At 34.4% G+C, this 72,089-nt stretch overlaps 4 protein-coding genes, 1 long non-coding RNA gene and 1 pseudogene across 7 annotated transcripts in view; 3 read left to right on the top strand and 3 right to left on the bottom strand.

Moving 5' to 3' along the window:
• The first annotated feature begins 15,520 nt into the window (after nucleotides 1-15,520).
• On the top strand, nucleotides 15,521-18,987 carry LOC145801628 (uncharacterized). The gene is made up of 3 exons (XR_014343249.1): nucleotides 15,521-15,653; nucleotides 16,303-16,497; nucleotides 18,436-18,987. It is a non-coding gene; the product is annotated as an uncharacterized LOC145801628 (long non-coding RNA).
• A 10,837-nt stretch (nucleotides 18,988-29,824) lies between these two features.
• On the bottom strand, nucleotides 29,825-34,451 carry LOC114294682 (RING/U-box superfamily protein). Of its 2 annotated transcripts, none has more exons than XM_082891357.1 (4): nucleotides 34,224-34,451; nucleotides 33,109-33,400; nucleotides 32,150-32,208; nucleotides 29,825-31,220 (listed from the first exon to the last, which is right to left on the bottom strand). In XM_082891357.1, exons 2-4 carry the CDS (start codon nucleotides 33,361-33,363, stop codon nucleotides 30,044-30,046), a joined length of 1,491 nt encoding a protein of 496 aa, XP_082747483.1. In that variant the 5' UTR covers nucleotides 33,364-33,400; nucleotides 34,224-34,451; the 3' UTR covers nucleotides 29,825-30,043. The 2 variants fall into 2 exon arrangements, with proteins under 2 accessions (XP_082747483.1, XP_082747482.1); XM_082891356.1 differs by having other exon boundaries at nucleotides 33,109-33,453; nucleotides 34,224-34,448.
• A 17,753-nt stretch (nucleotides 34,452-52,204) lies between these two features.
• Nucleotides 52,205-54,900, top strand: LOC114268810 (uncharacterized). The gene is made up of 4 exons (XM_082890044.1): nucleotides 52,205-52,272; nucleotides 52,356-53,324; nucleotides 53,421-53,779; nucleotides 53,921-54,900. The coding sequence occupies exons 1-4, from the start codon at nucleotides 52,205-52,207 to the stop codon at nucleotides 54,898-54,900; spliced, it is 2,376 nt and encodes a 791-aa protein (XP_082746170.1).
• A 27-nt stretch (nucleotides 54,901-54,927) lies between these two features.
• Nucleotides 54,928-56,511, top strand: LOC145800379 (uncharacterized). The gene is made up of 2 exons (XM_082890043.1): nucleotides 54,928-55,794; nucleotides 55,933-56,511. Exons 1-2 carry the CDS (start codon nucleotides 54,928-54,930, stop codon nucleotides 56,509-56,511), a joined length of 1,446 nt encoding a protein of 481 aa, XP_082746169.1.
• Nucleotides 56,512-61,298: 4,787 nt separating this feature from the next.
• On the bottom strand, nucleotides 61,299-66,307 carry LOC114304234 (mitochondrial uncoupling protein 1-like; annotated as a pseudogene). The gene is made up of 7 exons (XR_014341456.1): nucleotides 66,299-66,307; nucleotides 65,836-66,006; nucleotides 64,434-64,652; nucleotides 64,229-64,307; nucleotides 63,502-63,785; nucleotides 61,866-61,952; nucleotides 61,299-61,600 (listed from the first exon to the last, which is right to left on the bottom strand). The product of XR_014341456.1 is annotated as a mitochondrial uncoupling protein 1-like (transcript).
• A 2,403-nt stretch (nucleotides 66,308-68,710) lies between these two features.
• Nucleotides 68,711-72,089, bottom strand: part of LOC145801103 (putative sugar phosphate/phosphate translocator At3g11320) — a 13,466-nt gene continuing 10,087 nt past the window's right edge. The window contains exons 2-5 of the mRNA XM_082891355.1: nucleotides 70,257-70,360; nucleotides 69,897-70,125; nucleotides 69,135-69,314; nucleotides 68,711-69,037 (exon numbers count right to left, since the gene is read on the bottom strand). Of these exons, the coding sequence (XP_082747481.1) occupies nucleotides 69,168-69,314; nucleotides 69,897-70,125; nucleotides 70,257-70,360 (480 nt within the window). The 3' untranslated portion in view covers nucleotides 68,711-69,037; nucleotides 69,135-69,167. The remainder of the gene's footprint in view (nucleotides 69,038-69,134; nucleotides 69,315-69,896; nucleotides 70,126-70,256; nucleotides 70,361-72,089) is intronic.

Here is a 72,089-nt window from a genome sequence, read left to right as displayed (position 1 = left end):
ATGTTGTTATATGTTTGCCTCACATGTTATTACATGCTCGAATGTCGTCACATTCCTTGCATGTTTGCATGCTTGTTAAGTTACATGCTTGTTAAGTTACATGCTTGTTTGCATGCTTGTCTTTGCATATTGTTATATGCTAATTGCCTTGTATAGTATTGTTGCTTGCATGCTCATGTTGCATTAGTTTGCTTGCATGCTTAGGTTGCATAGCATTGTGCATGCATCCCTTGCCTCTTGATCAACCATGATAGAGGTTGGGGGGCCCTTTATGTGTTTTGTGTGCATTTTATTTGATATTGAAGTTGCACACTTGGCTTCTTTGGCCATCATGTATTGAAATGCGTGATTGATGGCCCGAGGGTCGAGAACCATACTCCTTTGAGTCTCAAACATGATAAGGAGGGTGGTGGTGCAAACATTGCCTTGAAAATGCATTGCCATGCTCTGTTTGTCCTCTGTTGCAGCAAAAACAGGATTCTGCAGGAAGAGATGGTCGGTCGGCCATCTTCAGTGCCGGTCAGCTATGCATTGTTGGCCGAGATACCCACAAATAGTCGATGACCAGTTCCTCTTGGCCGATGGCATTTAATTTCGGCTGGTGACCTCTCACAATGTACATGAAGTGATCCTGGAGCATCACAGAGATTTGTGTAGTCTTCAGAGGTACAGAGCAGTGCAGACAGAGGCAATATGTGACATGGCAACGGATTTCTGAGCAAAGCCAACCGAACATGCATTTGTTTCTCTCCCCGAGGCTGTTTTACAGTTTCCATAGTTTAATTAATTTGTTTAATTAGTTAAGGGTTTTGTAATAATTAATTAGCTAGGGTAGTTGATTAATTAGTTGGTCTGTATTATTTATTTGGATCCTCGTCGAGAGGGCGAATTTGTAATAAGTGTGCGTGCGTGTGTGAATGTCTTCCAACCCCACGTCTTTCTCCCTTTTACTTACCTGCTTTTGATGGTTAGTTTTAGGTCATGTTTCAATTAGCATACTTATGTTAGCATGTTTGCATACATTTATTCGTATTGCACGCACCGGGCTCGGCTCATCATACTAATTGCATAGTGTTTCAATTCCAAGTTTGATACGTGTATCAAATTGTCGCATCTCATATGCCATTCTTAGGATAGCCGAGCCTATCTTAATTGCATTTTGCATGTGTTGCATTAGCCATTGTTGACATGAACTAGGATCATGCATGATTACTAACTAGTTCCTTATTTTGGCTCGGAGTACATTGTGAGTGCTTATGCTTTAGCATCTTGCATGTATGTGAGTGTTAACATGACAGTATGCTTGCCATGAGGCTAATTGCTTATATGATATAACTGCCTGAATGCTGTGGGTGAAGGTTGGATTGCTTGAATTGGGATAATTCATCGAAATCCGTGCTTTAGCCTACTTGCGAGTAGCAAACTTCAAACCATTTTCCAAATAAACGGATATGCGATGCTTTGTTCCAAATTAGGTGATTTAGTCTATACTTGTTTTGCTGTGCGCATCACGTAGTAAAGATTAGCTAATTAATCGGAATAAGAACGCATGTGTTTTCAAAAACTCGATATCATGTTTAGTAGTGGTCGATCTTTGATCGGGCGAGCGGGGGTGCTCATGACCTTCCCCAATCGTACCCAAGTTCCGGAGCCGAGGCAACTTTGTTGATGACGGACACGTGGCCTTAGGCACGAGTCAGGGTTTCCTAAATTCCCCCAAGATAAAATATTTAGGTGGCGATTCTGTATCTAGTAAAGCAGTCCATGTTTGGCACTTCTTTCTTAAAAATCAGTTTTCCAAAACGATTTGCCGGATTTGGACTCTTTGGTGATTTATCGGTCTCGTATTGCATTTTGCGGGATTAGATTCAGAACCGTGACAAACGAGTCCGGACTGTAGTAGCAAGGCCCTCGGGGCGCGTCTACAGTTTCTGGCGACTCTGCTGGGGAGTTAGAGAACTTGACTCGAACTCATGATATCTTCTTTTGATTACACTTATGTGTTTCTTTGCATTGAATGTGCATTGGTGCGCCTAGGACACCGTGTTTGCTGTATGCTATTCCTGAACGGTTTACCAGAGGCTTGCTTTGAGAAGCGTGCCATAAGGCTGACCGGTTGCGGGCTCTGCCACGATGGGAACACAAACCCCGGTTTTTACCGGGGCACCCTTTTTGACCATTCGACCTAGTGCATATCGAAAACTGTAGTGACCATTCCAAACTAGGACAGGTTGCTTACCCGATTGTAGGTTGTTTGAAACCGCTGCGTGTGTAGTGAAATCCTAGCTCCTGATAAAATAGGACAGGGAAACCCTACCCCAACATAGGGGTGTTTTGGCTCTCATCTATTTGCTATGTGCTTTTAGAGGGCGCCTCTACAGGAATGCATGTATCAGTTTGCAAGTCTGGGTATCAGGCTTGAGGGCATCAGTGTTTGAGAATTCAGTTTTACCTGAGGGTATCAGTTTGCAGGCAGAATTTTGGGCAGAACTCAGTAGAGAGTGCAGTCATTCAGCTTTTACTTGTATCTGTTTTGGTAAAATCAGGCTGAGATGCTGTCTATTTTCTCTTTTGCAAGGTAGTCGTGGAACTATAGCTTCAGGAGGCTCCGACATCTCCCGGGTACATTGGACTTGTGTTGATAGACTTTGTCAGGTCAAAGATTCAGTTCAAGGGCAATCAGTGTTCCTTCGCCAGAGGTAGGGTAAAAAGGCCAGTCAGGCACAGATCACCAGTTCAACAGTTTGCGGATCAGTGGTCATTATCCACCTCACCTGTGCGCAGTTGGGTTGAGATATCTGTTTCCACCTCAGAGAGGGAATACACACCTGTTCAGTCAGATCTGCAGTTTTCAGTTAATATGGAGGACATGATGCGTCAACTCCAAGAGACCATGCAGGCTATGCAGCAGGATGCTGCCCGATAGGCAGAGTTTACCGCTCACCAGGCGGAGGTTGTGGCTCAGCAAGCCGACTTAATTGCCAGGCTTCAGCAGCAACAGCAACCCCAACAAGCAGGAGCATCTGCTTCGCACCCACCACCTCCCCCAGCTAGAGTTCCGATACTCGGGGACACTGCAAACGTCCAGGAAGATACGGACGCCCTAACAAGACCAGTTCTGCCACCAGTTCTACCGCAGATTTCAAAGGCATTGGCCTTTTCAACAGATACACCGTTTGAATCTGAGATGGACCCGACCGCCCTGAAGGTCATCGAGCTTGAGAAGCTATTCAAAAGAGCTCAAGGCGTTAACGCCATTCCGGATATGGAGGATGGTTATACCGACTCAGCGGTGACATTACCGGACCGGTTCAAGATGCCACATATCGACCGCTTCAATGGCTCTGGAGACCCAATGGTGCACCTCCACCTGTTTTCTGATATCCTGAGGCCAATGGGCTTGACCACAACCCAGAAGCTGTCACTATTCGGACGAACCATGTCTGGGATAGCCGCAATCTAGCATGTGAAATTGGAGAACTCTGTGAAACAGAATTGGGAAGAGATGGCTGAGGCATTCATTGCTCAATACTCCTATAACACACAGATCGAGGTCACAACTCGTGATCTTGAAGTCACCCGCCAAGAGCCAAAGGAGAGCTTCTCCGATTTTGTAACCCGTTGGAGGGCCAAGGCCTCGATGATGACCATCAAGCCAGTTGACAAAGACCAGATAAGAATGGTTGTGTGCAACCTCCAACCCAGGCTGATGCAAAAGATGATCGTCTTACCCCTTCCCACCTTTGCGGATCTACACGAGATAGGGGTACAGATTGAAGACGCAATGAAACAAGGTCTGATTGACCACGAAAGGGAGTCGCCTAAGAAGGGTTACACACACATTTCGAATGCAACCGTCAGTGGTGACGCAGTTGCAAGATCTTCTGAAGTTGGAATGGTCACCACCACTCCGAAAACAGCCATCCCCTTTGTTGGTGCATCTAATCCAAACCCCCGAACTTCGGATTATCTACTCCGAGGCAAAAGGGTTTTCACCCCGCTTTATATGCCTTTGTCTAAAGCTCTAGGGGTCCTACACAGGAAAGGACATCTGAAATCGTTAGAACAACGGCCTCTACCCGATTCTCTCCCTCCAAAGCATGACCCGGCTAAGTACTGTACTTTCCATCAACGAACCGGTCATGACACTAATAGTTACTTCTGTCTTCGCCACGAGATACAAAATTTGATTGACAACAAGGTCATCGCCGCACCAGTCTTGCAAAGTCTATCGGCACTGGATCAATGAACTTGGGAGATAGTACGAGTATGTGATCGGGGGATGAACCACCTGCGAACGGCGTTCAATTTACTCCAGATGTAGCGGATGGCCCGCACTGTTTTGAGCATTGTGTAAATGCTAGTTTTTGTGCTTTCTAACTTGGGTATTGAGTCAGTTCTGTTATGTTGTATTGAGTCAGTCTTTTCATACTGAGTCAGTTAGGTCTGTCTTGTTGTATCGAGTCAGTCTTGTTTTGTTAGAGTCAGGTGATTTCGGGGGTGTTACCTCGGACATCACTTGCTTGTTTTGGTGTTTGTCTTTTACACTCTTTTGAGTCTGTTTCTTCCGTGGAGCCAATTACACCAGAAGATCTGAATGAAACATTAGTGGTTTTCATGCTTATGTGTTTGTTTCTGCCTTGAATCAGTTGTGCTAGAAGATTTGAATGAAACGGCAGTGCTTTTCACTTACTTTTCTGTGCCTTTGAAATCATTGCATTGACCTAAGTTTTTCAAAACTTTTTGAACACTGTGATTAAAACAAAGAGGAAGGAATTTCTCGGGATTTGCAAAATTTGATCAACTGAGAGAAAGAGAGGCATGCTAAGCCTTTAATGAATGAGATCATGCTTGTTAACGTGAGTACTGAGAAGGATCTTAGCTTGATCTAGATTGGTTCTACATTATCTTCCGCGCGAGTGATTAGTTGCTTTCTTAAAAGATTTCGAAAAATATATTTTGCGCAATCCTGCGAAGACCTGTGTGGAATCGCTCTTGAGATTGTGCAGCTTAGGATCGCTCTCAGCCTCGAGACCCAACCCCCTTCGCTTTTAAACCTTGAACCTCAATTCAGAATGTTCAAAGGTTAATCATGATGTGAGGCCCGTGTGGCTAGATTTGAGGCAGCCCTTGAACAAGAGGCAAGAAAGGCAGATCAAGAAGGTCAGACGTCGTCAACAGAAACTTGTGAAGCTAAGTCAGAAATACCCCTCGAACTAGGGGCAAATAAAAATGTCAGATGAGCTCGAAGAGTCAAAATCGGGACATTTCTCAAGCTAACGAAGACTGGCAAGAATGCCAAATCCCAGAAGGAAGGAAAGAAGAAAGTATTACTGAAGAACAATCGAGCTCCTATCCATAGCATTAGGGGCAAATTCAGCCCCCATTGGATGAATGCCTACATCATCAGTGAACAACAACCACTCTCCTAGATTCAGATGGCTTCGAGATCTTAAAACCATTTGACATGGACCAAGCTACACTTTTACCCTTGAGAGGCTCGCTGGGCCAGAAACCCAGAAGGGCGACCCAAGCAAAAGTTAGAGCAAGAAAAAGAAGATAAAAATGAATGAAAAAAAAAGAAAAATGAAAAAAGAAAGAAAAAAAAAGAAATGAAATGAAAAAAAAAAAAGGAAAACAAAGCTCGTAAGGTTGAAAACCCGGAAGGGCGGCCTTGGCAAAAGTTAGAGCGCAAAAGGAGAGGTTAATACCTGAGTGTACCTTAACCGGAACTACGTAAGGCTTGATTCTCATGATTGGGATACGTAGGCAACTTCATTCTGAAGTCCAGCCATAAACACTTCCAAATCAATTGTGTCCATGTAATGGTTCAGATCATCTTTGTGATTTCTGTATCCAAGAGTTTGGTTGTGACCTTCACCATGAGAACTGGTTACAGTGCGCTACGGTACTATTCAAACAAGGGGCAACTTTCCGTTGCCATACAGTGTGCTGCGGTGCTATTCAAACAAGGGGCAACTTTCTGTTGCCGTGCAGTGTCCTTCAGACAAAGGGCAATTTCCATTTTTTTTGGATCTGAGATTGTGCATCTCAAGAGTCAATTCTATGTTGGTCAAGCAGTGGCCATTTGCAAAAATAATTTTGAGAATTTTTAATGAATTTGACTAATTTTCTCAAAAATTATTCCATTTTCCAAAACTGGACCATTTTCTTGAACCCAAAAAGGGAAAATTTTCAGTGCTCACAAACTAACTTGCATGATTTTTGAATCAGAAAAGTTGAACAAGCATGTTAATCTAACTCTCATGTTGGTCAAAATTGTTTTCGTAAAAAGCCAAAACAAAAAAATGGTCAAAATAATGAACTAGGGGCACAGTTGAGTCAGATGTTCAGTCTTTTCCCCGTCGTCAACATACTTTCAAGAAAGGGCATTCTACTTGCCAGAAAAGGGCACCACTAAAGGTAACAACAAAGGGCCGAAAGCTCTCTCATCCTCCAAGCAGCGAGGTATCAAGCCAAGTACGAAGCATAAACTCAAATGGAACAGGATATTCCACTCCCTCATCTGGACAGATCTGATCATGTCCAAACTCTCCAGCAGAGTTGCCAGAAACTGTAGACGCGCCGCGAGGGCCTTGCTACTACAGTTCGGACTTGTTTGTCACGGTTCTGAATCTAATCCCGCAAAGTGCAATGCGAGACCGATAAATCACCAAAGAGTCCAAATTCGACAAATCGTTTTGGAAAACTGATTTTCAAGAAAGAAGTGCCAAACATGGACTGCTTTGCCAAATATTGAGTCGCCACCTAAATATTTTATTTTGGGGGAATTTAGGAAACCCTGACTCGTGCCTAAGGCCATGTGTCCGTCATCACCAAAGTTGTCTCGGTACGGGAACTTGGGTACGATTGGGGAAGGTCATCTATGAGCACCCTCGCTTGCCCGATCAAAGATCGGCCATTACTAAACATGATATCGAGTTTTTGAAAACACATGCGTTCTTATTCCGGTTAATTAGCTAATCTTTACTACGTGATGCGCACAGCAAAACAAGTATAGACTAAATCACCTAATTTGGAACAAAGCATCGCATATCCGTTTATTTGAAAAATAGTTTAAAGTTTGCTACTCGCAAGTAGGCTAAAGCACGGATTTCGATGAATTATCCCAATTCAAGCAATCCAACCTTCACCCACAGGCATTCAGGCAGTTATATCATATAAGCAATTAGCCTCATGGCAAGCATGCTGTCATGTTAACACTCACATACATGCAAGATGCTAAAGCATAAACACTTACAATGTACTCCGAGCCAAAACAAGAAACTAGTTAGTAATCATGCATGATCCTAGTTCCTGTTAACAATGGCTAATGCAACACATGCAAAATGCAATTAAGATAGGCTCGGCTATCCGAAGAATGGCATATGAGATGTGACAATTTGATACACGTATCAAACTTGGAATTGAAACACTATGCAATTAGTATGATGCACCGAGCCCGGTGCGTGCAATACGAATGAATGTATGCAAACATGCTAACATAAGTATGCTAATTGAAACATGACCTAAAACTAACCATCAAAAGCAGGTAAGTAAAAGGGAGAAAGACGTGGGGTTGGAAGACATTCACACACGCACGCACACTTATTATAAATTCGCCCTCTTGACGGAGGGTCCAAATAAGTAATACAAACTAACTAATTAATCAACTACCATAGCTAATTAATTATTACAAAACCCTTAACTAATTAAACAAATTAATTAAACTATGGAAACTGTAAAACAGCCTGGGGAGAGAAACAAATGCATGTTCGGTTGGCTTTGCTAGGAAATCCGTTGCCATGTCACATGTTGCCTCTGTCTACTCTATCTGTCCTCTGTTGCAGGAAAAACAGGATTCTGTAGGAAGAGATGGTCGGTCGGCCATCTTCAGTGCCGGCCGGCTATGCATTTTTGGCCAAGATACCCACAAATAGTCGATGACCAGTTCCTCTTGGCCGGTGGCATTTAATTTCGGCCGGTGACCTCTCACAGTGTACAAGAAGTGATCGTGGAGCATCACAAAAACTTGTGTAGTCTTCAGAGGTACAAAGCAGTGCAGACAGAGGCAACATGTGACATGGCAACGGATTTCTGAGCAAAGCCAACCGAACATGCATTTGTTTCTCTCCCCGAGGCTGTTTTACAGTTTCCATAGTTTAATTAATTTGTTTAATTAGTTAAGGGTTTTGTAATAATTAATTAGCTAGGGTAGTTGATTAATTAGTTGGTTTGTATTATTTATTTGGATCCTTCGTCGAGAGGGCGAATTTGTAATAAGTGTGTGTGCGTGTGTGAATGTCTTCTAACCCCACGTCTTTCTCCCTTTTACTTACCTTCTTTTGATGGTTAGTTTTAGGTCATGTTTCAATTAGCATACTTATGTTAGCATGTTTGTATACATTTATTCGTATTGCACGCACCGGGCTCGGCTCATCATACTAATTGCATAGTGTTTCAATTCCAAGTTTGATACGTGTATCAAATTGTCGCATCTCATATGCCATTCTTAAGATAGCCGAGCCTATCTTAATTGCATTTTGCATGTGTTGCATTAGCCATTGTTGACATGAACTAGGATCATGCATGATTACTAACTAGTTTCTTGTTTTGGCTCGGAGTACATTGTAAGTGTTTATGCTTTAGCATCTTGCATGTATGTGAGTGTTAACATGACAGCATGCTTGCCATGAGGCTAATTGCTTATATGATATAACTGCCTGAATGCCTGTGGGTGAAGGTTGGATTGCTTGAATTGGGATAATTCATCGAAATCCGTGCTTTAGCCTACTTGCGAGTAGCAAACTTCAAACAATTTTCCAAATAAACGGATATGTGATGCTTTGTTCCAAATTAGGTGATTTAGTCTATGCTTGTTTTGCTGTGCGCATCACGTAGTAAAGATTAGCTAATTAACCGGAATAAGAACCCATGTGTTTTCAAAAACTCGATATCATGTTTAGTAGTGGCCGATCTTTGAACGGGCAAGTGGGGGTGCTCATAAATAACCTTCCCCAATCGTACCCAAATTCCCGAGCCGAGGCAACTTTGGTGATGACGGACACGTGGCCTTAGGCATGAGTCAGGGTTTCCTAAATTCTCTCAAAATAAAATATTTAGGTGGCGACTCTGTATCTAGCAAAGCAGTCCATGTTTGGCACTTTTTTCTTAAAAATCAGTTTTCCAAAACGATTTGCCAGATTTGGACTCTTTGGTGATTTATCGGTCTCGCATTGCACTTTGCGGGATTAGATTCAGAACCGTGACAAACGAGTCCGGACTGTAGTAGCAAGGCCCTCGGGGCGCGTCTACACCCACACACACACAAAAAGTTCCGACTCTGTGCACTAAGTTACGAAAGTAAAATACCAAAAGGAGAAATACTCACAGCGGTTTAACGAAAACGCTTTACTCGTCTTGCGGGTGCTTGACGTGTAGACGTTGTCTCCAACCTCTAATTGAGCTTCATCTGGCTTTTTAGCACTTTGGTGCTTTCCTTGCGAGTGTTTGCTTTTGTTTACGCACTCTTGTGCTGCGATTTTTTTATTTTATTTTTAAAGCTCGGTTGCGCTCTGCTTGCACTTCGGTGATTGCTCCAATTTCAAACGCTCTGCACACTTAACAATACGGAAAGCATAAAATCATAAACTAGAAATTAAAATAAGAATGTAACTTAAAATTAACTAATTTCGTCAGAAGTCCTCGACAACAGCGCCAAAATTTGATGGGTCGTTGAACACACCAAAATTAAACACTAAATTACACCAAATTCTTTTAGAATAATGGCAAGTCCAGGTATCGATCCACAAGGACAATTGTGAAATTAAACTAATTTAATTGTCAAATTCCTAAATTAATTTTGATGAAAAGATTGATTGTTCATAACCTAATCTAATAACAAATAAATTAAACTAAGTGATTAAATTATCAATTATAAATGAAATTGGATTTACTGATTTGGAGAAAAACCTAGGGTAAAGGGTCTACCACTAGTCACGTAAAAAGGGTTTCCAATTGAAATCAATTATGCTATGGTTTGAACGGATTAATGCTTCGCAACTACAATCTCAAAGCATTTAACAAGAAGATCATCACATTCAATGTACGAGCACGAACCATCTCAAGTAGTACGAATCATTTACTCTAAACTAATGTAGTGATATGACTCGTCTCTCATAGTTTGATTCGTCTTATACTTTGAATGTGAAAGAATAGAAAACTCTTGTATGGAAAACATTCAACAATCATAGAAAGCCGAATATTTGAAGAAATAATGGAAAATATGTATATGAAACTTCTAAAATACCATATAAGTGTTCAAACCTTTACATAATTGAAAATCAAAAAAAAAAAAATCTATTACATGGCTAGGGTATCTTCAAAACCCTAGAAAATGAGACTAGCCACTCATAGAGGAGTGGAAGGAGGTAGGTGAAGAAAAAGCCACCATGGGAGACATGCTTGTTGCTTCAAGTTCCTTTTCCTTTTCAAACCCTAGCCTCTCTCTTTTGTCAAAACAAGTTCAGAACCCTATTCCAGCCTTTTCCTTGCCTTTTTATACTTCTGATATCTTCCAAACAGGTTTAAAACGTCGGGCACATTTTCTTAGAAAAAGTCAATGCACGTGCGGGAAAGTCAACTCTCTCCAAATTTTGTCTTTTTGCCCATTTTATGCTCCGACTATGTACAACCTGATTGACATTCAACACACATAAAGTGTACAGTTTGACCAGCAAGTGAAGTTAAGAGATTCTAATTAATGGCCTCAATGATGTACAATTCGGCCTTAACCACATACTCTAGACACTACTTGCGCCCTTCTCATCTCCTCTTCATGTCCTGAAAAGTTTTGGGGAGAAGCTGCTCTTACTGTTGTCTAAACCATAAATCGTGTACCTACTCCTCTCATAGCCAATCTCTCTCCTTATGAACGTCTATATGGTTCTCCTCCTACATACACCACTCTTAAAGTTTTTGGGTCTGCTTGTTTTGTTCTCCTTCAATCTCATGAACACACTAAATTAGAACTTCATTCTCGTCTTTGCTGTTTTCTGGGTTATGGTATAGAACATAAAGGATATCGTTGTTGGGATCCAGTCTCCAAGTGTCTTCGTATTTCTCGTCATGTGATTTTTTGGGAACACAAAATGTTTTCTACTTTGTCTAAGTTTCACCTACCACAAGCTACCCATTCCCTGTTTTTTTTTACTGATCTTTCTATAGACTTGTTGTCTCCTGAATTTGATGCAAATTCCGATCCAACACCTTCATAGCTGCTTATGCCTACCGTTAATGATGAGGTTTTTGTATTTGACGATGGTCTTATGCCTCCTCCATCATCTCCTCTGGAGCTTTCTCCATCCACATCACCATCTCCTCTAGCAAATTGTCATTTGACTCGGGTAAAACAACCTTGTGTTCTTCTCCATGATTATATTACTGGTTCTATTGCTTTTTCCTTTCATAAACCTACTTCCTATCGTGAGGCTTGTTCTAACCTTCTTTGGCAACAAGCTATGACTAATAAACTACATGCTTTGGATAAAACTCATACATGTGACATAGTTGATCTTCCTCCCGACAAGACTATTGTTAGTTGTAAATGAGTTTATAAGATCAAAACTCATTCTTATGGTTTCATTGAACATTACAAAGCCCTTCTTGTTGCCTGGGGATTCACTCAAGAGCATGGGATTGACAATGAGAAAACATTTGCTTCTGTTGCTCGTCTTACTTCAGTTCGCAGTTATTAGCAGTTGTTGCTGCTTGCCACTAGAGTCTTTATCAGATGGATACCAAGAACGTCTTTCTCAATGGTGATCTCATTGAGGAAGTTTATATGTAACCTTCACCTGGTTCCTCTATTCCATCCATCAAAGTTTGCAAACTTCACTGTGCTTTGTATGGCTTGAAACAAGCTCCTCATGCCTGGTTTGCCAAGTTCAGTTCTACCATTCATGACTTTGGTTTCTTCTCTAGTGCCTATGATTCTGTCTTGTTTATACGTCAAATAGAGCGTGGTATTATTATTCTTTTTCTCTATGTGGATGATATGATCATCACTGAAGATGACACAGTGGGTATCTCTAGTCTCAAACAATTCCTCAGTCACCAGTTTGAGATGAAAAATTTAGGTTTGCTTAGCTACTTTCTCGGCTTGGAAATTTCTCATGATCCTTCTGGTATTTTCTCTCCCAGGCCAAGTATATCTTTGATCTCTTGACTCGTGCTGGTCTTACCGATTGCAAGACTGCTACTACTCTAGTTGATCCTCAGACTCGTCTTACATCTCTTGATGGTCACTTATTATCTGATGCTACTTTATATTGTCAGCTAGTTGGTAGTCTTGTCCATCCTACGGTTACTCGTCTAGACATTGCCTATGTTGTTCACATTGTTAGTCAGTTCATGGTTGCTCCTTGCTATCCATACTATGATGCTCTAGTTCGCATTTTGCGCTATCTAAAATGCATTATGTTCCATGGTCTTCACTACTCAGCACACTCTTCTTTACAGTTACATGCATTTTCTGATGCAGATTGGATATGGAATCCTACTGATCGCTGCTCTACCACAGGGTTTTGCTTCTTCTTGGGTGATTCTCTTATTGCTTGGCGTAGCAAGAAGTAAACTCTTATTACTCGTTCTAATATTGAGGCTGAGTATCGTGCTCTTGCGGATACTACTCAAGAGCTTGTGTGGCTTCGTTAGCTTCTTGCTGATATGGGAATTCCCCATCCTGCTGTCATTAACCTCTATTATGACAATCAGAGTGCTATTTAGATTGCACATAATGATGTTTTCCATGATCGCACCAAGCATATTAAGATTGATTGTCACTTTATCTGGCAACACGTTACGAGTGGCACTGTTCATCTTATCTTTGTTACCTCTGCCAATCAGACAACTGACATCTTCATTAAGGCTCATCTTCTAGGACCATTTTCTGATTTATTTTTCCAAGCTTAACTTGATATTTGCATTACCACCTTAAGCTTGAGGGAGGTGTTAAATATAGTATATTAGTATATTCTTTGCATATATCTTATTTATTATATAGTATATTCTCTGTATATACCTTATCTTCTCTCCTATATAAAGGAGTGTGTATCTATTCAGTAATTATTGAATACAAGAGTTTCTCTTCTTTTTCTACTCTCATAACAATGCACATATATATAAATCTAAATAGATTTTGAACCAGAGGTAGTAATGTTATTGGATCATTGGTCTCTCACTCTCTATAGTCTTTGTACAGGCTTTTGTTAAAAGTAATAGAAGAAACAAAGGCAAAACGCGTCAAATATTCACCATTGAAATAATCTATGTTCTGTGAAAATGTATTTTGAAATTATTTTTTATTTTTTATTTTTTTTTACTGAGACATGGATTGTGTTGATTTGAACATTGTTTTTGAGGTTCATTTCTTCTTGTTCTTTTTTTTCTTCTTAGCTCAGATTTGTTATTTCTGTTTTTGTTGTTGTTGATGATAATGGAAAAAAAAATTGAGCAAATAATAGGATAAAATTGTTCAAAATTTAAACATATAATAAAATGGGACAGATAATTGAAAAGATAAAGGAAAAAAATTGAACAGACAAGGGAAAAAATTGAACAGATAGTTAAAAATTAAACAGATAAAAAAAATATTTGAACAGATAGTTAAAAAATTAAACAGATAGTCAAAAAATTCAACAGTTAGAAAATTTTGAACAGATAATTCTTTTGAATAGATAAAAAAAATTAAACATATAATTTTTTTTTAAACAGATAAAATAATTTTAAACAAATAGTTAAGAAAGTTAAACAGATAGATGAAGGGGTAAAATTAGAAACAAAATGTCCTCCAAAATAATAAATGGATTTCTTACCAAATTATCTCACAAAAGGTGGATCTTTCACCAACAAAAAAATATTCACTAAACCTAATGCCTTAGATAATTGTTAGATTGAACTTTTCAATAATTTTCTCATTTATTAATATATTTTTTTTTAAATAAAATAATCATATGCGCATGTAACCTATCATGTGTGCTATCACTTGTCTTGTCTATATTGAGGTACTATTTGACACTCTTATATCAGTATATATATATATTTTATTTTTTATTTTTTATCTTTTTTGAATTATATCACATTTCTATTTTTTTGTACATTTTTTTCATAAAAAATCAAAAAATATACTTATTTAGATCACTCCAAACATCCTCTTATACTACATATAAAGTGAACATTCCTAATAGTGTCGTGAGGCCTTAGTATCCTATGCTACCAAGTGTTAATGTTTCTATTTAAAACAAATAAAAGAAAAAAAAAATTAGATAGATGGGGGATGTGTGGCTCAAACTTGGACCTTAAAGCCTCAGTTGGCAACAAGTTTTAGTTAAAATTTTAAAAAATCATTATAAGTTATTACATCACTTTCTTTATTTTTTTATACTTTTTTTCGTAAAAAGTAAAAATATTATTAAAATAATATTTTCCCAAACAAGGCTTAAGTCAAATAAAAAATATTTTTTCCATTTAATAAGTGACACATAATATATATGGGCTACTTTGGATACTTGATTATTTTAGTTGACTTCTTAATTATTTTAACTTGATTAAAAAAATTGTGTGTGGGATGATAGTTGACATTTTTTTTTTTTTGAAGTTGATTTGATGGTTATGAGAGAAAAAGTAAAATGGTTATGATTTAGATGTGATTTTTTGTCTTATTGACTATTTTAGCATATTATCTTTATTAATTATGAGCAATGATTAAGATCCCTACAAATCTAGATCATCATGTGAACTCTACATATACATGGAAGGTCAGAATCGCTTTGGGGCTATGGGGGTCAGCCTCAAAGGGGCCCCAAACATTTTCCATTAACTATTTTAGCCAAAAAAAAATAGCTCAATCCAACTTCCCAAACACCAACCACTGGGGGTGGTAGTGGGGTGGAAAAATGCTTTCATTCCACGCAATTGAGCAGGGCTCGACTCTCGAGAGGAGCGACTAGCAGTTCATTTTTCAATGGGTGAAGCTGACTGCACTGTACTCCAATCGTTACTTTGCCGTACTCTGATCGTGACTTTGCTGTAATCTGATCGTGATTCTGCCTCCTATGCTAGGGTTGGTGCATTCAAGTCTTACCCCAGTGGTGAGTCTTTTTCTTTAGATTGAATTAAATCTGACTAGCAACTACTTACCCCGGAATTAGAGCCCACAAATGCTATCATGCCCATAGAACGTCATTTTTTGTTTGTCCAAAAAAAAAAAATTACTTCCCAAACACTCCCATAATAAATATTTTATTTTTAGTTATTTAAAAATTCCCGTAATAAATATTTTATTTTTAGTTATTTAAAAATGTGACTTGTGTTGAGAGTAGAAAAAGGTGGACAGCGTCACATAGCAAGCGTTACAGATGAAAACTGTCGTTTACTTTCCTTACTTTTAAAGCAAAGAGAAAAGCATGTATATGTGTATATCTAAAGTTTACTTCAATCAAAACAGCTCTGTTTGGTTCATAATATAAGCAAATCAAATTCGCATTCCAAACTTTATTTTTTTGTTTCCTACTTCAATTTCATGAAAATGGGTTCGTCCGATCGATTGTTTAACAGGCATAGAACTGTTCATCAGATTCTTGGAGGAGGACTTGGTAAGCTTTAACATTGATGTGATTCTTTCTCTATTTCGTTGCATTCCCTATGATGGGTTTATGGTTTTCAATTCAAGAAATAGCAGTATATGCATTTGTACTCTCTCTTTATCTCTACCTCTATCCATGAGCATTTATTGGAATTTTATTTTCAAATTGAGAATTTGAAATTAGGATCAGATCATCAGAATCGTATTTGGTCTGTTCAAGAACCTGATTGATTACTATGTTAAACTTTTATAAAAATTCACTTATCTGGTTATTGTAACGAAGGTTGATTTTTATTTACTTCTTCTTTACCCAATGACTAGTAAATAAAAATACAGAAAGAACTCTCCTTTAATTCACTAACTAGGCCATGTTTGTTTGGACAGCCGTGACCTTGGGATTGAATTGATAATCCAACAAAATACATATAGTTAAGATAATTGGGGTTTGGACTAAGGCCTCGTTTGGGAACCCTCATTTTTAGTCAAAAAGTCAAAAAATTACTAAAAAAGTCAAAGAGTCACCCTAAAAACCTATGTACAGTAGCTGCACATGAAGGCTGCCAGCTATAGTGTAAAATGACCGTTTTGCCCCTCCTTCATTTTGTTTATATCGTTTTCACCCCTGGCTTTATGTCAAACACTGATGGGAATATCTGCAGCGCTATTCTCACACAGGGTGTAGTACCTACAACTATTCAGCTACATCAAACAGTGAAGATGAAGAGGGCCCTTCGTTCAAGGCTGGATCATAGTAGAAGCTCTGATCTGAAGAGAAAGAGGAACCAAGCGATGACGATAGTCCGCTAAGGCGAACGGAAAAGCAGTCCCTCCTCCGACGATCCCCCCAACTGCAGGTATGCTCTTGCTCTCTCTCTCTCTCTCTCGCTCGCTCGCTCTCTCGCTCTCTGTCTTTCTCTCTTCAGCCTCTCTTGTTTCTATTTCGCTATGTTCCCAAACGTCGTATGCTCTGTTTGGTTTGTATGTATAAACTCTCTCTCTCTCTCTCTCTCTCGCGCGCGCTCTGTGTGTGTGTGTGTGTGTGTGTGTGTGTGTGTGTGTGTGTGTGTGTGTGTTTGTCGCTCTGTCTGACCATTGTCGTTTTTCAATTTGTCTTCAACATTCGAGTTGGGTAAATTTTTGCAGAAACTCGCCTATGTACTATGTTGGGGGTTTTAGGGCTTTCTTTCACCTACCGAGAGCAGTTTAGCAATATTGCGGGTTGTCTGTTGGTGGGGGGGTGTGGATCTCATAACCATGACTTCTATGCTCTGGTTTTTGTATATGTCAACAGTCTGCTATCTCTCACTCTCGCTCTCTATTTGTCTTTGTCGCTGTGTGTGTGTGTGTGTGTCACCAGTTGCCAATTTGAACATATTATGTGTTGTAAAATAAAAAATTATTACGCATTTTTTTGGGGGATTAACAACAAAGTCCCCTAAATAGGATGAAGTATTCTGATGAATTGTCCCCTAACAAGAAAGTCCCCTAAATAGGATGAAGTAGTCTGTTGAATTGAACAAGTTAGAAGTATTCTAATAAAGTATTATGTCTGTCTCTGTGGTTATAATTGTTGAATACGTTGACATGAAATTATCATTTATACTATTCTTGTAAATTTGGTGAAATTAGCTACAAATGCTACCATAGTGATTTTTACAAACACATCACAATAAAGTTGGTGAATAATTGGTCATTTTCTTTTGTTTATGTGGCAGTCTGGTTCTCCCTATTAATCTTTTGAGTAAGGTGGATTCAATCCTTATAATGAAAAAGGAGGGGGGAGGGTAAAGAAAAGTTGTCACTAGAAAACAACGAATCATACTTATTTTCCATAACAAACTCATCTAGCATATGTCTTAGTGTTTAAACAATGTACTTCAGCAAAAGATTTTTAATCTGTTTAAGGTAATGTTGGTTCTTTACTATGCATTTGATGGAGCTATATTTTAAATTCACAAAAACTTACAAGGTCTTGATTTTTCTGCTTGAGGCTTTCTTATTTTTAATACTGCGATACGTAATGTACAAACATAACAATATATGGTTAACACAACTACAAGTAATGCACTGATCAACTAATATATTACGCAAATTATAATGTTCTATAGTCGCATGGCTTCAACTCGATCCGGCTCTCGTACCCCTTCCGGGAAAGGGAAGGGCCCAAAACCTCATCACAAAGCCAATTGGGACTGGGAGAACACATGTATCTATTTGGAACTTGTTGTGAAGGAAATAGACGCAGGTAACAGGCCGCACAGGTCAATCAATCCAAATGGGTGCCGGTCTTTGGCTAAGACTTATGAGGTAGCAACTGGGTTGACGCATACCATCAAACAACTTAAAAATAGGTACAATCAACTAGAGGCATAGTGGAGTGCATGGTCGAAGCTAATGGATAGCCGCAAAGGCCCCACTGGAATTGGGTTCGACCAAGAGACTGGGTTGATCAATGCGTTGGATGAATGATGGGCTAGAATGGAGAAAGTAACGATTTGAACTTATGTTTACATAATTTTGTGTTTCACTTTGAACGACCCAACTATGCCATAAACAGATGTCAAACTCCATAAACATATATTTTCATTTAAAGTATACTGTTCATGCCTACAACATTCAAATAAACATGAAACATGCCATGACAATTCCATAATATTATGGTTTTTTTTTTTTTTTCCATATATAAGCACGTCAACTATGCATGCTTAAATTGTTCATTACTGATGTGCATACTCCATGTACATAAGTTATTCATTTTGCTAATGGTGTACTCCCATTGTATTGTATTACAGGTTGACAAAGAGTGTTGCAAGTTCAGAACAAAGCGGTTGGATCATGAGGAGTTGATGCGTTGTGTATTCACGGGGGCTGCGGCAATGAGTAAAAACGCTTGGACGCCTGGTGAGACGCGGAACCAACTGGAGGTGGAAGGGGAGTCCGATAGTGCCGACTTCTCTACGGACAACAACGAATTGGGTGCCTCTGAAATGGAAAACTTGATGAAATTTGCAACCATTAACGCATCAGGTAGTGACACCAAAAGGAGGCACTCATCCGTCACAGCAGTGCAAAAAAAGCGAATCACCGGGGCAGAAGCATTGGCAACAAGCATGGATGATTTGGTGAATTCGGTGAAGACACAAAGCAAGGAACTCACTGTAAACCATGTTGTCGGTGGCCAAAGTGTCACTATGGCCGAAGCAGTTGGACGCCTTTATGAAATTTAGGGACTTGACCAAACTAATCCACTGCTCCATTTCAGTATTTCGCTTATGGAGGTGCCCAATAATAGGGAGATGGTTATGAGTATTCCTTCCGATGATGGCATTATCGGCTGGCTCCAGGTGAAGCAACAAGACAAAGAGAGGACGACAATACTCATAACCAAACTAATCCACTGCTCCATTTCAGTATTTCGCTTATGGAGGTGCCCAATAATAGGGAGATGGTTATGAGTATTCCTTCCGATGATGGCATTATCGGCTGGCTCCAGGTGAAGCAACAAGACAAAGAGAGGACGACAATAGTTCCAACTCTTGCAAGCATATTGCACAATCAAGGACTTCGTTTCTAACTATGCTTTGTGTTGGACTTCTTTTCTGTTATGTGTTGGACTTCTTTTCGCTTATGCGTTGGACTTCGTTTCTAACTATGCTTATGTGTTGGACTTGGTTTATATTTGCTAAAGACCTGCCTTTTTATGAAATGCTTTGTGTTGGACTTCTTTTCGCTTATGTTGGTTTTGTATTTGCTAAGGACATGATGTTTTTAACTATGCTTTGTAAGGAGAATTGGTAGGGAGATGGTTATGCTATTCCTTTCGTTTCCCTAGTTTTAAAATTATGGATGTGCATTGGTTGGATATTGGCTATGGTTGGATTTTAAAATTTTAAATTTCAATAAACCATGAATCTGATTACACTCTTCCAATTTGCAGCTTCATAGTTATGTAAACAGTGGTTGTAAATCAGCTGTACTCGACCATTTGAACAAAAGCGTTGCTACTTGTAGAGAGACATGTGAAGTTTACTGAAGGCTTCAACTTAAAAAGTGGAAGTTAGACCCTTTATAAGGTACTAAAAAAAAAACAAAAGAATTTAAGTTATTATTTCTGTATATTTTATTTGAACATTGTTGTTTGTATATGTCATTGCAATTTCTATATTGCTTATTTGTCAGAAAAAAAGAAAAAAAAAATTACTACAAGTTACACCCTTTGTAAGGTAGTAAAAAAAAAAAAATATGATGTGTTAACGTGTGTTGGGAAACTTCAAATAAATGTATTGAAGATTTCACCATTGGTAATAGAACAACACTATACAATAGAAGCTCTCAGAAGGATGGCAAAGGAAATCAATTGATTATTTATGCATAATATTTCTGTTATTGACAGCCTTTACTTTTGACTGCTGTTTAATTTTTGCATGTTTAATTTTGCCAGAGTAGTAGTCTGTCATGTTATGCTTCTGATTTTATTTGAAGTTATGTGATTTAGGCATGGAAAGCGACGATGACACTGATGCACGGATGTAGGAAATGTGTGATGATGTTGCGGCGGTCGTAATCGAGTGGCAAACTAAAATGAATAATAATTATGTTGAAGCGTACAAAATTGCCTCCGACTACTACAAGGCGCACGTGCTTAAAGTCCCATGTCGCACGTCCATCTTGACAGGGAGGGCATGGATTTTAGAAATGTATAATGGGCACAGTGGTAGATTTCGCTATGAACTGTGCATGCCCAAACATGTTTTTACCCGTTTATGTGCCACACAAGTGAACGACTTCGGGTTGCATGTACCTGAACGGGACCCCGGCTTGCACGTTGAGGAGAGTGTTGCAATCTTCATTCATGTTCTAAAAAACTTACCTAACCGAGAGCTTCAAGAAAGATTCCAACACTCCGGTGAAACAATATCACGCCATTTTCATAATGTTTTGAAAGCAATGAAAAAGTTTACCGTCGCGCACTGTCGGCCGCCCACAGATTTCCAAAACAAGAGGGATCCCTACCTGCAGACCCAACCACAGTATTTGCCGTTTAAGGTGCGCAAAAAATGCAACAATTCGAGTTTTTTTTTTTCAAATTCTACAAAGATGTGACTTAAAAAATGCAAGGCTATAATGCATAACTTCATGGTACTAATAGGTTGCCTATTTGTTCGAATTGTGTAGGATTGTTTAGGTGCCTTGGATGGGACACACGTGCCAACGTGTATAAAAGAGTCGGAATCAGCCCCGTATTTTAGCCGAAAGGGTTGCCACACTCAAAATATTTTGGCAGTGTGTGATTTCAATATGTGTTTCGTCTGGTGTCATGCGGTTGGGAGGGTAGCATGCATGACAGCCGGATTTTAAACATTGTCACCGAGGATCCGCAATATAATTTTCCAACTGCAGTGGATGGTACGTACGAACAGGTGATTTGTTCAATGCTATAACTTGTTAAATTTGTTTGCCCACACGTGAAACAAATATGTATTAATATGTACACATTCACAAGTCGCTATTATCTAGTGGATGGTGGATACAGTAATAAGAAGGGATTTCTTGCACCATATAAGGGCAGCCACTATCACCAACCATACTTTCAACGTCACAAGCCGAGGAATCGTGATGAGTTGTTCAACCGTGCCCACTCTTCATTGCGGAGTGTGATTGAGCGAACATTTGGCGCTTGGAAGTCGCGGTGGATATTCTTGCACAACATGCCTCGGTTTGACTTTCGTAGAGTGCAGGTGCCGTTGGTAGCTGCATCTATAGCATTACACAATTTCATACGCAGAATGATGCGTTAGTTGTTGCTGTCAGAAATGCGGCGGCGTACACGTATGGCGATATTCCCGATCGCGTAGATTTGGCTGCCCTACACGAAGTCGTCATGCCTACGGACGAGGACGTTGAAATGGCGGAGGTGCGTCATCGGATAAGGGTAGAGTTATACCAAATTCGGCGCAATGGTAGGTAGTCAGACAATGTTGTTTAGCATGACTGCTTTTAAATGTTTTTCGTAGTATGTGTTTTGTGAAAATCTTCACTAATGTCTTGTTTTGTAATGATACATGCATAACCTACTAAACAGTTTACAAATTTTAAGATGTCGTACGAATTTAAAAAAAAAAACTTTCGAAATTTTCGTACTTTGCATTCGTGTATGGTTAATGCAAATTCAATATTTCACGGATTGTCGTAACGAATTCCGTCACACATATTACATGCATTAACTGTAAAGTTCGTAATTGTGCCCAATTACATCACGTAAAAAACATGGCCCAAAATTTTCTTCAACCAACTAAAATAGAAAATTCAGTATTTGACAAATAAAATAAAAAAGGGAGACCTATTTGAAAATATAAATACACTACTTCTAATATTGCACAATTGACTATAATTTCAATTTTATTTTCCAAGTTTCATCCATAACATCACAAACATTACCAAAAAAAGGTGAATTTTATTCATTACAAAATTTGTTTTCCAAAATGTTATGGACACCAAAGAAATTATCATGTGTGTGGACCGTACACCTATGTCAAATTTTTGAATTTTTTTTTTGAGAATTTACCAATTTTAAAAAATTGAGAATTTTTGAAAGAGTATGGGTGTGTGTGGTTTGATTTTGGGAGATAAATTTAAAAAAATAAAAAAATAATAAAAAATAATAAAAAATTGGGGAAAGCATTTACCAATTTTTGTTTGTTTGTTTGGTTGTATATTTTGAAAATAGTTTTCGAGTGTGGGAATTTAAAAAGATTGTATATTCGTCTGTACTTGAGTGGATGTGTGTGAGAGACAAAAGTGATTCAGAAGGAAAACGGAGAAAAAAAAAAGTGATTGATTTATGTATAGGAGATAGAAAATGATTTTGATTTTTTTTTTTTTCAAAACCACTAAACCAAATAATATTTTTAGAGTTTTTCCCCAACATTTCTTTTCCAAGTTTCATCCATAACACCACAAACATTACCAAAAAAAGGTGAATTTTATTCATTAAAAAATTTGTTTTACAAAATGTTATGGACACCAAAGAAATTACCATGTGTGGAGCGTACACCTATGTCAAATTTTTGAAAAAAAAAAATTGAGAATTTACCAATTTTAAAAAATTGAGAATTTTTGAAAGAGTATGGGTGTGTGTGGTTTGGTTTTGGGAGATAAATTTAAAAAAAAAAAAAAAAAAAAATTGGGGAAAGCATTTACCAATTTTTTTTTGTTTGTTTGGTTGTATATTTTGAAAATAGTTTTCGAGTGTGGGAATTTAAAAAGATTGTATGTTCGTCTGTACTTGAGTGGATGTGTGTGAGAGACAAAAGTGACTCAGAAGGAAAGCGGAGAAAAAAAAAAGTGATTGATTTATGTATAGGAGATAAAAAATGATTTTGATTTTTTTTTTCAAAACCACTAAACCAAATAATATTTTTAGATTTTTTCCCCTACATTTCTTTTCCAAGTTTCATCCATAACACCACAAACAATACCAACAAAAGGTGAATTTTATTCATTACAAAATTTGTTTTACAAAATGTTATGGACACCAAAGAAATTATCATGTGTGTGGACCGTACACCTATGTCAAATTTTTGAAAAAAAAAATTGAGAATTTCTTTCAAGTCCGTATGATAACAACATAGTTTTGGGGGGACGAAAGAGTATGGGTGTGTGTGGTTTGATTTTGGAAGATAAATTTAAAAAAAAATATATTGGGGAAAGCATTTACCAATTTTTTTGATTTGCTGGGTTGTATATTTTGAAAATAGTTTTCGAGTGTGGGAATTTAAAAAGATTGTATATTAGTCTGTACTTGAGTGGATGCATGTGAGAGATAAAAGTGATTCAGAAGGAAAGAGGAGAAATAAAAAGTGATTGATTTATGTGTAAGAGATACAAACTAATTTTGATTTTTTTTTAAATTAAAATCACTAAACCAAATAATATTTTTACATTTTTCCCCCTACATTCCTTTTCCAAGTTTCATCCATAATACCACAAACATTACCAAAAAAATGTGAATTTTATTCATTACAAAATTTGTTTTAGAAAATGTTATGGACACCAAAGAAATTACCATGTGTGTACACCTATCTCAAAGTTTTGAAAAAAAAAAATTGAGAATTTATTTCAAGTCCATACCATAACAACATATTTTTTGGGGGACGAAAGAGTATGGGTGTGTGTTGTTTGGTTTTTGGAGATAAATTTTTTTAAAAAAAATGGCGAAAGCATTTACTAATTTTTTTTGGTTTGTTTGGTTGTATATTTTGAAAATAGTTTTCGAGTGTGAGAATTTAAACAGATTGTATATTAGTTTGTACTTGAGTGGATGTTTGTGAGAGACAAGAGTGATTCAGAAGGAAAGCGGAGAAAAAAAAAAGTGATTGATTTATGTGTAGGAGATAAAAAATGATTTTGATTTTTTTTTTTCAAAACCACTAAACCAAATAATATTTTTAGATTTTTTCCCCTATATTTCTTTTCCAAGTTTGAACCAAACAAGGCCTAAATGTTGTTGCATATGTGTTGGCGTCAAAATCTTGAAAAAAAAAATAAAAATAAAAATAAAAAATAAAAAATAATTAATTAATTAACAATACATCACAACACAAACAATGGTTGTGATTTTGCAATTACATGTATGTGGCCACGTGTGCTACATTGACATTACTTTCACATTAGTCAAAAAGTATACAGTAGTTGTACATTGCTGTATAAAAAAAAATTAAAAAAAAATTAACTATTTGTCAAAAGTTCCAAGGGACAGTAGCTGCACGTCTGCACCTGTCTCCATTAATTTCCCACACTTCAATTTCCGTGCAGGGCAAAAATGTCAAGTTTCAAACTTTCATTTTTTTATATTATTTTCTTACATATTTTTTCGTAAAAAACTAAAAAATTCATCCCAAACATATTAGTTTTTTTTAGCTCATGTTTTAGTCAAATAGACAAAAAATTACTAAATTAGTTTGCTCTCAAACGAGGCCTGCGAGTCCATATTTGGCATCCCTCTAACTATTGAATCTAAAAGGGATGCGATTAGTGGCAGGGTCAAGATTTTGATTTAGAGGGGACAATAGTAAAGCAAAATGTTATGCCTATAATAGTGTTACCCATCCCGTTGTGCTTCTACCCCAACAAACTTAACCCCACTTCTAATCACAGCATTGATTTAGATTGTAATGATCGTCTCCAAACAAAAGCAAATATTTTATTGAGAGATTTCATCAAAAAAAAAAAATAAATAAATAATCATTCTACATATTTGTACATATATTCATCACAGAAGGGGAAAAAAATACCAATAAGAACAAATTAGCAAATATTATAAAAAAAGAATGGAAAATAAATATTTAAAAGTAGACTTTATAACATCATAAATGTGATTTCTATCATAAAATAAACATTTGAATTGTGCAAATTATAGGAACTATTTTAAAATAAAGAAAAAAAAATATAAGAGTATATATTCAAATTTAGAGGGGCAAACTGAAATAACTATTTATAAATCTATACTAAAACATAGGGGTAATTCTATTTCCACGCACCAAAACATCTCATTCCACATTCTCTCTCAATACACATATCAATTAATTTTAAATTTTATAATTTTACTCAATGCACAACTCTTTTTGTCAAAAATATCCCTCTCTTTAATATTGAAATTCTAAACCAACACCCATTAGAAACCTTTGAATTATTTCCCTAAGAAGAATGTAGGAAACTAAATTCAGACTAATCTAGAGGGAAAACATTAAGAAACCTTTGAATTGCAACTTTTCCATTAGAAATTGGATTTTCACACAAGCAAAGTTATATCTTTGTTAATGGACAATATCTTCTCTTCCTTTCTACGACAACTATGGGCAAAGAGTTTTATGATGCCATGATCTTATGATCAGCCTAGAGATTTTGATTCATCGTATAGAGACCATGTGAACACTAAAAGGGATCTAATTAAACATAGTGCCTATTTCCATGAAAAGACCAGGAAGATGCTTCCCAAGGACATAAGATACTTGTATGGGACTTCAATTCCATTTTGCTGACTACAACTAATAGAAGAAGTCATGCTGTCAATAATTTATCACAATATGACCTATTGTTAGCAATAGTCACCAAGTGATGAATTGCCCAAGCAATTGGTACTTCCAACTTCCATTCATTTAAGTGTGAGATGAAGAAATTAGGGTTTTGGTGGAAAAGATAAGGACAATTTAGTAATTTTAATTTAGGAGAAAATTGTAATAAAAAAATAAATCATTAAGTATGTGCACAAAGGTAGGTAGGTGTGTGGAAACAGAATTTCTCAAAACATAGATTTTAGAAAGTTGAGGGGCATGCCCCTCCTGGGTCCATGCTCCCTCCATCCCCGGATGTGATATAAAAAGGAGGGCTAAGGAGAGGTTTGGACTAATTACTTAAATTGTAAAATTGGTAGGATTTTATCATTCCATTCTCATATTCCTAGGCCAATCGATACATTGGATATGACACATAATCCAAAGATATTAACAATCTCAGTACTAACAGTCCTAGAATTGCTAATCACATCTAATTCAATCTGCCCAAACAAACATGATCCTATATGAATCGTATAAAATTCAGCCAAGGGTACTCCATCTTCAAATTCAAATTCCTTTGTACCCTGTCCATGTGGAAAATGAGATACGGAAATCAGGCATGATCCAGCATCTGTGAGTGCTTTGAGGCAGCGGGACAGAGGAATTTGGGGAGTGTCCCATGCCTTCTATTCAATCCATTGCCATGTATGGTGAAATGCCAGTGGATTTTAGGTTTTATGGGGACACAGATTTACCTTTAATTTTGTTTTTGCTCAAGCAGTTGCAGATGTGATGCTGTGGAGGAGAAAAAATCTTACAATGGGAATTCTGGTAGTAACTCTTGCTGGTTGGTTGGTGTTTGAGAAATCCGGTTATACTCTTCTATCACTTGTCTCTAGTGTTCTCTTGCTCCTAGTTGTCATTCTTTTTCTCTGGGCCAAATCCGCAGCAATTCTAAACCAGTAACCCTCAATGATATTTGACTTTCCTGTGCTTCTTTGCTATAGATTTGTTGGTGTTTTGTCAATCCTAAAACACAAGACAATTAAGCAGTTTAAGAAAAGCATTTGTGGGCTGTATGGTTCTGGTAAACACAACACAAATCGCCCTTATATAATCAGGATTTTAAGTTTTCATGCACTATATCTTTTTCCTTAATAAGATGTTGATTTTCTTTTGTTCCTAATAATTTATTCATTTTTCATAGTTTGAAATTTGTTTTGATCAATTTGACCAAAGAATAGATTTCATTCACTTGTTTTGTAAATTGTGAATGTACGTTCTGAGGTTTAAATGGGTATATCAACCCTGCCTTCTTGTTTTGCCTGTGTGTGTGTGTGTGTGTGGATAAGTTACAATAAAATTCAAATCTCCATTTTGTCTACAAAATTCAAAAAAAAAGTGTCGGCTTTAAGAAAAAGTAATAAGTTGCACCTAAAAAAAAAGAAAATGTAGCAAGTCCTCATGTGAAAATTAATGCATTAAGGTGACTTTTGTTATTTTATATTTAGGACAGTGTCATCATAACAGTTACCCATTAGCTGGTGCTGAGGGTTTATACATCGTACTTACGTTGTGTTTGGTTGGAGGATTTGGAGAGGGATTTGGAAAAGAAAAGGGAAAAGGTGTGTGAAACTAGGTGAAATATAGGTATGTTTTATTCACATTTCACCTACCTTTTCCATTTCCCTTTCCAAATCCCTCATCAAATTGCCCAACCAAACACAGCATTAAGCCACTTTTTCTACTCATTCACACAAGAGAGAAAAACAAAACAAATTGTCTCCTTTATTATCATTACTATTCTTTGGCATGTTTAGTAGGTTTCTTGTTTATATTTGATCGAACATGTATGATGGATCTTTGAAAACTTCTCCAGCATAATTTTCCCTCTTGTTTCAAACTAAAACTATCGATAAGAAGTTAACAACTTTGATATTAGAAGTAACCATTGTTGAACTCCACTTCTTGTTGCATTCTACAGACCTGCACCACCACTACCAGATTTGTATCTATCGGAAGAGGCTGTCAATTATTTAGCAGATCTCATCCGCGGTCACATAAATGCATTGTTCTCAATATCCAAGAATATAGCGATGGGACAGGACACAAGAATGTTTTTAAAAGTTGCTGCGTATCTGTGTCTAATTTCTATCATAGGGGGCTTGACTGATTTCCTTATGCTAGGCTACGCCAGTAAGTTTGAACTATGATTCGATTTCCTTTTGAAAAATATAAACATGCGAATGAGATTCCAAGAATCAAGTCTTTCGTCATGGTTTTTTTAAGTCATCCTCAGCTTTCTTATCGAGCACAATTCTCATTTTTTGTATTTTTGACTGACTTCGTGGCAGGCCTTGTTATTGTTCTTACAATTCGGAGACTCTATGAGAAGTATGAAGATTGCATAGATAGATATATATTGATGGGGTGTAGGAAATTGAGGCAGTTGTATGTGAGATTTGATGTGGAGTGTCTTGGTAGGGTTCGAAAATGGATTTTGGAGAAGAAGAAGCTAAGCTGATTTCTTTCTCCTCCTTCGGATTGTTTGCCCTTTTTTTTTTTTTTTTTTGGTATAATCATTTTCATGCACAGAGGAAATTAGGAAATTCTGAATTTTGAGTAGAATGTAGCAGGTGTAATATCTGATTTACCTCTGAGAGAGATTGAGAGACGTTGTTAATTATCTTTAGGAAAATCTACCAGCCAGTCCCATTAAATGAAATTAATTACTCATAAGTCCTGTTGACATTTTAAATACACTATAAAGTTCTCAACTGTCCATATTACCCTCACTACACCTACCAACACCATTAAGTCCTTCTCTGTTGTCATCAATAGTGCTCGCATCAACCACCGTCCTTGACCTCACTCCCTCACTGCCATCATCGCTCACCCCACACCACTGTCATCATCCCTCATTGATTGCCATTGACATCACCGTTGTTGCCACAATCCTCCATTACCAATCTATTGTCTTTGATGACAAACTTCGTCGATGGCTTCAGATCTAGGTATTTTCAATACAGATCTACTATATTCAGCTCCAATTTGGAATTGTACATGGTTTTCCAGTGAGATCAAGACTTTTTAAAGACCACCGCCGCCTCCACTGTCATCATTGCTGGCAACCTCAACCGACATCTTCTTCCACTTTCACCATTGCTTCCACCGCTTTTTGCCGCTGAGTCTTCTCTCTCTCTCTCTGTATATTGGAGAAGATTCCAATGATAAATCTGTTTAAACCAGTGATAAATTTGTTTAAACTAATGATAAAATCAGTGATAAATTTATTTAAACCAGTAAATTTGCAGTGTTGAGTTTAGGGGTAAAAATTAAAAATACTATTTGATTTTTTTGGATAAGATTTGTTGAGTAATAAGACCGGTCCATAGGACTGGCCCATAATTCTCCCTTATCTTTATTGTGGATGTGGAGGTGATACAAATGAAATGATTTCTGACTGGGGCTTTTCATGTGGCGTGCATTGTTGGGCCAATTTTGGGGGGTGAAATTTGGGGACCTATATTGATTCTTTGATTTATTCTCTCTTCTCTCAGTAAAATAAGGAAAATGAATCTTATTGAAATTTTAACTTTGTGTGTGAGTGTGGTCTTTCTGTGCTTCCTAATTCAAAAAATAAAATAAAACAACAGAAAGGCAAAAACAAAGAACAAGAGACCAAAAAAGAAAAATTATATCAGGCTCTTTTAGTAATTAATCGGACAAGAGAGGTCTAGTTGGCACATTGTGAGTCCACCTCAAACTTATTTTTGCTGATTCGAACAATTATCAATGGATCATAAAAAATAAAATAAAAAAATTCAATTGAACTAAAGAGCTATATGTTTAGAATATATTTTAAAAATAATAAACGACAAATATAATTTTAAAAATACCAGTCTTTTTTGTTTTTATTTTAAAAAACAAATGTGATCAGGTTACATTACTACCAACATCCAATCAATATAATTTTTTTCATGAATAAACTACTCATCGACTTAATAAGATTAACAGTTTAGATTACCAAAATAAGTCCAAAATAGGCCCACCAACTGAACTTCAGCAAGTTCTAAGGGTGACAAAAAAAAAAAAAAGGTGCAGGAGAGAGAATCAGGGATCCCCATTTCCAATTCTCAACTTCGCTGTTCTTGATTGGAAACATTCATTTGTGTAGAGTATATTGTTCATGCAAAAATGAACTAGGCCAAAACAAACTAAAAACATTAGAAAAAGCAGGAAAAATTGATTTTAGTGAACCACGAAATGCAAACCACTAGAATCAATGCAGCACAAGTTCAAGGCAAAATTACAAAGCAGAGCAAAAAGAAACCAAAAGGCTTCACTAATCCTGACCACTTCCATAGCTATCGTGCTTCTCATGCTGCCACCCGAAGCCCTGTCCATCCCGACCCATCTCACCTGAGTAGAACTTATCTCGTTTCTGCTGTGACAAGTGAGGAGGCGGTGGTGACGGAGGCAATGGAGGAAAAGGTAAAGGCTGCAGTGCCAATATACCTTTGCCATCCCGTTCCATAGGGTTTCCACTTGGAACTGGCTCCATCACCATGTTTGTTGGGGAAGGGGGAGGCATATTCGAGGCCAAGACTCCCATGTTCCGTCCATAATCCCCTTGAAAGAATGCCGGTCTTCCCTGAGGATCCGACATGGTTGCAAAACCATCCACAATTCCTTGACCTGTGGCTGGTGAAGGCTCGAAGGGCACACCAGCAGGTCCCGCATTCCAGGGCCTAGAAAAACCACCTGCGAAATTCACACCCCCTGCTGCACCGGGTGGGAAACCCAAAAGTGAACCCTGCTCTGATCCAACTTCTTTGAAGGGAACACCGTAAAATGGTTGAGCTCCCTCGGGTGGAAAAGGAGGATAACTGAATGGAGGTGGAGCCAGAACCGGATTCGAATTAACTGGCACAGCAAAATTAGGTGTTTGATGGCTGTGCATTGGAGGGTAATCGAGGAATGGGGTCTCGGGTAGATTTCCTTGTTGCTTGTCGAGTGACTGACCGGATTCTTGTTGCATCCCACCCTGTGCATCGAAGCTCTGCTGACGGAAATGGTTCTGCGGACCAGGCCAGTCGAAACCTTGCGGACGATTGTTGTCTGGTTGTAGTTCTGATGGATGATTTTGTGTTTGCCCGAAAAATGGTGCCGACTGTGCCTGTATAATTGGCCTGGGAGGTTGTTGTTGGTCCCTAGGCTGTGATCGACGAGCTTTGTCTTCACGATCAGGAACTTGGGAACTTGAATTAGGAGAAAAAATGGGCCTTGGTGGTGCTCGAGCAGTAGACTCTGAAGCTGTCGACTGTTTGGCACTGACAGCCTCCAACTCATTTCCATCTTCTTTCTCTGTGTTTGGTTGAAGAAGGTCAGCATGGGTGTCGTGAATATGAGATTCAAATTCAGTCTTCTTTAGAAAGGATTTGAGACAATGTGGAGCCGCGCAGATGAAGATCCCTTCCATCATTTTGATCGTCTGAATCTTCTGAATTCGTTCATCACAGCTGTGTAACACGAAACACAAGAAGAAATGGCTTTAGACCATTCATCAATCAGTTCATGCCTTTGAGTCCAACTGACTTTGAATTATAGAAAGTGGTTGCAGCGACAGTTCAATCCTCCTAATGAGTTTATACAAATAGGAGGATAGTAGAATATATAGATATGTTTGGTTGCACATACTGATTTTGACAAGTTGAGAAAATATCTAGTGGAAACACATACCATCTTGGGTATTGTGGTTCTGATGTATAATGAATTCATGCATAAGCAACAAATTGAATCATGTGGACGGCTCACAATGAATTTAGCCTTAAAACATCCAAAAAAACTCTTTTAAATTGAAATTTCAATTCTCTCATAACCCCCTTTTATAACGACTAGTCTGATCAGATGAACCCAAATCTGAACCCTCTCCAAACCCTTACTATATAGATGGATTTTGATTTAGAACTGACAAATTGGAGGCCAGATCACAGCTGTTAATGGAGGTTTTGTAAGGTTTCAGGTTTTTGAGGTCATCATACAGTCCGGGCCACATGTCCAGCGGAATTTGGTGAGGAATGGACCTTGCCGAAGTTATGAAAGGATCAGCTGCTGAACAGCCAGAAATTAGAAAGGAGCTAAAAACAAAATAAATAAGACAGATACAAATTTATGAATGCAGCCCAAAATCAAGAAGAAGAGAGAAATTTTTGAATATATCTCAATGAAAAAGGGTTCTGAAGTATTGTAGGTTGCAAACACAAGCAAAAGAGTAACCATTAAGCGGAGAACCTAAAGTATTAAACTATAATATAAACCATCACCAGGAAGTAATGTGCAGGGAATAGAAGAAATTTTGCTCTTGAATGAATATTCCTTTTTCCAAACATCAATATCAAGAATAAGACATATGTGGCAATGACACAGAAAATATTGAACGTGGACTTACAGATAGCAGAGAGAATCACTCCTTGCACAATCAAGACAGAAGGCATGGTCACAAGGGCTCTGCAAGAAAATAGTCTTGTTAATGCACAAATAACGAAATCAAGTAATTAGACCTCCTAGAAGACATGCCAGAAGCTAGGTGAAGGATTGTGCACTCAAACTTAGAAAACAATAAATAGTTTCCCCTTTCTTTCATGGAATTGGTATTACCGAACATGGTTTGGGGATGGAGTACAGTTTAAACTGTCCAATGCTTTATATAAGAGCAGGATCTCCTTTACCAATAATAAAGGGAATCCAAATAGACCAAATGAATGGGCAATCCAAAAATTTAAGAAAAAAATCATAGCTCACAAAAATATTCCTCAATATCCCACACACATATACAAGAGAAAGAAAACAATGACACACTAGCTTAATCAGGGTTTGGAGGAAATAAATAAAAGGTCATAAGATATTATGTCTCTCTATGTGCTATTCCAAATCAAGAACACTCATTGCAAAAGATAAATAAAAACAAAAAATGCATGCAGACAAAAATAGACAGATGACAGATAGATATGGTGGTTATGAGTTTACCAATTATTAAACAATTTAGGTGTGATTAACTATGAGTATTGGACATATATCACAAGTTAGTAACATTGCTATGAGATTCAAAAAAATATTTGCAAATCAAGGTTGAGGTTTATATTGGTGGATGGCTCTCTACATGGCCTGGTAGGAACAACTAACTTTGAGTTCAACTTTGAATTTTATTGCCTCACAAGAGCAGGATTAGGTGCTGCCCAGATAACATGAGGGCAGAAACTGTCACAAATATCTTGACATAAAATGAAATCGCATTAAAATCATTCGACATAATTCCCTACGATTTGAAAAAAAAAATTAGGATTGAAGAGAAAATTCTTCAAAGAACATGAAATTTAGAGTGGGTAGTGAAAGAGTTACTGCACCTACCAGGCGTCCATATATAGCAATTGGAAAGTCACACCGAACACAAAAATGAACCCGCTCACCAAGCTGCCGACGGGACTTGCGACCTACAGTCTTGACAAGAGAAGAAGCAGTTGCTGAACCAAGGCCCTTGGCTACTGGAAGATCTGCAAGAACTAGGTGGTCGGGGCATGCAACTGTCACAGTGTCCACTTGCATGGGCTTTGCCCCTGAGCCACCGTCTGAGGTTGGAACTGTGCTGAGCCGGATCTGAAGCATCTTCACACAATTGATTCCACTTTTACTTTATGCAAACCTAAAAAGGTCAACTTCAAATCGTCAACTTAGGATATCAATTATTCTCTCCCTCTGCAGAAGAATAAAAAAGCAAGCACTTCAATGGACTGTTACAGATAAAAAAGGGATCATAATCAGAGATGTATTTTCTTAAACATGAAAACCAATTGTATACCCAAACCAAACAACAGCCAGTCGTGTCTATCAATATTTAGCTTGAATCATCCATACTAGATAGAATCACTTATACTCAATATACGAGAATGAAATTATCTATGAAATTATAGAAAATCTACAAATTGAAAAGCAATGGAAAAACACTTGATGGCCCCCAGAGTCAGTCCCAGAGTAGGGGACAGGGACCTACCTGCTTCCAGTGTGGTCAGTCGGGGCATATGAGGAGATCGTGCCCGCAGTTGGGAGGTGCATCTAGCGCATCAGGGTCGAGGCAGACTCCGAGCCACCCCCATCCTCTTAACCCCGTGTTTGACAACAAAAACAAAGGAAAATAATCTCTAGTATCCAAAACCCAAAAGCCGAATCAAATAAAAACAAAAGCAATCTTGATTGCCACTAACAAGACTGCAATTCCTATTACACTTGCCAACTGCCCAAAGAAAATTAAATAAGATCATTCAAATAAGCTTATACTGCTGAACCCTATAATGAGGAAGATGAATAACCCAAAAACAAAAAGAAGCAAACCTAATCAAAAGGGATACTGAGTTAGGCACATTCACAAATTCAATTAAATCTTGAACCAAAATATTATGAAATTTATCCCAAACATAAAAATATTGGAAATCGGAGGAGATTTTAAATTGGGAAAAATCTGAACTTACGAAGAGTTGGGGGATTCGGCTGAATCTCCAAATTCGTGCTTTGGAAACCCTAAGCGGTGCGGTGAGAGGACGTCCGGCGATGATAAACCCTCGTCTCGTCGTCGGTGGGTGCTTTGGTTTGGATTCTCTACGGAGATTTTGGGTTTCTCGAGATCGGGTGGAAATTTTCACCAGGGTAGGGTGGGACACCTCTATGAATGAGGGAGAAGATACCAGTGAAACGACGCCGTTTTAGGTCAATATCTGCAGCCCTTTTATTGGCCATAACATTTTTGGATATTCTTGTTAGGGGTGGGCGCGGGTCGGTTGCGGCCACGGAACCTCCAATCCGTCATCCGTCCGCCAGATTGGCGGATTGAAGAAAATCAATCCGCATCCGTCCGCCAATCCGGCGGATGTGGATTGAGCAGATTGGCGGTTTGGCGGATGGATGCGAATCGGTTTGGCGGTTTAAAATTTTATAAATTTTCAACATAATTCAACTTGTGCACTTCCTCAAACGAAAAAAGAAAAAAAAAAGAAAGTATTACAGTCAATGACTTAAAAAAATATTACAATCACTGTATGTCTTATCCAAAGAAAAAAAGTTTGAAACTTTAGAATATCATGATCACTGCATGCCTCATCCACATATTACAATCACAGTATGATTCATCCCCATAAAGTATTACAATCTGTGATTCTTAAAATATATTCAAATCACCAAAACCATGAACAGAGCAGTAGTAGAGATTGAATGTCTCTGTATTGTTACATCTACATATGTTTTTGAAAATAAAAACCAACCAGCATATATCATATTTTCTATTTATTATTTTTAGAGTTACATTTAAAAACTAAAAAATATATATGAATAATACGTTTATTTTTTTCAATTCAAAAAATATATTCAAGTTGAAAACTTTTTTTCAACAGAATATTTAAACTCTTTTTCAATTGAAAACACAAATATAATATTTAAACAAATTAAAAATACAAAGTCTTATAAATTACTAGGGGTGCTCGCGATTTGGCGGTTTGGCGGTTCGGTTGCGGCCAAAAAATCTCAAATCCGCCATCCGTCCGCCAAATTGGCGGATTTGAGAAAATCAATCCGCAACCGTCCGCTCGTCATCACGCATCCGTCCAAAATGCGGCGGATCGGTTTGGTTCGGTCGGTTTTGACGGATCGGTATATCCGCTGCTCACCCCTAATTCTTATCTTCTCTTAATATTTATTTTTAGAAAAAGTCTGGATCACAGATTTATCCACTCATAATTTTTTAAATCGGTGATTGGAGGGTGAAAATTAAATTTATACAATATAAAATCTATGTATAAAATATATCTAAATTATAAGGTGTTAATTTTAAATTATTAAATTTAAATTTATAATATTATTTTTATTTTTATATATTCCTAACTGATGGATTGTCAGGAAAGAAATCATCAAAAAGTGCAACAACTATAGGAATTGCTCAACATTTATGGTGTGTTTGGTTGGGGGATTTAGGGAGGAATTTGGAAAGGGAAATGGAAAAGGTAGGTGAAATGTGAATAAAATATGTATATATTTCACATAGTTTCACACACCTTTTCCCTTTCTCTTTCCAAATCCCTCCCCAAATCCCCCAACCAAGCTTCGTTTGTCAACCTAATAATTTGTTTGAAATACTTTGTACTTTTTGACTTTTTAAATTAAAAAATTAAAAAAAATATATGATTATTTGGATTAACTTTTTGACTTTTATAGAAAAATGTGTATTAAAAAATTATATAAATTAGTGTGTAGGAAAAATTAAGATTGAGAGTTGTGCAACCGTGATTTTTTACTTTTGGTGAATAGTGGTAACTTTTTAACTTTTTGACTTTTTGACTTTTTTCAAACTTCCCAAACTTGTCTAAAAGTCATTATAAATTATCTCATTATTCTTTATTTTTTATATATCTTTTCATAAAAAATCAAAAAATTACTAAAATAGATGGTGTTTGCCCTACATGTTTAAGCTAAAAAATTATTTGATAAAAATTTAAGTATTGATTAAAAATAAATTGTGTAATATATATAAGATTAAATTTAAAATTTTTATTTTTAAATTGTATATTTTATTTTTTATGTTATAGTGGTGGTAGTGGTGATAGTAATGGTACAGTAGCAGTAGCATGGTGGTGGTAGTGGTGGTGGTGATGGTGGTAGTAGGAATAGTAACGATGGTAATAGTAGTAAAATGATGGTGGTGTTTATGACAACAATGACAATGATGATGAAAGTGATAGCAGTAGTGGCGGTGGTAATAGCGGTGGTAATAGCGGTAGTAGTAACAGTAACGATGGTGAATTTATAATAGTGTATATCGATATTTATATTTATTTTTTTATAAATTCAGTCAGAATCAATGGCGACTCTAGGAATTTTTGTCAGTGATGTCAATCAAAAACTTAAATACCATATATCTTACAGAAAATTCACATTAATCATTATATCACCTATGGAGAAAAAAATTAACAAATTAATTTAAATTCTAAAATTACAAAGAAAAATATTTCAATATATTGATACTATTGTTTAAGCAAAAAGACATGCTAATATCTAATATGGGTTCAAGATTGGTGGGTTTAAAAGAGTAGGACTTAAAACTATGGGTTTAAAATTGTATTTTAGTGGGTTCAATTACTAATTTTTTTTCCTAAAATCTAATATTTATATAATAAATAAATAAATAAATTTAGCCAGGGGGTTCAGGTGACACCCCTGACCAAGCCTTGGAGCCGTCCCTGGTCAGAATTAAACATTTTAAGAGGCACCTAAATTTTTAAGTGATATCAATTAAAATTATCAAACGTGCTTAATTAATTATCATTTAATCCATTCAATTTTTAAGTGTTAAATTATATTATCAAACACTCCTTACTCCTGTTAAGGGTGGATATCGGTCCGTTGGCCTACACGGCCGAGTCTTATTTTTCTAGAATTCGAGAAGGTTGTTTTAGCCCATAGAGCCGGCCTAGGCCAACACATTTAGTCCGAAATATTAATGGACTAGGCTTGGGATTTACACTTTCAACGCAACCCAACCCGGCCCGGCTCGCTATTTAATTAATTAATTATTTATTTATAATACATTAAAAATATATCTATATAATAATAAAAGGGTGAGTTTGAAAATGTCTTTGAAATTAATGGTTTAGATCTATCTAATTTAAAAAGTAATGGCTCAGATTTATTCTTAAAAATATATCTCTCACAAACTATCTTTAATGGTTTAGATTTGTCCAATTTAAAAACAATGGTTGAGATTGAAAAGAGTTTCAATGGTCTAGATTTATTAATGACAAAATTCAATGGTTTAGATTTGTTTACCAATCTACTCTCACCAACCCACTGCACTAGGCACTCTTTACATCATTTCTTTACATCATATGTATCATATGTATCAATCTGTATCAATGAACAAGGAAGCTCTGAAGAAGGAAGAAAGCTCTAAAGAAGGAAGAAAGCTCTCTTCTCCACCAGGTAAGCTCATCCCGTCATCCCCACCTTCAGTTTGTTTTTTCCTGAAGCAAAAAGGTGTCTCTTCAAACATTCAGAGGGTTTGTTTTTGAAGCAAAAATGTATTTATCAAACATCTGTTTTTTCAAAAAAAAAAATTGAAGCATTTGTTTTTTTCAAAAACATTTGTTTCTGAAGCATTTGGAGGGTTTGATTTGTTTTTCAAAAACATTTGTTTCTTCAAGCAAAAATTCTGAAGCAAAAATGTGTCTCTTCAAAAAAAAATTTGTTTTTTTTGTCTCACATTCGGAGGGTTGAGATTATATTTATCAAACATCTATGGGTCAAGATGATTTGTTTATTTTAGATTTGTTTGTGTCTCTTAACTTACTCCGCCTCTCTTTCCCATGTTAAGAGATGGATTCATCTCTTTCTTTTATTGAACCCTTCATTGATTTCATTGAAATGTGTCTCTATGTATTTTATTCTGTCATGAACAATAGTAGGTGTGTATTGGGTTAGATTGGGTACTGACAAAAACATCTGATTGCTACTGAATTATATTTATCATGAACAATAGTAGGTGTATATAACTACTGAATTATATTTATCAAACATCTACGTGTCTCTTTGTTTACTCTCTTTGATTTGTGTTTTGTACTAAGATTATGAGAGAAAAAAATTTAACAATTCTATAAGTTTGATCAATAGCGTGTTTATTAAATTGATCACAAAAACAATTCTATAGAAAAACAACATCACAAAAATAAAGTTAAATTTGATCAAACAATATCACAAAAACAAACAATATCATTATCAGGTGGGTTGGCCTTAAAACCCAGCAAAGATATGGGTTTTCAATTCTGATTGCTATTTTTTTGTCTCTTTGGAAGTTTCGGAATGAATGTATCTTTAACGGAGCATGTGTAGAGTGGGTAAAGGTGTTGGATTTATCAAGGTCAAGCTTTGTTTGTGATTGAGGGATGGAGACTATTTGGAGTTTATTTCAATATCTGACTTTGTTATTAATTTTTAAGAAATCTTGAGGGGCTTTGTTCTATAGATGGGGTTGGTGATTGTGGCTTTATTTTTGGATCTTTGGGTGTTCTCAACTTGATCAAACAATATCACAAAAACAAACCCAAAAAAGAAAAAAAAAGTAGGTGTATTTAACTACTGAATTAGATTGGATTATGAAAAAAACATCTGATTGCTACTGAATTATATTTATCATGAACAATAGTAGGTGTATATAACTACTGAATTATATTTATCAAACATCTATGTGTCTCTCTGTTTAATCTCTTTGATTTGTGTTTTGTACTAAGATTATGAGACAAAAAAATTTAACAATTCTATAAGTTTGATCAATAGCGTGTTTATTAAATTGATCACAAAAACAATTTTATAGAAAAACAATATCACAAAAATAAAGATAAATTTGATCAAACAATATCACAAAAACAAACAATATCATTATCAGGTGGGTTGGCCTTAAAACCCAACAAAGATATGGGTTTTCAATTCTGATTGCTATTTTTTAGTCTTTTTGGAAGTTTCGGAATGAATGTATTTTTAACGGAGCATGTGTAGAGTGGGTAAAGGTGTTGGATTTTTATCAAAGTCAAGCTTTGTTTGTGATTGAGGGATGGAGATCGTTTGGAGTTTATTTCAATATCTAACTTTTTTATTAATTTTTAAGAAATCTTGAGGGGCTCTGTCACGCCCCACTTTTTATTACTCGAAATCATTACCAAATTCATTAACTTAATTCAATTTCAAGAATAACATGCGGAAATAATCTCATACATTCAATCCGTAAAAGTGATTAACAATACTCTCATTCGTATGCAAAGTAAATATTACATGAACAAACTTAATAAATTGCCCTTGGGCTTACATCACTTAAGATACAAGAAGAAAGGTGTAACCCTTTTACAACAATGGCATTCCGCCAACATAACTGAGGCCCCGTGGCCAGTAAACAAGTAGATCTAAATCTTGCAGCTCAACCTGCTTAATACCTGAAAAAGATTCAACAACGTGGGATGAACATATAGTCCAGTAGGGAACTCAACATGATCCTCAACAATAACACCTCACAGATAGCTATGATCATGAACACTCATTCCCATACTAGAATAGTAATGTGACAGTTTATACAAAATATATGTATGAACTTTTCTCGAAAACAACCGTTTCATTCAACGCTACAAGTGGTTTGTCTTTCCTTTTTCCTTTCATTAACCCCCATTCCCAGTCTTTCATAACATTAACAAATACTTAGGAAGTAATCTCACTAAGCCCGATACTCTCTTCCATTTCCTATACATACTCAGATGTACCTTTTCAAACATGTTTATCTTTAAAACATTCGTTCTCCTCCATACTTTCCAAAAGACAAAAATGACATTTTGGTTCGTTTCCATTACTATCATAACTATACATGCATATCTTTGTAAAAATATAAATTTGCAACCCACCAACGTGTATACAATCAACCAATGGAGTAACTCAGTCCTCCGAACTATAACCAATCAAATCCCTGATATTTTCAGTTACAACGAAACAACAACAATCCCACTTTGCTCTACTAGCTATGTGCGTAGTAAGCCAACAATATACCCCATTCAACAACATTAACAACAAGCCAGTTTACCAGGCGCTAGCTGGAAGGGTATGGTGCCTCCGATTATTAGCGCGATCAGTTCTCCAGGCGCTAGCTGGAAGGTAACGGTACCTTTGATTTTAAGCGCGGGGTATAACACCAACAATCACAGCACATCGAGGCATAACCAACATGTATAATGTATATACATAAACTATCAAGACACTAGCAATGTGTTAAAGTATATGAACACATGACTATCTCCTTCCGAGTAAATATACATATATATAATGTATCTAGCACTTCATCACATACGATGTTCAATTAATCAATGGTAAAATGCATACCCGACAATTCTACACAACCGTGTCATCCTCCACCGATGACCAAGGACAAAACCTCTAGATGCATATAGTTTGTACATCTATTAAAAGACTCAAATATCATGAATCACAAACCCAACAACAATATTAACATGGTAGTTAAAGACACAACTTCTACATGTGTGTTCAACACTCAAGATACAACAATCCAATTCTCAAACTTATTTCGAAAACACTTCCCTCATTTTCACAAAAACGATTCCATTTCCTTTTTGTTATCACAAAACCAACTCCACTAATCTTGTTTCCATAAAATCAACTCCAAAGCCATGGTTAATCCCTTAGGCATTAACACCCTTACCACCCTCATTTTGACAAAAGAGATTTACACACAATGGTCAACAAACCCCCATTTTAATTTACCCAACCAAAATATAATTTAGGGCTTTTCTTCATTTAACTACAACATGCTAATTTATATTTTAATTAGCTAAGACAACAATCAATGAAGCCAAAACCATTCTCCACACAACCAACCCTAGGTTTATTTCATGATTTTAAAACAAATCCAACATGATACAATTTTCATGCAATACAAAAATTACCACATGTCTATCTATAGACGGAGTATTGAAAAAGAACAAGGAGAATCCCTACCTCAAATGGAGAACTCAAATAGAGAAGATGAACCGAGATCAAAGTGCTCCAAATCCCAAATTTCTTAGATCACAACGAAGCCCTCGACGATCAACATATTTCTTACAAAGGCCCAAGGTGAGGAAAACACTCTAGCTAGATCAATCCTAAGAGAGAAGTTAGGTTTTAGAGTGAGGTGCTCTCCAATGGCTTCTTCGGAAAAGTAAGAGAGAGAAAGGAAATCAAAAAGTGATCAAAAAAGTGATTTCACAAACTGATATAAAAACAGGTCCGCTCGAGCGTACAACACCCCGCTCGAGCGTCAGACACAGGTTCACGCTCGAGCGTCCAAAGATCCGCTCGAGCGCCGGATGCACTCTCCCAGAATTTTCTGCAGACGTCCAAAATGCTGAGAGAAGGAAATTCACGCTCGAGCGTCCAAACTGCCGCTCGAGCGGAAAGGCAACAACAAAAACCCGCTCGAGCGTCAAATCGCCGCTCGAGCATAGAGACCAAAACCTGGGCAAAAACTCTAAGTTTTAAAACACAGTCAACTTATTCCCAACTTGCCCAACACAACCCAAAACTCTAAAACAAAGAGTAAGGGATAGAAATGAGGATAAGACAACCACGAATCTACGGAACTGAGTCCGGATTACAGTTAAACAATAACAGGGAATACCGGGATCGCTATAGGCTCTGTTCTATAGATGACGTTGGTGATTGTCGCTTTATTTTTGGATCTTTGGGGTGTTCTCAACTTGATCAAACAATATCACAAAAACAAACCCAAAAAAGAAAAAAAAAATTGATCAAACAAGCTAAATTTTATAAGTTTGATTCATCGAGTGGGACCCTGTTTGCACCCTATTTTATTTGTAGCAAAAAGATCTGGCGCCAACAAGAGGGGTTTACACCCTATTTTGTTTATGGAAAACGATTGAGGCCTCGAATTTGAGGCCTCAAATGTGGCTCGAAATTGGTTTTTTTTTTTTTCTTTGAAACTGTGTTGGTTTGGTTGTTTTTATTATTATTTTTTTATTTATTTGTTGGGTTGTGTTAGTTTGGTTGTTTTTATTTATTTATTTATTTATTTGTTGGGCTATTGTAATTTTTTTTTTTTTTGGTTATGTGTAGGGGTGGGTTTAGAAACTCTATGCAATTAACAAATTTTAACCAGTAGTCTAACTGATCAGTCAATTTTATCACTCAATCAATCTAACCCAACTCACTAATCTTATCAAACCAAATAGGCTAAATTGCTGTTGCTGTTGTTTTTTGCTGTTGTTTTTTTTTTTTTTTTTTTTCTATTTGTTGGGCTATGTTGGTTTGATTTTTTTTATTTATTAGGATTTAGGTTTTAGGATACACATAAAAACCCTTTAAAAAAAAACCAAAAAAAAAAAAATATTCAAAACCAAACCAACATAACAAAAAAAAAAAAAAAAAACTTTTCGAGGCAAATTCACGCCTCTCTTTTCGAGGCCTGTAGCATGGTTGTTTATTTATAGGGCTGTTTGCACCCTGTTTTATTTTGTTGCATAATCAAAAGCCTATTTTATTTTGCACCTTGTTTTTGGTGATAAAAATTCTTATAATCTATTAAATGCTGCTATTGAGGATGAGCTTTAATAGCAAAAACAAAAATGTTAAACATTTTAAATTTTTTATCAAATGTTAAACAAAATAGATAGGGTTTCAATAAATGTTAAAATTTTGTATTGTGTTTTTTTCTTTAATAATCAATTGGGTTTCAACACCCACTTCTCTCTCTCTCTCTCTCTCTCTCTATCAAATTGGGTTTAAGGAAAAATGGATTTCAAATTAAGAATCATTTTTATTTCATCTTAGTTAAATGGGTTGAGACTCTCTACAATTATCAATGGTCATAATTATCAATAGTCATATTTTTACTCACCAAATATGGGTTGAAAAAATCACGGTTTGTCAGAATTTTTAAAATTTTATCAAATGTGTCAAATGTCTCAAAATACAAAATAAAATTATATATTGTGTTTTTCTTTAGTAATCAATTGGGGGTTAAGGAAAAATGGATTTCATGTTAAGAATCATTTTTATTTCATCTTATGGGTTGAGACTCTCTGTAAAAAAAAATTCTGAAGCAAAAATCTCATTGAACCCTACCAATGACAATTATATTTGGACCACACTGAAATTAAAACATTATAGGGTGTCTTTCTATTTTTGTAAATATTGAAATGGGTTAAAAATATGATGGATTTTGATTTTGTTGCATTATAGGGCTGTTTGCACCCTGTTTCATTTTGTTGCATAATCCAAAACCCATTTTATTTTGCACCCTATTTTTGGTGATAATAATTCCTATAATCTATTAAATACTGCTGTTGAGGATGAGCTTTAATAGCAAAAACAAAAATGTTGAACATTTTACAATTTTTATCAAATGTCTCAAAATACAAAATGAAATTTTGTATTGTGTTTTTTTGTTTAATAATCAATTGGGTTTCAACACCCACTTCTCTCTCTCTATCAAATGGGGGTTACGGAAAAATGAATTTCAAATTAAGAATCATTTTTATTTCATCTTAGTTAAATGGATTGAGACTTTATTTAATTATCAATAGTCATATTTTTACTCACCAAATATGGGTTGACAAAATGACAGTTTGTCAGAATTTTAAAAAATTTATCAATTGTCTCAAATGTTTCAAAATACAAAATGAAATTTTGTATTGTGTTTTTTTCTTTAATAATCAATTGGGCTTCAACACCCACTTCTCTCTCTCTCTCTCTCTCTCTCAAATGGGGGTTAAGGAAAAATGGATTTCATGTTAAGAAATCATTTTTATTTCATCTTAGTTAAATGGGTTGAGACTCTCTTTAATTATCAATGGTCATAATTATCAATAGTCATATTTTTACTCACCAAATATGGGTTGACAAAATGACGGTTTGTCAGAATTTTTTATTTTTGTGATTTTTTATTTTTTGTTCTTTTTCAATTTTTTGTTTGATTTCTGATTGTGTTTTGTTCTTACGTGCAGGTTGTTTCTCGACACTCTGGTTAGTACTTCGATCTCTATTTTTTTAGATTTTCTCTCTCTCTCTCTCTCTCTCTTAAGTTTGGCAGTTGATTGTTGAGAGAAAGAGGAAAATGAAGTTTGAATCTTATGCATTGTTGTTTGGTATGTGAGAAAAAGGAAGGAAAAGGAAATTGAAAGTTTTAACTTTCTTCACCGTTTCATTGCTTATAAAACATATAATTAAAAATAAATAAATAAATAGAACTTTTGAATGGAAAGTATGGAAAAATTGGTTAATGAAATATATTTTTGATTAAATAAGCTACTGTGTAGTATTCTTGGGAGTAAATAAGCTATTGTGTAGCATAATTTTTATGAGTATTGAAAAAGACATTTGTAATTATATAGATAAGACAAAAGATATTCGTAATTATCCAGTTATAGTGTGGTGAAACTTTTTATCAATTTTTATTGTAGTTTTTTACTTATTTTTTTCACATTTTAAAATGCAAAATTAGTAATTAAATTTATATATTAAAGTTTTGCTAAAATTTTATTCATAAGTTGTATAATTTATATTTTTTTATAATTTACTTTTTTTTGTTTTTTTTTTTTTGTTTTTGGTGTGGCATACATTAGTTGTTAGTACAAAAAGTGGGCAATACAATCCATAAGAATTTAACTGTTGTCAATGCAAAATTACTATATAGAATCAACCGCAAAATCATGTATTGCAATAGTTCTATATTTTGGCCAATAGAGAAAAATGATGAAGATTTCTATGATAGTATTCAAATTTTCTTCTATCCATTTTAATGTATATTGAAGACATAAAAAAATTATAATTTGCCTTCAATCGTGTAGTAGTTCAATTTCTCAATCTGTGATATTCATGCACATACGAACTTCTTAAAGTAGGTTGTTAACTAAAATATGTTATAAGGTTGTTCATTCTGTGTCAATTAATTTTTCTTTATGGCAATTACTAAATCTCATTCTGCTTTCTTACAGTTATATTTCATGTCAACAATCATTTTTATTTCATCTTAATCAAATGGGTTGAAGTTCTCATTAATCATCAATGGTCATATTCTTACTCATCAAACATAAAAATAGATTCGTATACATTTTTAGTGTTGAGGAGTGCTCTTACTAATTGTGTTTTTTTTTTTTATCCTTTTGTCTCATATTTCTTTAGTTTTGATTATCAAGCAGATACTTAGGTTGGGAGGTCTTTCCCTTGCAATTCTTTATTAGTTCCCTACTTTCTTTCTTGAATTGTAGTGGGTTAATTAATGAACTCTCTCAGATTTCTTTAATGCTTTGGAATTTTCATGTTTGGTCTTGGAATTTCCAATAATTATATTAAACATTAAGCTTTTAATGTTTGGTTATAAAAAAAAAAAATCTAATATAGTGTGTATAGTTATGTATCTTGGTATATAGCTGTTCAATTTCTAGAGAATACTTATGTGTCTTTTTCTTTTTATTTAAATAATAGGAATGTATGATGAATTATGTGAATACTTACTTTTTCTTTTTTTTTTTAATAATGATATACAAGCTCATTCTTCATACCCACTTTTTTTTAGGATTCTCTCTCTCTCTCTCTCTCTCTCTTAGTTTGGTTGTTGATTGTTGAGAGACAGAGAGAGAGGAAAAGGAAGTTTGAATCTTATGCATTGTTGTTTGGTATCTAAGAAAAGGAAGGAAAAGGAAATTGAAAGTTTTAACTTTCTTCACTGTTTCGCTGCTTATAAAACATATAATTAAAAATAAATAAATAAATAAATATAACTTTTGAATGGACAATATGGAAAAATGGGTGAAGGAAATATATTTGTGATTAAATAAGTTATTGTGTCGTGTAACTCATTCGAGTAAATAAGCTACTGTGTAGTATAATTTTTATGAGAGTATTGAAAAAGGCATTTGTAATTGTATAGATAAGGCAAAAGATATTTGTATTTATCCAGTTACAGTGTGGTGAGACTTTTTATAAAATTTTATTGTAGTCTTTTACTCTTCTTTTTTTTTCACATTTTAAAATGCAAAATTAGTAATTAAATTTCTATATTGAAGTTTTGTTAAAATTTTATTTTGCCTTAGTAGTATAATTTATATTTTTTTAAAATTTATTTATTTACTTTTTTTTGTGTGGTATATATTAGTTGTTAGTATGAAAAGTGGGCAACACAATCCTTAAGAATTTAACTGTTGTCAATGAAAAATTACTATATAGAATCAATCACAAAATCATTTATTGCAATAGTTCTACATTTTGGCCAATAGAGAAAAATGATGAAGATTTCTATGACAATATTTAATTTTTCTTCTATCCTTTTTAATGTATGTTAAAGGCATTAAAAAATTATAATTTATCATTTATCCTGTAGTTGTTCAATTTCCCCATCTGTGATATTCATGCAATGATGAACTTCTTAAAATAGGTTGTTAACTAAAATATGTTATGAGGTTGTTAATTCTGTGTCGATTAATTTTTCTTTATGGCAATTATTGAACCTCATTCTGCCTTCTTACAGTTATATTTCATGTCAGCAATTATTTTTATTTCATCTTAATCAAATGGGTTGAGGTTCTCATTAATCATCAATGGTCATATTCTTATTCATCAAACATGAAAATAGATTCGTGTACATTTTTAGTGCTGAGGAGTGCTCTTACTAATTGTGTTTTTCTTTTTATCCTTCTGTCTCAGATTTCTTTAATTTTGCTTCTCAAACAGATACTCAGGTTAGGAAGTCTCTTCCTTGCAATTCTTTATTAGTTCCGCGCTTTCTTTTTCGAATTGCAGTGGGTTAATGAATGTTCTAGATTAATGAATGAACTCTCTCATATTTCTTTAATACTCTGGAATTTTCATGTCTGGTCTTGAAATTTTCAATAATTAGATTAAACGTTAAGCTTTTAATGTTTGGTTTAGAAAGAAGTCTAATATAGTGTGTACTAGGGTATGCCCGTACCTGAAGGCACGATGAAAATAATGTTTGGTTTAAAAAGAAGTCTAATATAGTGTGTATAGTTATGTATCGTGGTATATAGCTGTTAAATTTTTAGAGAATACTTATGTTTTTTTTTTAATAGTTGGAATGTATGATGAATTATGTGAATGCTTATGTCTTCTTTTTTTTTTTAATAATGATATACATGTTCATTTTTTATACCCACTTTATAGACCCAGTGATGTGTCAAGAAGATAATTGGTTGATTCTTGACATATCATTGGGCCTGAATAACTATTCTTTATTTATTAAAGTAGGTCTAACTTTTGGGTCTGAATAACTTTTGGTTGATTCTTGATTCATTAAAGTAAGTCTAACTTTTGGGCCTAAATAACTATTCCTTATTTATTTATTTATTACAAAGGTTTTGTTACAATTTAATTTTGTAATATGATAGGTCTTTTTTTTTTTTTTCCATCTCTCTTAGGTTGTATTTGGATTTAGGATTTGAAGGGAATTTGTTGATTGAAAGGAAAAGGAAACATTAAAAAGTTAATCCTTTTTATTTGATGACCTTTTTTTTTTGCTTTTAGTGAACTATTTTTAATTTTATTTTTTTAATTGAACTGCTATTTTAAAATGTTTACGCTTCTCTCTCTCTAAAAATTTAGCCTTTTAATATTAATTTTGGAATTTTTTAAAAAAAAAAGACTTTTTAAAGTAGGTAATTCTGTGTCAATTAATTGTTTTTTATGGCAATTATTAAACCTCATTCCGCCTCCTTATAGTTATATTTCGTGTCAACAATCATTTTTATTTCATCTTAATCAAATGAGTTGAGGTTTTCATTAATCATTAATGGTCATATTCTTATTCGTCAAATAAGAAAATATATTCATGTACATTTTTAGTGTTGAGGAGTGCTTTTACTAATTGTGTTTTTCTTTTTATCCTTATGTCTCATATTCCTTTAATTTTGCTTCTCAAGCAGATACTCAGGTTAGGAAGTCTCTCCCTTGCAATTCTTTATTAGTTCCTTACTTTCTTTTTTGAATTGCAGTGGGTTAATGAATATTCTGGATTAATGAATAAACTCTCTTAGATTTCTTTAATGCCCTGGAATTTTCATGCTTGGTCTTCAAATTTTCAATAATTAGATTACACATTAAGCTTTTAATGTTTGGTTTAGAAAGAAGTCTAATATAGTGTGTATAGTTATGTATCTTGGTATATAGCTGTTCAATTTCTAGAGAATACTTTTTTTTTTGGAATGTATGATGAATTATGTGAATACTTATGTCTTTTTTTTTTTTAATAATGATATACAAGTTCATTTTTTATACCCATTTTATAGACCTAGTGATGTGTTAAGAAGATGATTGGTTGATAATTAGATAATATTTAATTATCAACCGGTTCTCTTCTAAACATATCATTGGGCCTATAAAATAAGTCTAACTTTTGGGCCTGAATAACTATTCTGTTTTTTTTTTTTTTTTTTTAATTTTTACAAAGATTTTGTTACAGTTTAATTTTGTAATATGATAGGTCTTTTTTTTTTTTTTTTTTCTATCTCTCTTAGGCTGTATTTGGATTTAGGATTTGAAGGGAATTTGTTGATTGAAAGGAAAAGGGAACATTAAAAAGTTAACCCTTTTTATTTGATGACCCTTATTTTTTTTTGCTTTTAGTGAATTGTTTTTAATTTGGTTTTTTATTGAACTGCTATTTTAAAATGTTTAGGCTTCTCTCTCTTTAAAAAGAGTCCAGATTATTTAGCTTTTTCAATTTTATTTATGGAATTTTTCAAACCAAAAAAAAACACTTTTTAGATGTTTATCAAGACTTTTGAAAAACCTTAAACTTATTTTAAAAATTTGTTTTAATAATTTTTTAATGATTTTTATGAGAGTATTACTCCTTGGAGTAAATAAGCTACTATGTAGTATACTTTTTTGAAAAAGGCATTTGCAATTATACAGATAATACAAAAGGTATTTGTAATTTTCCAGTTACAGTGTAGTGAGCCGTTTTATAAATTTTTATTGTAGTTTTTTACTTATTTTATTTTCACATTTTAAAATGCAAATTTAGTAATTAAATTTCTGTAATTAAGTTTTGCTAAAATTTTATTCATTAGTATAATTTATATATTTTTTTATAATTTACTTAGTTGTTAGTAGGAAAAATGGGCAATACAATCCATAAGAATTAACCTTTGTTAGTGCAAAGTTGCTATATAGAATCAACCACAAAATCATGTATTGCAATAGTTCTACATTTTGGCCAATAGAGAAAAATTATGAAGATTTCTATGAGAGTATTTAATTTTTCTTCTATCCTTTTTAATGTATATTGAAGACATAAAAAAATTATAATTTTTCTTCTATCCTGTAGTAGGTCAATTTCCCCATCTGTGATATTCATGCACAAACGAACTTCTTAAATTAGGTTGTTAACTAAAATATGTTAGGAGGCTGTTAATTTTGTAGCGATTAATTTTTCTTTATGGCAATTATTAAACCTCATTTTGCCTTCATACAATTATCTTTGTCAAATTTACATAACCAGGCACTTTCAGGTTGAGACACCATTGACCTTCAACCGCTAATTATGGACAACATTACTATTTTTGGTCATGTAAGTTGTTTTCTTTTTTATTTATTTGAAAAAAAAAACATTTTTCTTATAAGCAAAAGTCAATTTTCTTTTCTTTTCATAATTTTTTTTTATCTAATTTCTTATAACAAAATGCTCTTTTCTTATAATTTACAGATGGATGGAGACCTACGTCGAACTATAATACTGACTCTTTTTACTCATTTTCTTACATGTATAATTTTTTTATTTTTTTTTACCTCTAATTCTTTTGTATTTTTAGGTCCAATTTCTTCAAGAAAGAAATGTTAATGTTGTTATTCGTGATGAGCGTGACCTTAATGTCATCCGTGTTCGAGAGGTAGGCCCAATTTAATTATATAGATTTTTTTATTCAAAACACCGTATACACCATATATTCTTATTTATATATTTTTTAAAAACTTTCTACATATATATATTTTCTTTATTCTTTAAAAATTTTCTTTATTTTTTGTAGGCAAAAGAAAAGGAAATTGCCAAGGCATTGTTGAAGAAAAACGAAAAGACCACCGTTTCGGGCAAGGGAAAGGAAAATGCATGTTCAGTGGTATGGCTCTTCAACATTTCCATTTAAAGTTCTTTTTTTGAAATATTTATTTTGGACCATGAGCCTTGATTATTTATTTATTTTTTTTAAATGTAAAATTGACATACTACTTACACAGTAACATATACTGTTCTTATAGTAAACAGTTTCATATAAATTTGTGAAATGTTTTTTTTGAAGCATGCTAAAATAGCATTTGTACAAAAACATTATATTTGTTTTAAATTATTATTATTCTTTTTTGGCTTTTTGCTATTGACATGAACATCTACAAGAGAATAAAAAAGGAATAGAACAAAAAAGGAATGAGGGGAGGAGGGATACAGAATGAAAAAGTTTTCAATTTTTTTACAAAATATCAGAAGGAAAGGGAATTAAGATAAAGCAAATTAATAGAAATGAAAAATGAAGAGAAAAGTATAAAACAGTAGATGATAATATTTATATTTTAGGCATCTTATGAAATTAATCTTCATGTTTTAGGCACATAACAATAATGTTATATCGAAAGCTGCATTGGCTCAACGTGCACGGCGAGAACGTGAAAGAAATCATAAGGCAAGATCTCCATATCAATTAGGACAACGTTCATGACGTGAACGAGAGAGATCGAGAGAATTGATTCCACCAAGCACAACTAATACTCCATCGGCTCAGAAAGGAGTAATGTTTACACATCTTACTTCGCCAAGCACATCTTTAGCTTCACAAAGGAATTGGTAAAACATTGTATTTAATTCTACAAATACATATTCTTATTGTTAAGATTTTATTTTATAAATTTTATTTTGTACACAACAAATATTTGTAGGCCTACTCATGCAAGCCCATTGCTTCATGAGACTAGGAATATTAGTGTTGTTATTCGTGATGAGTGCAATCTTAATATTATCCGCAATTTGAAGGTAAGTATAAATATCAAGTTCAACATATTCTTTTTTCGTAATCTTAATAAATTCTATAAATGCATGTTCTTTTTTGTATTCTGAATAAATTTTATTTATTTTTGGTAGGCAAAGGAAAAGGAAAAGGCCAAGACAATGTCTAAAGGAAAAGAAAAGGCAACTTCTTTTGACAAAGGAAAGGAAAGCGCATGTCCAATGGTATATATTCAACATCTTTAAAAAAATATTTATTGAGTAAAACAAAGCCAATCATATTGTTTAAGTGAACATTGATCATGTATATTTTTAAAAATGTAAACTGTGTTTTCAATTTTTTTGTGTGCTCTTTGTTTTCTGTACACTCAAACAAAGTATTTTTAGCTCTCTTTAACATTTCCTAAAAAATAATTGTAACCTTTGTCAACTCCAAGAAAAACTTTATAACATCTAAGCAAAGGAAAAGAGGAACATAGGCATAGAAAATATTTTTAATTTTCTTAAAATCATCATGAGGCAAGAAGAAAGAGAAAACAATAATTAAAAAATAAATTGTTATATCACAAGGCATGAAGAGGGAAAATGAAGCAAAATGGAAAAGGAAGTAGGACAAAGAAAATGTAAAAATATTCTTAAAATTATCACAAGGCAGGAAGAAAAAGAAATAAAATAGTATACGATAATATTTGTATTTTAGGTATCAATGATATAATGTTCACATTTTAGGCACACAATAACAATGTAATATCAAAAGCTACATTGGCCTAACATGCACGGCGAGAACAGGAGAAATCAAGAGAATGTATTCAACCGAGACAAACTTCTTTAATACCGTGTCATCGTAGTCGTGCTTTCGTGGAACTAGGAACAAAGGCAACTGAGGATACTCAGTCGGCACAAAAACGAACAATGGTTGCACATCCTTCCACATGTTCGTTCTCAATGCCAAGCACATCTTTAGCTCCACAAAGGAATTGGTAAAAGACTGTGTTTAATTCTTCAAATACATACTCCTACTATTACCATTCTATTTTAATTTACACAAAACCAATATTTGTAGGCCTACTCTTACAACTCCTTCCCTTCAAGAGGATCTATGTACTAATGAGGAATTAGAGGATATGCCTATGAGTCCAATGGTTGGTACTCGAGCACATATAAATTCATGTCATCATTCTCTTGGCAAGATGGATGTATGTTCAGCATTACATTGGATGGATGAAAAATTAGTAAAATCATCTCCAAACCGTCCTCTATTCAGAACATTTTGTTCAAAAGGGAAGGTTAAGCTTCCTCTGCTTATTACACCCCCTTCACTTCTTCAAGCATTATATGATGGGAATGATGATAAATCAAAATCGTTTCGACATTATACTCGAGTGTACAATGCAACCAATGCTTTTACAAGTGTTGGTGCTACATTAGATCCAAGAGTACTTACTGGAAAACGCCCTACATCATTCACTATCCATGGGGAATTGCAACATCGAACAGGATCACTACTACCACAATCAGGGCAAGATACAGCTTATGCGCAACTGTACATTTATGACGCTGATTCAGCTTTAGAAGTTCACAATCGTAGAAATCCTCAATTAAGAAGAGATGTTCTAAAAACTATTCAAGATATTTTATTACAGGTTAATGCATTTGTTGCTAAATTTCGCCAGGTTCATGCAATTTTGAAGCAATTAGCCTTGACAGGACGAAATTTGTCTACTCATCTCCACTACAGTTCATCAACAGATCGACGACGGTATAACCTACCAACTATAGATAAGATTGCAGTTGTAATACCAGGTGATGGAACCAAGGTTAGTGGAATGAGAGATGTTATCTTACATCTACATGGAAATAATGAGCTAATGCAAATCAATGAATGTCGCCCAGTATATTTGTCATTGCATTATGTTTTATTATTTCCACATGGTGAGCTTGGATGGGAACCTGAGATGAAACTGTGGGATGTTGAACGTGATCAACCTTCAACTGATTGGCTTACTCAAATGGATTTTTATAGTTATCGTTTGTTTGAACGACCCACAGAGTATTCAACAATTTTGAGAGCTGAAAAATTGTTCAAAGAGTTTTTGGTTGATGCTTGGGCCGCAACTGAATAAAATAGGTTGACTTACTACAACCTTAACCAAGGGAAGATTCGTGCTGAACTTTACCAAGATTTGACAGATGTTGATCCAAATGACCTTCAACCCAATCAAATTGGTCAAAGGTTTGTTTTGCCATCTTCATTTCCTGGAGGTCCTAGACACATGTTTGAAATCTTTCAAGACTCAATGGCTATCACACGATATAACCAACATCCAGACATTTTTCTCACTATGACTGCAAATCCTAATTGGCCAGAAATTACTTTGGCATTATTACCGCACCAAAAGCCTATTGATCGTCTTGATTTAATTGCTCGTGTTTTTGAGTTAAAGAGAAAGTGCTTGATGAAGGAGATAGAAACAAACCAAGTGTTTGGTAATAAAGTTGCGCATGTTTTTACAATTGAATTCCAAAAGCGAGGCCTTCCTCATATGCATGCACTTCTATTTCTTAAGGGTCCAGACAAAATTCGGACATGTGCTCAAGTAGACAAATTGGTTTGTGCATAATTTCCAGATCCAAAAGATGAACCTATGCTTTTTGAAACTATCAAGTGTTGTATGGTACATGGACCATGTGGTGCTCGAAATCTACAAGCACCATGTATGGAAAATGGTAAATGCACTAAGAGATACCCTCGAGCGTTCGCAGAAACAACTACTATGGATCAAGATGGATATCCTATCTATTGTCGTCGTAATAATGCTCAAGCTCATATTGTGAGGGGGAAAGAAGTTGATAACAGAGGCATCGTACCATACAATGCATATCTTTCTAAACGTTTCAACTGTCACATAAATGTGGAAGTTTGTGCCGGAATGAGATGTGTCAAGTATATACACAAGTACATTTACAAGGGTTATGATCGTACAACGATGGTGTTGGGATTGATAAATAAGATCCAACAATATCTCGATGCGAGGTATATTGGACCTTCAGAAGCTGCTTGGCGAATATTTGGTTATCCATTGCTTGTAGAGATACCAACAGTTGTATGCTTAGCACTTCATTTACCTGGAATGCACCGCGTTTTTTTTAATCCTGATGAATCATTAAAAGCAATTGTTTCTAGAGCTGGCCAACAAATGTCAACTCTTACTGGTTTTTTTGCATGTTACGCTTCTATGAAAGATGAATGTCCATTCACTTACCAAGAATTTCCACAACATTTTGTTTGGCTTAATTTAGAAAAGAGATGGAAACCGAGGAAACAAGGCTATGCAATCGGTAGAATGTACTTTGCTAGCCCTAATTGTGGTGAGAGATTTTATTTGGGTTTGCTATTAACTGTTGTCAAAGGACCAAAATCATTTCAATGTTTACGCACGGTCAACAATGTTTTGCATGATACGTTTAAATCAGCATGTGTTGCAAGAGGACTTTTAGAAGATGATGAAGAATGGATACAATGCCTTAAAGAGGCTGCAGTTATGAAAACTGGTTATCAATTAAGGAGATTGTTTACTATTATTCTTACTCAATGCTCTCCACTGTAATCATATGCGTTATGGAATCAATTTTCAATGCATATATGTGATGATCTTGCACATAAGATTCGAACATTGTTTGCCATTTCTGAACCAATTGAGGCTCAAATTGAAGATTATAGTCTATATCTTTTGAATCAAATGCTCCAAGAATCAGGAAAAAGTTTAATTGACTTCCTGCCAATGCCACAATCTTCTACAAATTGGAGTGCAGTAGTTGGTAACAGGCTGATATTCGAACATCAACAACTGCATAATGAGGCACAACAGGCAGATGCAGAAATTATTATTGATCGCCTTAACAATGATCAACGAACAGCTTATGATGCAATCACTTCCTCAGTCTTTGAAAATAAAGGAACTATTTTCTTTTTGAATGAAGGTGCCGGAACAGGGAAAACATTTTTGTACAATATGATTGCATTAAAGTGTCGCAGCCTTGGCCATATTGTTATTACTGTGGCTTCATCTGGAATTGCATTATTGTTATTGGTAGGAGGTCGTACTGCTCAGTCAACATTTTCCATTTTGTTGAATGTATTGGAAAATTCAATTTGTGGATTTAGCAAGCAATCATTACAAGCAGAATTGTTTAGAGAAACAAAACTTATAATCTGGGATGAAGTTCCTATGCAACATAGACATTGTGTTAAGGTAGTTGATCGCACACTTCGGGACACTTGTGATAGTGAAAAGCCATTTGGGGGTATCACTGTTGTTCTTGGTGGAGATTTTCGACAAATCTTACCAGTTATAACCAAAGGAGTCCGTGAGCAAATTGTGAATGCATCATTAAAACACTCTTTTCTATGGAAGGATATACATGTTCTGTCTTTAAATTTGAACATGCGCTTGAATCATTCAAATTTTGAAAATGCTAATTTTGCAAAATTCTTGATGGAGGTAATATTTCTTCAAACTTTTTCTCTATTATATGGTTCTTTTAAATTGACGAAATACATTTATGTTTATGTACTTTAATTGATTTTACTTACTATTTTATTTATTTATTTTTATAAATAGATTGGGACCAATCCGTAGGAAATTGTTAAACTTCCATCAACAATACACAAATGCCAAGATCTAAAAGACATAATCTCAGTAGTTTACTCGCAACTGGATGTGGCAATGACATCGACTACAACATTTTTAACTGAACGTACAATTCTTTCTGCACGGAATGATGATGTCAGTGCTATCAATACTGCAGCATTGAATATTTTTCCCGGTAACACAGATACTTATTTGGCAGCAGACAAGATGTCTGAAGATGATGAAATTGATCGTACTATAATAAATAGATATCCTAATGAATATTTAAATTCATTAGATTCTCCTGAGCTACCGGCTTTTAAGGTCGAGTTGAAAGTGGGTTGTCCTATAATGTTGCTAAGAAATATTGCACCAAAAGATGGACTATGCAATGGCACAAGATTGATGGTTTCTAGATGCAATACTCGCATAATTGAAGCTCAAATTTTAACTGGAGAAAAATGTGGCAATTTGGTATTCATACCAAGGATATCCTTGACACCGTCTTCTTTAGAAATACCTTTCCGAATGACAAGACGTCAATTTCCAGTTCAATTGGCATATGCCTTGACCATTAATAAATCTTAAAAGCAATCTGTGAAATTTGTTGGAGTTGATTTGCGCACACCAGTGTTTAGTCATGGGCAATTGTATGTGACCCTATCTAGATGCACATCTTTTGATCGTATAAGTGTCCTCCTTCCCAATGATGAGCCAGATTCTACTACAAACATTGTTTATCCTGAAATTTTGTTATAGTGTTACTTATGGATCAAACCACTTTTGTCAAAACGTACAATTTATTTATTAATAAATTTGTTTTTATTGATTACAAATTGTTATTTTTAAAATATTTTACTATATGTGTCGACTTTTGTAGGATTGGTTTAAAAAATATATGGAGCTCAAAAATATAAATACAACTAGATTACTTCGATGTGGATGTTACAAGGTAATTTCAATTTGAAACTGTTTTGATATATATATAAATTTTCTTTTGCTAATATACTAACTTTTTTTATTTTCATAAATTAGTAGATTGTCATGCATGCTCCTCACTGGGGATACATACAAGTTGATACGAGGACTTTTTGGAAAGTGATGAGGCGCTCCTAGGATTTCTAAGAAAGAACAAGTTTGAATCTCATATTTATTTTTGTGAAAAGCGTACATATGCTAGCTACGATCCATATTTTGTAAAGTTTCCGATCGATGTGAAATTTATTACTTACAATAGTTTTGTAAAGCCTTTTATTTATGTGAAATTTATAACTAAGTTTAGATGTATGTTAGATAATATTCATTTGAATTATTGATTTATGTTATGAGTTTGTTTTTGTAAATGTAAGACACTAGGTGATATATTTTTTTTTTTTGTTTTTTTTGTTTTTTTTGTTTTTTCTTCCTAATATGCTCTTGGATTAGGTTAAAACAAAACTAATCATATTTTTATTTGGTTATCTTTTTATCATGAAGGGTGTTGCATTTTCTTTGTATTACAGAACATTGGCTGGTGTGCTTAATTTGTTATTTGGCATTTTTTTTGTATTGCAAAGCATTGGCTGGTGTGCTTAATTTGTTGTTTATTTTTTTCTATTACATAGCATTGGCTGGCGTATTTCATCTGATTTTTATACAGATGTTTCTGTGTTGTGGGACTTACATTTTGTTGTTTGTTTAAAATCTTATGCTTTTGCTGTGCTTGGATTTTACGTAGCATTTATGTGTTTACTTTTCACTATTTCGTTTACCTATAAATTTGAAAAATTTATGTTCAAATTGATTTATTCACTAAGTAGCATACAATTTATTTATTTTTCATTTATTTAATTTTCTGCAAAATAAACTGACCACCTAACCATAAAAATTGGTAGATTTTAACCATTACATTAAAATTGATGCAAAACTATAGCTTTGAGATCTCTCTTCTTTACTTCAACCAAAACTCACTATCTAAAAAAATGTGGATATAGAAATTTTTCAATTTATAATGATATCAATATATTTATTTAAGAAATATAATATGTGATTGAATTTAATTATGATTTTTTTTAAAAAAATATATAACCCAATGGATGAGTTTGAGATTTATAATTATTTTTTGGACCGGGATTAGGTAGATATAGAGGCTTGATGTTAGGGCCGAGTCGGGCTTAGGCAGATACAAAATCCCTTATTATGTAGTGCCGGCTCAACCCGACGTTTGTCCACCCCTAGATTGGATTGAGTTTGGTGAGAAGGGAAAAGAAATGGAGAGAATGAGGTTTTTTATAATTTGTTTGGATGATTAATGAGGTGAATAATGGTGAGAAATGAAGAGAAATGGTGAGAAAATCAAATCACACCGAACTTAAGTTTTATTTCTCACCTGATGTGGTGAGCTTTCACATTTGGTGAGAAACTAAAATTAGTCTTTTAATCATAATCCACCCAAATAAGAATGTGAGAAATCACAATAATTTAGTTTCCTTTTTTGCCTAGGTGAGAAATTCTCTCAAGAGTGTTAAGCCAAAAATTGAACAAGCCAAAATATATTTTTTTAAAAAAATTCCCCGTTTTTTACTTATTTTTGTCTTTTTTAAATTTTTTTTGGGAATTTTTAAAATTTTCAGCTCGTCTAGAGAGAAAAAAAAAAGTGATTGATTGATATGTAGGAAAGAGAAAATGATTTGAAAAAAAAATTCAAAAAAAATTAACCAAACAAAATTTTGAAAATTTTTCTCAAAAATTATATCTTGAGATACAAACCGAATAAGCTCAAAGTTTTTGAAAACAAAAAAAAAAATACTAAATACAAAAACAAACCAACAAAAAATATATATATATAAAAAGTAAATCCCAAACTCCCACTCATTTAGTGATAGTTGTCCAAACCTTAAAATCTAATTTGACAAAAAAAATTAAAAATTGAATAGTATAAACCATGTAATTCAACACTTATTTTTTTTGAAAAAATACTTGGGAGCACTAATTTGGCACCCCAATCCACCCCGAGTAATGCTAGAGACCCACAATTTGGATTCTTAAATTTATCTGCAATGATGTGGCAAGATAGGTAAGCCCTACACAATTAAGTATATGACAAATTAAAAGCTGACATGTATCATGCCACATGGTAGGGGTGAGCATGGTCCGGATTGGGGTAAAACAAGGATTAATTCGTTATCTACAGTTCCTGAAAAATTGGAACCGATCTAATCCGTTTAAATCGTAGAACCAATTTGAACCAATTCATTTAAATACGGATTAGATCGGTTTAGGATTACGGAGATTTACATAATTAAATAAAAAAAAATATAGAACATTTTAATTTCATAAAAACATAAGCATATCATTATATTGGTTCCACAATAACAATATGTCTCTCCATAATAGCGACATATTGCTTTAGAATTTAAACAACCATAAATATTTAAATCATTATAAATTAAAACTAAAAACTAACAAACAAAGACAATAAAAGAAGATACTATGGGTTTAGGTTTTATATGGAATAAGAGAAGATACTATGCGAGAGGGTGTATAATATAAATATAGGCTATTTGTATATGGTCCGAATCGGTTCCAATCTGGAACCGATTTGTGAATTACGGATTTTTAATTTTTCAATCCAGAACCGAACCATGGATTCAAAAAACCAATCCAATGCCACTGGATTGGACCGGACCATATTAGATTACGGATTTCACGGATTCCTTGCTTAGCCTTACCACATTGTAGGTCAAATTGTGGGAGGTTTTTTGTGGGTCTTAAACATTTTTCATCCATCCCTAATGATATGAAATGGACCACATGAAGGGATGAACTCACACTCTTCTCTCTATCTCTCTCTTTTCCACCTCATTAGGGATCAAAATGAGGGTACTATATTGGTGGGATGTAGCGTGGTTGATTTTTGTTGGTTACTTTTTTTTATATCCAAAATTTGTGTACAAATAAATTTATTTCTCAAACTACATTAAATTGTGATTAGCAATCTCCTAATACCAATTTAATATAATGTAATCATGTCAAGAAAAAAGTTAGTTAGATAGTGTTTTGTGCTAATCAAAAGAATAATCAGTAATATAAACAATAATTTTTTCAAGAAAAATAAAATGTGATTAACATTAATTTTTTTAAAGAAAAATGTGTTGGTTAATAATAAGTTGAGAAATAAGTTAATTTGAGAAAAGTTAATTTTTAAGGTAATTTGAGAAATAAGTTATTCCAAACAGATAATTTTGGTTTTAATTTTTTTTTTTAAAAAAAAAAAAGAGAAAAGAAAAGAAGTTGATCAAGTCAAAGATCCTATTTTTTTATTCGCTATTTTGAAATGTGAAATTGAAAAGAGGATGAAATAGGGTATAAACTGTTTAGCCTTTGTTTGGGAATTTGAGGTTGGGGTTTTTTTTGATTAAAATAGTTACAAAAAAATAAATAGACTTTTTAACATAATAAAATAAAATATTACATTTAACCCATAATCATTATATTTTTTTTTTCACAAAAAGTCAAAAAATCCTTCCTTAACAAGACTTTTTAATCCCATACTAAAATAATCAAAAAGTTAAAAAATCAAAATATCGACCCACTTTCCCAACCAACCCTTAATCAAGTGTGATTTAAACCAAAAAAAAAAAAAAAAGGTTTAGTAAGGATGGACATGAATCCAATGGCCTCCTACTCCGCTTGAAATTATGATTTAGACCTATAGGATATGGTTGTTTGGCGAAATAGGTTAGATGCAATTGTGAGCGAGATGATAGTTAATGAAAAAATTATTAATATAGAAATTATTAGTAAGAGGATTAAGTAAAAATATATTTGTTATGATGATAGTTTGAGGAATAATTAGTGATCAGATTGTTAAATTATTTTTATATAAAATAAATAAAAAAATTATTTTTATATTAAAAAAACTAAAACAAATAAGTACACTTGGTATTAAAAAAAATTAATTTAATTTTTTTAATATATAAAATAAATTCAATCTCTTTACTATTTTTCTAATTTCACCCAAAATCCAATCAAGCTAATCCCCTATTGAGGGAATTACTAAGTCCCTCATACTATTATTCTCCTCTTCCAAATTATCACCAAACAAGCTGTGGGTAGAACCCACAGTTATAGCATTTCAATCCCTCCTCGCTGGTAAACAAACATGGCCATAAGGCCATATTGGGCAAGATTTTTAAATCCAGTTATAACATGTGTAGGGCTTATATAAAGAGTGATATAGGCTTTGTCTACCCACAAACTATAATATACAATATATTTTTATTAATATATGTATTTAGACTCCTTTTGAGAATTGATTATTTTAATTAATTTTTTTATAAAAAGGTGTGGATAAAATAAATAGAATAATATAACTTTTTGACTATAAATCAATGTTGCCAAACCAAGCCTTCATTTATCGTTTGGCAACGACTTGTAAGCCAATTTCTTTCACCCAACAAAACCTTTTCCACATTTCTACCATAGAGGGAAATTAGTAAAATCTTTTCAATTGATTTCCCTGTAGGAACCCTTTATTATCAAAAAAGAGTACAACAACAACAATAGGGATTTTATTTCTCTTCAGAGCATCCGGTTCTTCTGGAGGCAATCCTAATAAAAAATTTCACCCACATTTGGCTGCATTGCCTATCCTTCTAACTCAAGCCGACTCTATACTTCTAACAAACATCTTAGCCTGTAAAAGAAAAAAGATAAACATTATCAGTCTAATGCAGAAAATCAAGTTGTTAATAACTGTTAAACTGATTACTTAATATGACTCCACTTATTGAAAAAATTCCCTATCAAGAAAAAAATATCGCAATCCCAAGTATTTGTGGTGCATGTATCTTGTGACTTACCACACATGGAAGTTGGAATTTTAAAGAATTTTTTTTACCAAATAAATATGAAGCATGCCCTCAAAATTATCACGGCGTACATGCCCGTAAATTTTTTACCTGCTCCAAGATCAGAAACCTGAACACATTCCAAGATCCTAACCGTCCAAAATTTGGGATAAAGCCCTTGTAGAAAGCAAGAGGTCCCTGCAAAATATAGAAGGAACCGAGACTGTTCAAGTAAAGGTTATTTTATTTTATTTTTACTTCTTCCGGGCATTTGCAAGATAGTTCGTCATAAAATTCCAAGACTTCAAATTAAACCCAGCCCAATCTAAACTAGGCAAACAAGACGACATAAAGTACCTAATAGCAACACATTTTTTTCTTTTATTTATCTACTAATTTATGTTTGGTCTTAAACCAGAGGCAGAAAATAAATATATATGCCAGTCCATATACACTCTTTATGTTACGGAATTTGTAGACATGCAGAAAATTAGTGCAGAATACAGATTCAGCACAAATTTTTTCTAGAAGGTAAGAACTGTCATGCAGCGAAAACAGGGTCGAAAGATGCTAAACTTACTTCGCTCTTCAGAGTCTTGATGAAACAATCTAGTGTAATTTTGTATGTAGAATCCCCCATCATTCTTGATTTAACCTGCAGTATTAGACAACGTAGATTTGCCTTATTTGTGCAGATGCAGATCAAAGCAAGTTTTAATCCAAGTATACCTTACCAAGAAAGCAAATTCTGAGTGAATTACAAGCATTGAATGGTAGGATATAGATACCAAAAGAAATCTAGGATCTTCTACTACAATGATCTAAACTTAACTCTCTGTTTGATTGTGATATAATAATGGTAAAAGCGGCAATATTACTTATGGTAATAGAATGCCGATGAACTTCTGCATGATGGCAACATCAATACTTCAGACTAACTTTTGTTTGAACTTAAAACTCGATCTACTAACCTTGAGGTTGTGGGTTCAAACCTGAGGACAACCACTTTGTGCAAATTACGACAAATGTTAGGTTTGTACCCAATCTATCCCCTCCTAGAACCCCATATTGGGACTAAATTGGGTGTAGTTAATTTAGGATATTAGAATCCTTGAAACTAGAATTGGTATGTATAGCACCATCCTCCATTACTAATATGATAATGATTGAAACCTAGCTCTAATATTTGGTGTTAGTGAACGAAATAATGTAGGCACTATCTGCAATTTATCATGCATAAGCATAACCGAACATGATGTGAGACTGATTACAACAGGAGTCATATGAGCAACACTTTTTTACCATCTAAATTAAAAACTGTAAACTACACAACCTTTTAAAACTTACAGTAAGAAACAAATAAAATCAAATGGCAGAATTATCTATCCCTTAACTTCACATTAAGATATATAGACTATTAAAGGCTAGATTCTTGTTCACAAATTCTTCTCTCAAGATATATAGACTATATAAGGCTCAAGGTTTTTGAACACATTGGTCTAACACGACCCCAGAGAGCTTTAACATCGTTTAAAATTCAAATATGTGCAAAAAGGAATGATGATAAACAAGCATTCAAGGAAGACAATCATAGTAGATAAACAAACAAGTATGAGGAGTGTTCTCATTTGACAATCAATGTTCTACATAGTCAAACCCTAAGTTATTAAACTTTGGCTGACTATCGGATCTCCACCAGCGACAACAAAAATGCTGGACCAGAAATGAGAATTAGTAAAACACATACCACGTCAACTGGGGAGCCAATGCAGACAGCAAAAAAGCCAGCCCCCAAACCAGATAGCATATGAGTGAAAACATTATCTGTGAACCCTGGAATCTTTAGAAGTGTCTACATTGGAAAAACAAAACCGAGATTCATGGCATTGCGGAATGGTGGGTTGGAATTGGAAATTTAAGCATTCAATGCTCCAGAATAACGCCTTGGCACACCAGGAGGCAATTTTCCTTCTGCTTGAAGTCTAACTTTCACAAGATCAGTAGGATTTGCTACTGTGATTGCAATGGCACCTGTTTGATGTACAAGCATCCACTTAATATATTGAAAAGCTCAAAAAAAAAAATATTTATATATATAAGATTGTACCTACATGTGGATTAGATAAACCAATTTATCTATACTGTCTATACTATTACATAAAGCACAACACTCAAAACTTGAATCTTTCTCATGCCTTTTGTTTTCCAAGAATGCCCATAAAATTGTTAACTGCCAAAACTCCTGTAACTAACTCCTAAACAATTTTCATTTTTTTTAATATTTATTTTCCCCATTCATCAAACTGCCTAGAAGTTTATATCTACAATTGCAAACGCAATGCGTTTACACGTACTACTAGTAAGTCTAAATTCAATGTGTATCAATAAGAGGCACTCACCATAAGTAGCACAAATTTTCTACACATACATGCAAAAGATATAAAATTAAACAGTCCACCACCACATAACCTCACCTGTTGTAAGTGCAGCAAGTATTTTCTTTGATAAGGGAACATCTCCAACAAAATTATCACCCACGTAGAATTTCTTAACCTGTCAAGCACACAAAAAGAAAACATGAGCATCAATGCCTCCACAAGCACACAAGACATAAATGATTGGTTCGCTAGAAAAAAAACAAAATAAAATAAAAAATAAAAAATAAAAAATAAAACCTACAGGTTCATACAACCCTATTCTTAACCCTCCAAACAGGCATTGAAGATGTAATCCTGGAACAATTCCTTTTCATAGAGCAGATAGGCGTTCTTCCCTTGCAATAGTAGCAACTGTACCAAGCATGCCCCTATATTTTAGTGAAGCCAATCCATCCCCCACAACTGCGTTCTTTTGGAGCTGAAGCCTAACCTTTGCAGTGTCTAAAGGAATAGTACACAGCTGCATAAATCACAAGTGGGTAAAGAAAAGCACTTCAAATGTATCAGCCAGAAGAATAGGTAAATATCCAAACCAGATATTTGTAGGACCACATTACATGTAGTAGGGCGATGAATACCATTTGGTCCTAAGGAGGACCCAAATACAATCTCATTTTAATTCTATCAAATTATTCACAGTAACAACATAATAACAAACAAAAATCTCTTTTTCTTTTTTATTTTTATGACCGGATGTTCGGGTCAACTTACACATACCTCGACTAATCCCGGGACTCACGCAAAACACCACGTGAATCGAGTATATCTTGTATAGAGCCCGAGAGCATGGCCCCAAGGAACGGATGAAAAAAAAAAAACAAAACAAAACAAAAATCACTATGAAGCTTAAGGCACCAGACTAAATACTTACTAAAATTGTTGTTTCAAGTTCACAGCTTCAGTTAAGATTCATTTATTATTTATTTATTTATTTGTGAATTCTTATCCAACAGACAAATATATATATATATATATATATATTATTGGGCAAATTCACTTTACCATTTGGTTTGAGCTATGTGCAGTTTATCCCTAATGTTTGAAAATAATCACATAACAGATTTGTGGTTATCCCTAATGTTTGAAAATAATCACATAACAGATTTGTGGTCTGACGTGTACGGTTAAACCGTTAAAATTCCATCCAACTTAAATATAAAACACGTCGCAAACATAAGGACTTATATGCCCATTTCCAAATATCAAGGAGGTAAATTGCATAGGAAGTAAAGCACAAGGTTAAAGTATACTTTGACTTCCAAACAAAAGATGAAAATACAAATATTTTAGTCTTTTTCAATAAATTGTTAACGGTTCTAACCGTGCACTTTACTCCACAAATACAAGAGTTATGTGGTTATTTCTAAACGTTAGGAATAAACCGCACATCGCCCAAACGATGTGGTAGAGTGAAGTTCGCCCTCTATTATTTATAGAAATTCAAATAAAGAGCTAAGTTAACATCTACGGAACTTGCTAAAATGGGTAGAAATTTGGGAGAGAAACTGACAATTTACACACGAATCCACATACTATTTACTCTCAAAAGTGAAAATCATGAAATCATTATGAATATTCAGTTTCAAAATAACCTGTTATAAAAAAAGAAGGAAATGATATGATATTGACATTGATATTGAGACCTCAGCGAAGCAAGCAGAAAAGGCGCTGCTGGCGAACGTTCCGGCGAAGGAAATATCTGACTTGGGCTTGTGATCGGCCACTGTAGACCCACTCTGGAAAGAAAGGCGAGAGAGAGAGAGAGAGAGAGAGAGGATGGGCTCGTCTAGGAAGAAGACTTGCTGGGTTTGGAGCTATTTTAACACAACAACATAGGTTTTTAGTTTAACAATATCAACCATCATATTTAAGTTATAATTATTATATTTTTTTTAAAAAAAAAATTAGGAAAAGTAAAAAAAAAAATTTCAAATAAAATTTTTTAATCTTAAACTAGAATAGTCAAGAGGAAAAAAAAAAAAAATTGTCAAAAAAAACCAACTCCCCAAACGAAGCCAATGACTCAAACGAGTAACGGCTTTATAGAAAGGGAAGAATCTCAGGAAAAGCAAAACAAAGAACAGAACAGGGTGAAATTTCACCGACTTTCGTCATATTTGAAAAAAAATATTGGAAAAAAAATGAAAAAGTAAAAGAAGTAATTTTTAAACAATATTCATTCCGTTTGGTTTCAGTGAATTTATTTTTTAAAAAATTTTATTTTTTTATTTTTTATTTTTACTAATTTTTTTTAAATATTTTAAGTAATTTTTTTAAAAATTTTTAGACACACCTAACATAAATACATTTAAAAAATATAATATTTATGAAAAAAATCTTTGAGAAATTCACTAAATACCAAAAATATAAAAATACAAAAATACAGTATATATTTTTTTTAATATTTTACTATTTAGATATATCTAAGTAAGGTGTATCTAAAAAATTGTTTAAAATTTTAAAAATATTCACTAAAAAAAACAAAAAACTCAATTTCCAGAAAACTGAATTCAAAAAATTGAAACTAAACACTAATTGTTATTTAGGTCCAAAAATTAAATTAGTGATGTGTCAAGAAGATGATTAGTTAATAATTAAATATTTTTTAATTATCAATCAATCACTTTTTTGACACGTGACTGAGTCTGAAAAGTGAACATATATTATTTTTCATTTTTAAATGATTTTTTTTAAAAAAATATGAAAAACAGTTATATTAAAATTAAACAAACAATTAAAATGAAAAATAACAAGACGTTAAAGGGTCAAATAAACAATCAAACAACAAAACATTTGGCACTTTCATTATTTTGAAATTATTTTTGTACTCTCTACTATTTTATATTCCTCCAAAAATATTTGGGAAAATAAAAAAAAAATCTTAAGATTTGAGCAATGTAACAAAATAAATCACTAGTTTTAATTTTATCAATTTAAACCTTACATTTTATTTATTTATTTTCAATCTAAACTATTAATCTAATTTGGTTAAGTAAAATTGATAGAATAATGAGTATTTTAAACATTTTATGTATAATTATATTGAATTTGATGACTAAAATATTTTTTGTCACTTTTATTTAATGAAAATACGTAAATAATTTAGATTGAAAATAAATTAAAAGATTAGAATTTAAATTAATAAAATTGAAAACTAGAGTTTATTTTGTTACAAGCTAAAATCTTAAGATTTTTTTTTTAATTATTCCAAAATATTTTTTATTAATAATTCTTTAATTATGTGAACAAAATTTTTTTTTATCATACTTTTTTTATTTAATTTAAATTTTTACACTTTCAATTAATTTAATTCATTTAACTTTATTAGAAGAGAAATGAGTATAATTATATTAAAATTGTGAAATTATTTATATTTTCTTCAATGTTAATATAGTTTACTCAAAAGAAGAATTTGTGCACATACGTTTTTTTTAGTGTACACAAATTATAATTGGTCTAAAATTATGAATTGCAAATTCAAAACAATATAATGGTAGCACAAAATGATATCCTCACTATTCTACATTGATTAATGTGCGTATTGTTAACCAACAACCACGACATAGAAGGTATTGGATACATAATATATATATGTAAAATAAAAAATGTTCACATCTATAATTACGAATATATTTACATCTATAATTATAAATATTTTGTCTCACATCTTAATATAAAAATATTCGCATCTACAACAATAAAAAATATGTTCAACGAACTAACTATTTTAAACACTATTTTATTTGTAAATTTATTTTAAATCAATAAATTAACTTAAACTGAGTAGCAAAGACTTTTTGTAGCACCAAATATTCTTCTGACTGAAGTTCATATCATCAGAGGATCAAACCACACTAAAGTGCATAAAAAATGTCCACAGTTAAAAAGTCGTTATAAATTGTCAAATCATTCTTTTTACTTTTCTACACATCTTTCTGTAGAAAGTCAAAAGGTTACTAAAATTGTGTGTTCTCAAACGAGACTGCCCTCCATAAATTGAAAGAAAAATGTTACAAATACTTGATTTTCTTACAGCAAGACATAAGGCTTGAATTTCTTACTGCGAGACATCAAGGCAATGCTAGCCCCACTAACATAACTCAAACTGATTCAACAGAAATTGGAGAGGGGAAAGAGTCATTAATCACTTCGAATCAGAAGCAGCCACTGGATAGAAAGTTGTTAAGCTCTAGAAATCAGAAGTGTCTCTTGCTTTTGATTATAAGATGGACGCTTCAACCCTGAGTGAATTACTGACATTGTGATTATTTTAAGGAAACAAAAATGCAGTGCAAGTGACAGCATGGAAGCAATACATTCCGTAGTGCAATATATCCAAAAATGTAATAGGAAACATTTTCTTCATATATGTCAAATCAATGATTAACATTATATGAAAAGTTATTGGTTGGTTCAGGAACAGTGCCATGTGGTGGTCCATGTGCATTGTAATTGGTGAAAGGAGTGGGACTCATGATTTTATATTAGGTGATTGGGAAACATGAAGGGACATAATCGTTTGTAATTAGTCAGGAGCATAGCCATGTGATGCCCTGGACTAACCAATAAATTTTCACATTATACATATATAATGTTTCTACAACAGTATGATCATATCTTTGATGATCATGAAATTGTATAGATCAGGAGGAAAAAAAAGGTACTAATGTCTAAAACAAGGGAAATGATATTAACACTCCACTTTTAGCCTCTCACAAATATCATTTATCAGAAGAAAAAGAAAAGGTAGAAGAGAAGAAAGGCAAATTAGTCTTCCGTGGATATATCGCCACCGTGGAGCGTCAGGTCACTGATGAAATAGGAAGAAACTTCTCTTTTCCATTTCTGAGAAATGAATTACAGGGGATATAAGTAATAACAAATCAGGTGACGCATTATTTTTACGACCTTGGCTCTGAAAGAGGTAAAATGAAATGTTCACCTGAGAAAAAATAAGGTACAGGAAAAGAGTGCCTTATTTGCTCCTCTTCTTGGCTGTACTATACAGAACAACTCCGATGATGGTAAGCAAGTAGCCCATTACCCCTGTTGCTGAGATGGGATTCTTAAACATTAGAATGGAGATAACAACAGCAACAGCACCTTTCACATTACCCAGTACCTGGAAAAATTGAAAAATTTCAATCTCAAAGTAGACAAGTGCCACAGAAGAATTTGCTATCAAACTGAAAAATAGAAAGGCTATTGAACTGAAATCATCATGCACAAAATTTTCACATAATGCATATGCCTTCAGTAGCATTTCATAGTTCAGTTCTCACAACACCGTCACCGTAATCTGACAAAATAACGAGGAAGAAGCTTGATTTGGATACTCAACAAGAAGACAGATTAGAGCAGTTTTTGGCAACCATCCAGCTGTTTTTAATGTTTTAGGTATAGCTTAGATAATCTCTCATGGAGGAAACCCACAGAGGCTGAGTTCTTGTGCATTTATTTTCCTCAATGCTACAACTTTGATGTGCATTGTGCAACAAAAAGAATGGTTTGTGAAGTATGGCAGCTTTGTAAATCATTTTTATGTTAAAATCTCATTTAATAATCATATCCTTGATCACCACGTAGAAAAGTCCTCTTCTTTTTATTTCAATAGTAAATAAATAAAGAGTCCCCAGTTCTTTGAACATATCACTAATGCCAAACTAAAACAGGAAAGAAGCTGTGTTAGTACAAAGAGGCAGACCTGGAGAGTCAGAGGGCTGGTGTGTTTGGTGACCAAGAAATTGGTAAAGTTCACACAATATGCCAAGGCAGAATTGAAGAGTAGATAAAAGATTATTTTGACATCATCTCTGGCAAGAGCTATTGTGATCCCAACCATGTTTTCCTCCATCAAGAATGTAGCAGGAACTAAGAATAAAACAGCTATTGGTGCCATGTACAACACAAGGTTCATAGAATTCAGTTTTTCCCTGGAAAAGAAATTAAGATAATATATATAGTGTGGGTTTTCAGTAATGGAAGTAGATAGTACCAAAAATAATGACCCCAAGAAATCTACAAATTTGTTACAGTGAAAAAGTGAAGACAAATAGTTAATTACCCTTCAGAGGAGAGCAAAATGCCTTGAAGGACCGACTTTAATGCCCTTGCAGCTGTAGCACCAAGACACATTATAAAACCAAACAGATAGAAACTTGGTTCACCCTGCAGCCACATAACAAAGTGACAATTAGACAAGTTTTTTAACATTTCCTTTCAAAATGTTTCATGAACGGGCTACGAGCCACTATGGATATTTATGCTTATAATCCCTGTGTAAGAAGAGCTAATTTGAGCCCACTAAATTATTTAGGCCCAATAGCCCAAGATTAGTGGGCCCGAATTTATCGCAAGTCCAAGAATCGGTGGGCCCAGATTTATCGCCATCAAACGGATTGAATCGCTCTAAGCCTCGAAAAGGTTCGGACCCACGAACCTAGAGACTTACTCGGGCCCGGACTCGAAAGGGTATTAAGCAAGCCTAGAGATCCGAGGCACTCGGACTCGAAAGGATTCGGATCCACGAATCTAGAGATCCGAAGTACTTGGCTTCGAACGGATTCAGACGCAATCTAGAAGTCGCTCCGTTAATGAGTCCCAGAACACTTGCGGGCTCGGAGCTTTCCGGGATCTACGCACCAGAACCATGGGCGTAATGGAGTTCGAACAAAGGACCCGATCCCGAGGACGGTGAGTGGAGATAAATTCACTCTTCGGTTAAACTAGCCTATACCCGGGTCGAGGTGGCACGACCCCGGGGGGTCCATGAGACTCGGCAATATTTTGCGGCAGGACGTCCTCTGGGACTACCCCTGACCCTTTGGGATGATTGGGGATCATTGGTTAGGTGTGGCTAAGAAGAAGGGTTCGCCGAGGGAGTGATCTCCTCTTCGGGGTTTTCTCATCCTCGGAGAAGTCGCCTCCTCGGAGAGGTCACATCCTCGGACAAAGTGGTTAGAGAGAATATCCCCCATGTGCCTTGCACATGGGCTCCATCCTACATCATGAGGTGCCTATAAATAGCACCCACCCATAGCTTTACAAGGGATGAATTTTGGAGATTTTTAACTCTTGGGAAAGAACTAATTTCCCTTCTCCATTATCAACCTTGAGAGTGAAAGTGGGAGATCCATGGGAGAGCCTTGCCATTATTCTATTCTCTAGCCATTTTGCCTTCTTCTTCACCCAATCTCTTATCTCCATCATCTCCTTTGTTGTTGTGTTCCTAAGTTGAGATTATTGAAGAATCTAAGCCTCTCATCATATTCTAGAGAATTCGAAGTTGTTCTTCAAGGATCTTCGAAGATCTTCGAATTTTCTAACTCTTTTCTTGAACCCACTCCTACACCCTGCAACAGGAAGGGAAAAAATAAATCAATAAATAACTGAATATTGCGTCCCATTAAATCAGCTAAGCCATCTTAAAATTGTTCATTAGTTTTATTTAAGGATAACTCAAGCTTAGCTGAATGAGCGCATAGTTGGCTAGTGAATTACCCACAATCAAACACCACCCACCCACAAAGAGAAAAATTAAAAATTAACTATTAAAAAAAAGAAAGAAAAATGAAAAGGTGATCTATAAAAAGAAATTACCACCAAAGAAAAACAAAATCGGATCAATTAAAAGAGATGTCTTTGTTGCCAGCCATCTCCTCCATGAAGAATCCTTTAGGCACTATTTAATATAAGGCCCCAAAAAAGAATGTGGTGCATCAAAAAATGGAATTAGTCTCTATAAGATGGTCAAGCATAGAACTGTACTTATTACATAGACAAACAATTATTAGAGGCAAGACAAGGGAGTTTTGAATCATGATCTGCTTACATTGGAGTCAACAATTTTTTTTTTTTGGATAAATACATTGGAGTCAACATTAGAGTATAAGAAGCA

Source organism: Camellia sinensis, chromosome 10 (genome assembly GCF_055761805.1).
Source record: "Camellia sinensis isolate YWXY chromosome 10, ASM5576180v1, whole genome shotgun sequence".
Classification (NCBI taxonomy): Eukaryota; Viridiplantae; Streptophyta; class Magnoliopsida; order Ericales; family Theaceae; genus Camellia; species Camellia sinensis.
The sequence above is the reverse complement of the archived record's forward strand: the minus strand, read 5'-3'. Positions and strand labels throughout refer to the sequence as shown.

What these genes read in the sequence shown, in the direction of transcription:
- LOC114294682 (XM_082891357.1), bottom strand. Translation starts at nt 33,363, where the DNA reads ATGCTTCAGATCCGGCTCAGCACAGTTCCAACCTCAGACGGTGGCTCA. An exon ending in TTGCTATATATGGACGCCTG is followed by an intron (nt 32,209 to 33,108) that starts GTAGGTGCAGTA and finishes ATTTTCTTGCAG; the next exon opens with AGCCCTTGTGACCATGCCTT. An exon ending in AGTGATTCTCTCTGCTATCT is followed by an intron (nt 31,221 to 32,149) that starts GTAAGTCCACGT and finishes CGTGTTACACAG; the next exon opens with CTGTGATGAACGAATTCAGA.
- LOC114268810 (XM_082890044.1), top strand. Translation starts at nt 52,205, where the DNA reads ATGGTTGCACATCCTTCCACATGTTCGTTCTCAATGCCAAGCACATCT. An exon ending in TTAGCTCCACAAAGGAATTG is followed by an intron (nt 52,273 to 52,355) that starts GTAAAAGACTGT and finishes CAATATTTGTAG; the next exon opens with GCCTACTCTTACAACTCCTT. An exon ending in AGAAACAAACCAAGTGTTTG is followed by an intron (nt 53,780 to 53,920) that starts GTAATAAAGTTG and finishes CATAATTTCCAG; the next exon opens with ATCCAAAAGATGAACCTATG.
- LOC145800379 (XM_082890043.1), top strand. Translation starts at nt 54,928, where the DNA reads ATGCATATATGTGATGATCTTGCACATAAGATTCGAACATTGTTTGCC. An exon ending in TTGCAAAATTCTTGATGGAG is followed by an intron (nt 55,795 to 55,932) that starts GTAATATTTCTT and finishes ACCAATCCGTAG; the next exon opens with GAAATTGTTAAACTTCCATC.